Source organism: Salvelinus fontinalis, unplaced genomic scaffold, assembly GCF_029448725.1.
Source record: "Salvelinus fontinalis isolate EN_2023a unplaced genomic scaffold, ASM2944872v1 scaffold_0011, whole genome shotgun sequence".
In the NCBI taxonomy this organism is placed as follows: domain Eukaryota; kingdom Metazoa; phylum Chordata; class Actinopteri; order Salmoniformes; family Salmonidae; genus Salvelinus; species Salvelinus fontinalis.
The window spans coordinates 860255-932343 of NW_026600220.1; the positions used below are offsets into that span (position 1 = coordinate 860255).

General features: G+C 38.9%; 1 protein-coding gene across 1 annotated transcript; it reads left to right on the top strand.

Moving 5' to 3' along the window:
- Positions 1 to 5025: 5025 nt before the first annotated feature.
- LOC129842091 (interferon-induced very large GTPase 1-like) lies at positions 5026 to 43275 on the top strand. The gene is made up of 3 exons (XM_055910484.1): positions 5026 to 5135; positions 6344 to 6613; positions 38460 to 43275. The coding sequence occupies exons 1-3, from the start codon at positions 5084 to 5086 to the stop codon at positions 43118 to 43120; spliced, it is 4983 nt and encodes a 1660-aa protein (XP_055766459.1). The 5' UTR covers positions 5026 to 5083; the 3' UTR covers positions 43121 to 43275.
- Positions 43276 to 72089: the final 28814 nt, after the last annotated feature.

The window sequence follows — 72089 nt, forward strand, 5'->3', positions numbered from 1 at the left end:
TGTATGGAGCAGTTATGTAAGATCCCTCCTAACGTGTTCTCCAATCTCATAAAACATTTTAGAATAAGGGTAAGTGCCACAGAGGTGGCAACACAGGTTAAAAAGTGGTGTGGCAAAATGTATTTTCTGGGGCCTAGAGTTTTTCCTGATATCATGACCTGGTCAGGTAAAACTCTGGGTCCTATTCGTAAGCTATGACTAGATATATTCTCTTTTCATCTGTGCTATGATTATAGGGCTGGGGTTTTTCTTGTCGGGTCAGGTGAATTTTAAACACCCCCCTAAGGTGCATCAAACCCTTTCAAACTACCACAAACTTGTTATTATTCATTCTGAATCTGATATCAAAATAGTCATAGACAACAACTTCAATGGAAACATCCTCTGTAGTTTAGTAAACTATTATAGCATGGCTGAGCGTTATGCAAAGAATGGTTGCAATGTCTTTAAATAATACAGTATACTGAACAAAAATATAAATCCAACATGCAACAATGTCAATGATTTTGCTCAGTTACAATTCGTTTAAGGAAACCAGTCAAAATAAATATATTCATTGGGCCCTAGTCTATGGATTTCACATGACTGGGCAGGGGGCGCAGCCTGGGCTGGGAGGGCATATATCCACCCACTTGGGAGCCAGGCCACCCAATGGGGATCCATGCCCAGCCAATCAGATTTAGTTTTTCCCCACAAAGGGCTTCATTACAGACAGAAACACTCCAGGCTGTCCAGGAGGCTGGTCTCAGACGATTCCGCAGATGTGGAGGTCCCGGGCTGGCGTGGTTACACATGGTCTGTGGTTGTGAGGCCGGTTGGACGTACTGACAAATTCTGTGGTATTGTGGTATTGTGTTGTGTGACAAAACTTCACATTTTAGAGAGGTCTTTTATTGTCCCCAGCACAAGGTTCACCTGTGTAAAGGTGCTGTCTAATCAGCTTCTTGATATGCCACACCTGTCAGGTGGATGGATTACCTTGGCAAAGAAGAATTGTCACTAACAGGGATGTAAACAAATGTGTGCACAAAATTTGAGCGAAATAAGCTTTTTGTGCATATGGAACATTTCTGTGATCATTTCATCTCATGAACATGGGACCAGCACTTTACATGTTGAATTTATATTTTTGTTCAGTAATAATTTCACTCTATACACACACACAATGTTAAGCAGTGGAATTTGAAAAATAAAAGACGGGCAGTTTTCAATGTAGAAAAGTATTACAATTTTATGTCATAAACCAATTTTTTGTTAATCTGATTAGCGCTCATCTGCAATTATTCATTCTGTAATCTTTATGTAAGACAGGGTACATTTAACACTATATGCAGTAGACAGTAACAAGGCAGGGTTACATTTAACACTATACACAGTAGACTTTGTAACAAAGCAGGGTTACATTTAACACTATAAACAGTAGACTTTGTAACAACGCAGGGTTACATTTTACACTAAACACAGTAGACTTTGTAACAATGCAGGGTTACATTTAACACTATACACAGTATACTTTGTAACGAGGATGTTTTATGTGTCCTCGTCTCCATCTGGCCCACCAGAGGTTGGTTCCTTGCTGCTCACTGTAGTGACTGATTGCCTGATGACTGCCGTTTTACTGGCTCCTAACTATTTAGTGTGTTTTTTCGCATTGTTTGTAAATTATTTTGTACATAATGTTGCTGCTACCGTCTCTTATAACCGGAAAGAGCTTCTGGATATCAGAACAGCGATTACTCACCTTGAACTAGAGAAAGTTTTTTCTTTAACGAATCCGACGCGAATGATACAATATACTGCTTCTCTGAGACCAGGCCCAAATCCACGTCATTCGCGTGAGGAAAAGACGGCAATACAGGGGGCGGTGATCGGGGTGCCTTGTGAGAATTCGTCGGCAAGTGGGTAACCCACCTTTACCATCCGTTATATTGGCCAACGTGCAATCCCTGGAAAATAAAGTGGATGATCTCCGCTCAAGACTATCCTACCAACGGGATATTAAAAACTGTAATATCTTGTGTTTCATCGAGTCATGGCTGGACGACGACACGGATATACAGTAAGACGAGGGGGGGTGGTGTATGTCTATTTGTCAATAACAACTGGTGCGCGATGTCTAATATTAAAGAGGTCTTGAGGTATTGCTCGCTTGAGGTAGAATACCTCAGCTTCAAACAAAAACAAAACGAAACAAAACAATTTCTCCTGGTACATTTATCTCCATCTACTGTACTTATCAAAAGGTGCAGTTATATGATTGACTGTAGACCGTACTATCAACCAAGAGAGTTTTAATTTATATTTGATATTTTATATTATTTTATACCACCACAAACCGATGCTGGCACTAAGACCGCATTCAACGAGCTGTATAAAGCCATGAGCAAACAAGAAAATGCTCATCCAGAAGCGGTGCTCCTTGTGGCCGGAGACTTTAATGCAGGCAAACTTAAATCTGTTTTACCTCATTTCTACCGGCACGCCACATGTACAACCAGAGGGAAAAAAACTCTAGACCACCTTTACTCCACACACAAAGCTGTCCCTCACCCTCCATTTGGCAAATCTGACCATAATTATATCCTCCTGATTCCTGCTTACAAGCAAAAACTAAAGCAGGAAGTACCAGTGACTCGCTCAATACGGAAGTGGTCAAACGACGTGGATGCTACGCTACAGGACTGTTTTGGTATCATGTTCCGGGATTCATCCAATGGCATTGAGGAGTATACCACCTCAGTCACCAGCTTCATCAATAAGTGCATCGACGACCTCGTCCCCACAGGTACCGTACGTACATATCCCAACCAGAAGCCATGGATTACAAGCAACATCTGGGCTAAAGGTTAGAGCTGCCGCTTTCAAGGAGCGGGAGACTAATCCGGATGCTTATAAGAAATCCCCCTATGCCCTCAGACAAACCATCAAACAAGCAAAGCATCAATACAGGTCTAAGATTGAATCCTACTACACCGACTCTGATGCTCGTCGGATGTGGCAGGGCTTGCAAACTATTACAGACTACAAAGAGAAAACCAACCTCGAGCTGCCCAGTGACACGAGCCTACCAGATAAGCTAAATGCCTTTTATGCTCGCTTCGAGGCAAGCCACACTGATGCATGCATGAGAGCACCAGCTGTTCCGGACGACTGTGTGATCACGCTCTCCGTAGCAATAGAGCAAAAGATTCTTCAAAAAATTTGAGATTCTTCAAATAGTCACCCTTTGCCTTGATGACAGCTGTGCACACTCTTGGCATTCTCTCAACCAGCTTCACCTGGAATGCTTTTCCAACAGTCTTGAATGAGTTCCCACATATGCTGAGCACTTGTTGGCTACTTTTCCCTCACTTTGCAGTCCGACTCATCCCAAAACATCTCAATTTGGTTGAGGTCGGGGGATTGTGGAGGCCAGGTCATCTGATGCAGCACTCCATCACTCTCCTTCTTGGTAAAATAGCCCTTACACAGCCTGGAGATGTGTTGGGTCATTGTCCTGTTGAAAAACAAATGATAGTCAAACTAAGTCCAAACCAGATGGGATGGCGTATCGCTGCAGAATGCTGTGGTAGCCATAATGGTTAAGTGTTCCTTGAATTCTAAATAAATCACGGACAGTGTCACCAGCAAAGCACCCCCAGACCATAACACCTCCTTCTCCATGGTTTACGATAGGAAATACACATGCGGAGATCATCAAACGTTCACCCACACCGTTTCTAACAAAGAAATTGCGGTTGCAACCAAAAATCTACAATTTGGACTCCAGACCAAAGGACAAATTATCCACCGGTCTAATGTCTATTGTTCGTGTCTCTTGGCCCAAGCAAGTCTCTTCTTATTATTGGTGTCCTTTAGTAGAGGTTTCTTTGCAGCAATTCAACCAAGGCCTGATTCACACAGTCTCCTCTGAAAGGTTGATGTTGAGATGTGTCTGTTACTTGAACTCTGTGAAGCAGTTATTTAGGCTGCAATTTATGAGGCTGGTAATTCTAATGAACTTTTCCTCTGCAGCAAAGGCAACTCTGGGTCTTCCATTCCTGTGGCGGTCCAATGGAACTGAGAGCCAGTTCCATTGTAGCACTTGATGGTTTTTGCAACTGCGCTTTCAAAGTTTTTGACATTTTCTGGATTGACTGACCTTCATGTCTTAAAGTAATGATGGAGTGTCGTTTCTCTTTGCTTATTTGAACTGTTCTTGACCTACTATGGACTTGGTCTTTTACCAAGTAGGGCTGTCTTCTGTATACCCCCCCCCCTCCCCATCCTGCCACAACACATCTGATTGGCTCAAACATATTAAGGAAAGAAATTCCACAAATTAACTTTTAAGAAGGCACACCTGTTAATTGAAATGCATTCCAGGTGACTACCTCATTAAGATGATTGAAAGAATTCCAAGAGTGTGAAAAGCTGTCATCAAGTCAAAGGGTGGCTATTTGAAGAATCTCAAATATAAATATATTTGGATTTGTTTAACACTTTTTTGGTTACTACATGATTCCAAATATGTTGTTTCACATTTCTGATGTCTTCACTATTATTACACAATGTCGAAAATAGTAAAAATTAAGAAAAACGCTTGAATGAGTAGGTTTTCTAAAACTTTTGACCGGTAGTGTCTGTTTCTATTAATATTAGTACAAAATAATTTCCCATTTCGTTTGCATACAATAAAGCTTAATATTTGTATTTTTAATGTATCCTTTTTATGCACATTTTTATCAAGGGTGCCAATACTTTTGGACCTGACTGTATATATTTTTGGGGGCAGAAACAATTTAGCAGCGGAATTGCCGAATAAATATATTTTGATACATTACAAATCCAACTTATGTTGTGTGATTTCTGTTTTTAGCAAATTTATATTTCTTCCCATATCTAAAGGCATTACAACACAGACTTTAAAAAAACTTTTAATTACTATTATTTAACTTTTCCTCATGTAGAATATTTCTAGAGTTAAACAGTAGCACTAACAATAACGTATTTCCCCTTAGTACTGCCTACTCCAGAACAGTTGACTGTTGACTGGGTAAGCACCACATCAAATGTTCTTAGCTGGAGCCAGCCACCAGGATTTATGCTGGAAAATGGAAAGCAAAGTCAACTGGCGTCAACAACCTTCACCACAAGTAAGGAATTACCCTACTTAAGTATTAGCTCTGGTGTCCAACTGACTAGTTATTTAAATTACTCTAATGTAAATTAACTAATCATATTTGGATGTGTCAGAATGGGATGTAAAGGTACACTATCTTCTCTGATGAGAAATATATGAAGTTCAATTCCCCAGTTTTCACAATGCAGTTTGGTGCTGAAATTAATTATTAAAAAAAAATAATTATAATAATATCTTTGTTCATGGTTTCTTCCACTCCTGTGAGTCATTATGTCAAGGACTTGGTGTGCCTCTGCTTGCTTTAACCCAATGAGTCCCAACGTCACACCTGCAAGATTTAGTACTTTTAAACCCTTTTAACCATTGTGAACAGACTTCTGGGTTGTACCATTGGATTTGTCTATTTCTTCTGCATCCGTTGGTATCAACCAGTGTTTGTGAGACAAGGGTGGATCACGAAGGATCCTGGGGCTGGGTCTTTTTTCAGAAACGTCTGTTGAGTCCGAATGGTTTGAGCTTCAAACTATGAACACTATCTATGAAAAGCTGAGACTCTCAAGAACACTCACAAGGAACATGTTTTGCTCTATGATGCTCACAAGCTAAACAAGAGTTGTTAGAAGGTGAGGAGGTCTTCATAGAAGATCATATGAAATCCCAGTACATAGTGTCTATAATACTGTAATAAGCTCACATAGTTGCTGTCACAAACTCCAAATTCCACACAGTTGTCACTGAAGAATTGGATATTCCTTTCCCATTGAGCAAACACTTTCTGTACTAACAGCATGAATATAAATCAATTCATTTCAGGATCTTTTGCTACCGCAGCCCACATTTTTTCTATTGACATTTGTCAACAACACTCAAGGATGCAACGGTTTATGTCGTTTTTTTGTGTTCTACTTGTAGCCCTGGTTGTCCTGAAAAGAAAATGGTTAAACACTTCATTTTGAGGCTAAATATAAGGGCTGGACATGCAAACAAGTGAAAGTCAATTAAATGAAAAGCCATATTTTGCTGGGTTCTCTGGACTGATAGCGTTACGTTTATCCAAAGTACAGTGTTAAACATTTGTTATTGTGGAGAGTATTTATAATTACAGCATTGTTTTTTAGTTTTTTATTGTCATGGTGGCAACAATTGAGCAGTGGCATAGTGAAGTTGCTAAATGAATATAGTCGAAACCCTTCATTTATTATTGAATGTATTTTCCCTTAGTACTTCCTGCTCCAGACCAGCTGACTGTTGACTCAGTGGACACCACATCAGCTGCTGTTAGCTGGAGCCAGCCACCAGGATTGGACCAAACCCAACATCATTACCAGATCTCCTACCAGTGTCCAGGGACAGAACCACACATCACTACCACGTCTTCACACAGCATCACTCTCTCTGACCTGCAAGGTGGTACTCAGTACTCTGTCACTGTCTGCACTGTGCTGGAAAATGGAAAGCAAAGTGAACTGGTGTCAACAACCCTCACCACAAGTAAGGGATTACATTACTTAAGTATTATATCTGGTGTCAAAGTTTGTTTAAACCTTAACTAGTTATCAAAAGTACTCTATAAACAAATCATAGTAGATGTGTCAGTATGGGATGTAAAGGTACAGTATCTTCCCTGATGAGAAATATATGATGGTAAATTCTCCAGTTCCCACAATGCAGTTTGGTGCTGAAATGAATAAAAAAATAATATATAATAATATCTGAGTTCATTGTTTCTTCCACTCCTGTGAGTAATTATGTCAAGGACTTGGTGTGCCTTTGCTTGCTTTATCCCAATGAGTCCCAACGTCACACCTTCCAGATTTTGTACTTTTAAACCCTTTTAACTATTTTGTACAGACTTCTTGGTTGTACCATTGGATTTGTCTATTTCTTCTGAATCCGTTGGAATCAACCAGTGTTTGTGAGACAAGGATGGATCACGAAGGATCCTGGGGCCGGGTCTTTTTTCAGAAACATCTGTTGAGTCCGAATGGTTTGAGCTACAATGTCACGACTTCCACCGAAGTTGTTCCCTCTCCTTGTTCGGTGTTCGGCGGTCGACGTCACCGGCTTTCTAGCCGCCACCGATCCATGTTTCATTTTTCCTTTTGTTTTGTCTGTTTACACACCTGGTTCCCATCTCTTAATTATGTTCCTTATTTAACCCTCTGGTTTCCCTTTCTGTTTTGTGCAAGATTGTCTTTCGTGTATTCCGGTGTGTTGTATTTTGAGTCATGTTTTGTCATTGTTTGGAACGGGATTTTGTTACGTTTTGGATTGAGTAAATCAGTGATTGTTACTCTTACCTGTGTCCTGCGCCTGACTCCTTCGCTATCTTTTAGATAGACTCTGACATACAAAAAGTGAAAAGCTGAGATTCTCAAGAACACTCACAAGGAACATGTTTTTCTCTATGACGCTCACAAGACAAACAAGAGTTGTTAGAAGGTCTTGAGGTCTTCATAGAAGATCATAGGAAATCCCAGTACATAGTGTCTATAATACTGTAATAAGCTCACATAGTTGCTGTCACAAAATCCAAATTCCACACAGTTGTCACTGAAGAATTGGATATTAATTTCCCATTGAGCAAACACTTTCTGTACTAACAGCATAAATATAAATCAATTCATTTCAGGATCTTTTGCTACCGCAGCCCACATTTTTTCTATTGACATGTGTCAACAACACTCATGGATGCAATGGTTTATGTTGTTTTTTTGTGTTCTACTTGTAGCCCTGGTTGTCCTGAAAAGAAAATGGTTAAACACTTCATTTCGAGGCTAAATATAAGGGCTAGACATCAAACAAATGAAAGTCAATTAAATGAAAAGCCACATTTTCCTGGGTTCTCTGGACTGATAGTGTTACGTTTATCCAAAGTACAGTGTTAAACACTTGTTATTGTGGAGAGTATTTATAATTACAGCATTGTTTTTTTGACCTTGATGGCAACAATTGAGCAGTGGCATAGTGAAGTTGCTAAATACATATAGTGGAAACCCTTCATTCATTAATTCATGTATTTTCCCTTAGAACTTCCTGCTCCAGACCAGCTGACTGTTGACTCAGTGGACACCACATCAGCTGCTGTTAGCTGGAACCAGCCACCAGGATTGGAACAAACCCCACATCATTACCAGATCTCCTACCAGTGTCCAGGGACAGAACCACACATCACTACCACGTCTTCACACAGCATCATTCTCTCTGACCTGCAATGTGGCACTCAGTATTTTGTCACTCTCTGCACTGTGCTGGAAAATGGAAAGCAAAGTCAACTGGCGTCAACAACCCTCACCAAAAGTAAGGAATAACCTACTTAAGTATTATCTCTGGTGTCAAAGTTTATTAAACCTTAACTAGTTTTCAAAATTACCCTATAAACTATATATAGTGAATGACTCATTATGGGATGTAAAGGTACAGTATCTTCCCTGATGAGAAATATATGATGGTAAATTCTCTAGTTCCCACAATGCAGTTTGGTGCTGAAATGAATAAAAATAAAAAATAAAAATATCTTCTTATGGCTGAGATCCCGTTAACGGGATCGAAATGACAACAGCCAGTGAAAGTGCAGGGCGCCAAATTCAAAACAACAGAAATCTCATAATTAAAATTCCTCAGACAGACAAGTATTTTACCCCATTTTAAAGATAAACTTGTTGTTAATTCCACCACAGTGTCCGATTTCAAATAGACTTTACAACGAAAGCACACCAAACGATTATGTTAGGTCTGCACCTAGTCACAGAAAAACCCAGCCATTTTTCCAGCCAAAGAGAGGAGTCACAAAAAGCAGAAATAGAGATAAAATGAATCACTAACCTTTGATGATCTTCATCAGATGACACTCGTAGGACTTCATGTTACCCTCTTATGGCTGCAAGGCAAAGTGTTGAGTAGCCAGTGAAATCGTGCCCATTTCAAACGGCCTCCTACTCAAATCTTGCTTGTCCAGTATGAATATTATTATTCTTTTTGGATAGAAAACACTTTCTAGTTTCTAAAACAGTTGGAATTATTTCTCTGAGTGAAACACAAGTCCTTCTGCAGCACTTTTCCTGACCAGGAAGTGAAATGTCAGAAATCTATGCTCTTTTCAATCTGATGCCTATACATGGTCTTAACACCTACGAGTCTGCTGACAGTCTATACGCCTTCCTATTGGTGTAAAGAGGATGTCAGAGAAGAATTTTTTTTGCTCCTCTTGGTCTGTGGTGGAAAAAAAACTATTTCTTTGACCTGAGCGCCAACTTCTGGTATTCTGAAGGAAGTGGGATGGACTTCTGTTTTGCCTTCCTAACGAACGGCTAACGTCTCCCGCTCGAATTTTTTTGGATATATGTGACCATATCATCGTAATGTATGTTTTTTCAATATAGTTTAATCAGATTATTGAAACTTTATTCGGGAGTTTTGCCGTGTTCCGTCGTATGACTGTGTTTACGTTGGGCCACGGCTACTGGAAATGGTAAATTAACAGGGATATTTCTCATTCTGAAACGAAACAACGACTCATCTGGACAGAGGACGCCTGTTTCAACATTCTGATGAAAGATCAGCCAAAGTAAGACTCATTTTATGATGTTATTTCATATATCTGTCGTGCATGTGAACGGGTCGTGGGCGCCCAAATGTGTCTCTCTATTGTGGCTACGCTAATATAGCGATACATTTTGTTTTCGCTGTAAAACATTTAATAAATCGGAAATATTGTTTGGAATCACAAGTTGCCTATCTTTCAATTGCTGCAAACTATATATTTTTCGGAAATGTTTTATGATGAGTAATAAGCTATTTGACGTTGGTGTCTGTTGGTGTCTGTAAATATTATGGCTGCTTTCGATGCACTTTCTGATTTGTAGCTGAAATGTAAAATATGATTTATACCTGAAATATGCACATTTTTCGAAAAAAAATATGCTATACAATAAATATGTTATCAGACTGTCATCTGATGAATTTGTTTCTTGGTTAGTGGCTATTTATATCTTTATTTGGTCGAATTTGTGATAGCACCTGATGGAGTAAGAAACTGATGCAGTTAGAAAAGTGGTGTCATTTGCTAACGTGGTTAGCTAATAGATTTACATATTTTGTCTTCCCTGTAAAACATTTTAAAAATCGGACATGTTGGTTTGATTCACAAGAAGTTTATCTTTCATCTGGTGTCTTGGACTTGTTAATGTGTGAAAGTTAAATATTTTTAAAAACTAGCTTTTGAATGTCGCGCCCTGCACTTTGAGCTGGATGTTGTCATAGTGTGGGCGGTGTCGGGCTTGCAGCCCAAACAGGTTAAACAATACATGTATGTTTTGTTCGATAAAGTTCATATTTATATCCCAAAATCTTAGTTTACGCGTTACGTTCAGTAATGTTTTGCATCCAAAACATCCAGTGATTTTGCAGAGAGCCACATCAATTTACAGAAATACTCATAATAAACATTGATAAAAGATACAAGTATTACACATGAAACTTTAGATAAACTTCTCGTTAATGCAACCGCTGTGTCAGATTTCATAAAAACTTTACGGAAAAAGCACACCATGCTATAATCTGAGTACAGCTCTCAGAGCCCAAATAAGCCATACAGATATCCGCCATGTTTTGAAGTCAACATAAGTAAGAAATAGCATTATAAATATTCACTTACCTTTGATGATCTTCATCAGAATGCACTCCCAGGAATCCCAGTTCCACAATAAATGTTTTTTTTGTTCGATATAGTCCATCATTTATGTCCAAATACCTCCTTTTTGTTTGCCCGTTCAGTCCAGTAATCCAAATTCATGACACGCAGTTCAGACGAAAAGTCAAACAATTCCATTACAGTTCGTAGAAACATATCAAACGATGTATAGAATCAATCTTTAGGATGTTTTTAACATAAACCTTCAATAACCTTTCAACCGGAGAATTCCTTTGTCTTCAGAAATGCAATGGAAAGCAGGTCGCTCTCACGTGAGAGCGTGTGACTAGCTCATGCCAGGCCCCTGACTCAAAGAACTCTCCTTCCCTCATCCTTCTCAGTAGAAGCATCAAACAAGGTTCTAAAGACTGTTGACATCTAGTGGAAGCATTAGGAAGTGCAATATGACCAATATCCCACTGTATATTGGACAGGCAAACCTACAAACCTCAGATTTCCCACTTCCTGGTTGGATTTCTTCTTAGGTTTTGCCTGCCATATGAGTTCTGTTATACTCACAGACATCATTCAAACAGTTTTAGAAACTTCAGAGTGTTTTCTATCCAGATCTACTAATAATAAGCATATCTTAGCCTCTGGGCCTGAGTAGCAGGCAGTTTACTCTGGGCACCTTTTCATCCAAGCTACTCAATAATGCCACCCAGCCATAAGAAGATATCTGAGTTCATTGTTTCTTCCACTCCTGTGAGTAAGTATGTCAAGGTCTTGGTGTGCCTCTGCTTGCTTTAACCCAATGAGTCCCAACGTCACACCTGCCAGATTTAGTACTTTTAACCATTTTAACTATTATGTACAGACTTCTTGGTTGAACCATTGGATTTGTCTATTTCTTCTGCGTCCGTTGGTATCAACCAGTGTTTGTGAGACAAGGGTGGATCACGAAGGATCCTGGGGCCGGGTCTTTTTTCAGAAACGTCTGTTGAGTACGAATGGTTTGAGCTACAAACTATGAAACGCTATCTATGAAAAGCTGAGACTCTCAAGAACACTCACAAGGAACATGTTTTGCTCTATGACGCTCACAAGCTAAACAAGAGTTGTTAGAAGGTGAGGAGGCCTTCATAGAAGATCCTAGGAAAGACCAGTACATAGTGTCTATAATACTGTAATAAGCTCACATAGTTGCTGTCACAAACTCCAAGTTCCACACATTTGTCACTGAATAATTGGATATTCATTTCCCATTGAGCAAACACTTTCTGTACTAACAGCATGAATATAAATCAATTCATTTCAGGATCTTTTGCTACCACAGCCCACATTTTTTCTATTGACATTTGTCAACAACACTCATGGATGCAACGGTTTATGTCGTTTTTTTGTGTTCTACTTGTAGCCCTGGTTGTCCTGAAAAGAAAATGGTTAAACACTTCATTTCGAGGCTAAATATAATGGCTGGACATGCAAACAAGTGAAAGTCAATTAAATGAAAAGCCACATTTTCCTGGGTTCTCTGGACTGATAGCGTTACGTTTATGCAAAGTACAGTGTAAAACATTTGTTATTGTGGAGAGTATTTATAATTACAGCATTGTTTATATTTTATATTTATTGCCATGGTGGCAAACATTTTACAGTGGCATAGTGAAGTTGCTAAATGCATATAGTGGAAACCCTTCATTTATTAATTAATGTATTTTCCCTTAGTGCTTCCTGCTCCAGACCAGCTGACTGTTGTCTCAGTGGACACCACATCAGCTGCTGTTAGCTGGAACCAGCCACAAGGATTGGACCAAACCCAACATCATTACCAGATCTCCTACCACTGTCCAGGGACAGAACCACACATCACTACCACGTCTTCACACAGCATCATTCTCTCTGACCTGCAAGGTGGCGCTCAGTATTTTGTCACTCTCTGCACTGTGCTGGATAATATAAAGCAAAGTCAACTGGCGTCAACAACCCTCACCAAAAGTAAGGAATAACCTACTTAAGTATTATCTCTGGTGTCAAAGTTTATCAAAATGACCCTATAAACTAATTATAGTGAATGTGCCAGTATGGGAGGTAAAGGTACACTATCTTCCCTGATGAGAAATATATGATGGTAAATTCTCTAGTTCCCACAATGCAGTTTGGTGCTGAAATGAATAAAAAAATAAAAAAATAATATCTTCTTATGGCTGAGATCCCGTTAACGGGATCGAAATGACAACAGCCAGTGAAAGTGCAGGGTGCCAAATTCAAAACAACAGAAATCTCATAATTAATATTCCTCACAAATACAAGTATTTTACCCCATTTTAAAGATAAACTTGTTGTTAATCCCACCACAGTGTCCGATTTCAAAAATACTCTACGACGAAAGCACACCAAACGTTTATGTTAGGTCTGCACCTAGTCACAGGAAAACCCAGCCATTTTTCCAGCCAAAGAGAGGAGTCACAAAAAGCAGAAATAGAGATAAAATCAATCACTAACCTTTGATGATCTTCATCAGATGACACTCGTAGGACTTCATGTTACACAATACATGTATGTTTTGTTCGATAAAGTTCATATTTATATCCCAAAATCTTAGTGTACATTGGCGCGTTACGTTCAGTAATGTTTTGCCTCCAAAACATCCAGTGATTTTGCAGAGAGCCACATCAATTTACAGAATTTCTCATAACAAACATTGATAAAAGATACAAGTGTTACACATGGAACTTTAGATAAACTTCTCGTTAATGCAACCGCTGTGTGTCACGCCCTGACCATAGTTTGCTTTATATGTTCGTATGTTTTGTTTGGTCAGGGTGTGATGTGGGTGAGCATTCTATGTTGTATGTCTAGGTTGTCTGTTTCTATGCGTTTGGCCTAGTATGGTTCTCAATCAGAGGCAGGTGTCAGTCGTTGTCTCTGATTGGGAGCCAAATTTAGGTAGCCTGTTTTTCATTGTGTTTTGTGGGTGATTATTTTTCTGTTATGTGTCTGTCACCTTACAGAACTGTTTCGTTGCGTTCTCCTTCGTTATTTTGTTTAGTGTTCTCTGTTAAATAAATATCATGATGAACACTTACCACGCTGCGCTATGGTCCTAACCTCATTCCAACGATGAGCGTTACAGAATCACCCACCAACAACGGACCAAGCAGCGTGGTAAAAAGGAGGAATGGACATGGGAGGACATTCTAGACGGCAAGGGATGTTACACATGGGAGGAGATTCTGGCTGGAAGGGATGACCTTCCATGGGAACAGGTGGAGGCAGCAAAGAGAGCAGAGGCAGTAGGAGATAGGATCCGGCGGTATGAGGGAACACGGTTGGCAAGGAAACCCGAGAGGCAGCCCCAAAACATTTTTGGGGGGGGGCACACGGGGGGTGTGGCTAAGTCAGGTAGGAGACCTGAGCCAACTTCCCGTGCTTTCCGTGGAGAGAGGTGGTTCGGGCAGGCACCGTGTTATGCGGAGGAGCGCACGGTGTCTCCGGTACGTGTGCTTAGCCCGGTGCGCTACATTGCCGCTCTTCGTATTGGCCTGGGCTAGAGTGGGCATCGAGCCAGGTGCGATGAAGCCTGCTCAGCGCATCTGATCTCCAGTACGTCTCCTCGGTCCGTGTTATATGGCACCAGCCCCACGCACTGTGTCTCCCGTGGGTCTGCACAGCCCAGTGCGACCTGTGCCTGCGCCCCGCAAGTGCCGGGCTAAAATCAACATCCAGCCAGGACGGGTTGTTCAGGCACTTAGTTCGAGACCTCCAGTGTGCCTCCACGGACCGGTCTATCCTGTGCCTCGTCTAAGGACCAGGCCTCCAGTAGATCTCTCCAGCCTGGTGAGTACTGTGCCTGTTCTAAAAACCAAGTCTCCTGTGTGTCCCTCCAGTCCGGATGCTCCAGAGCCGCCAGTCTGTCCTGAGCCGCCTGAGCGTCCCATCTGTCCTGAGCCACCTGAGCGTCCCGTCTGTCCTGAGCCGCCAGAGTGTCCCGTCTGTCCTGAGCCGCCTGAGCGTCCCGTCTGTCCTGAGCTGCCTGAGCGTCCCGTCTGTCCTGAGCCGCCCGTCTGTCCTGAGCCTCCTGAGCCGCCCGTCTGTCCTGAGCCGTCTGTCAGTCAGGAGTCGCCTGAGCCACCCGTCAGTCAGGAGCCACCTGAGCCGCCCGTCAGTCAGGAGCCGCCAGAGCAGCCCGTCAGTCAGGAGCCGCCTAAGCCGCCCGTCAGTCAGGAGCCGCATGAGCCGCCCGTCAGTCAGGAGCCTCCTGAGCCGCCCGTCAGTCAGAAGCCGCCTGAGCCGCCCGTCAGTCAGGAGCCGCCTGAGCCGCCCGTCAGTCAGGAGCCGCCCTCCAGTCCAGATCTGCCAGAGCCGCCCTCCAGTCCAGATCTGCCAGAGCCGCCCTCCAGTCCGGATCTGCCAGAGCCGCCCTCCAGTCCGGATCTGCCAGAGTCTCCCTACAGTCCGGATCTGCCAGAGTCTCCCTCCAGTCCGGATCTGCCAGAGTCTCCCTCCAGTCCGGAGCTGCCCTTCAGTCCGGAACTGCCCTTCAGTCCGGAGCTGCAACTCAGTCCGGAGCTGCCACTCAGTCCGGAGCTGCCCCTCAGTCCGGAGCTACCCCCCAGTCCGGAGCTGCCCCTCAGTCCAGAGGCGCTCCTCAGTCCAGTGGGGACTGAGGAGGGTCCCCAGTCCAAGGTTTATTAGGGTCCCCAGCCCAAGGTCCGCGGGGAGGGTCGCCGCTCCAAAGACGCCACTTAAGCGGGCTAAGACTATGGTGGAGTGGGGTCCACGTCCCGCGCCAGAGCCGCCACCGCGGACAGATACCCACCCAGACCCTCCCCTATAGGTTCAGGTTTTGCGGCCGGAGTCCGCACCTTTGGGGGGGGGGGGGGGGGGGGGGCGGGTACTGTCACGCCCTGACCAAAGTTTGCTTTGTATGTTTCTATGTTTTGTTTGGTCAGGGTGTGATGTGTGTGGGCATTCTGTGTTGTATGTCTAGGTTGTCTGTTTCTATGCGTTTGGCCTAGTATGGTTCTCAATCAGAGAAAAATGTCAGTCGTTGTCTCTGATTGGGAGCCAAATTTAGGTAGCCTGTTTTCCTTTGTGTTTTGTGGGTGGTTGTATCCTGTGTCTGTGTTTTCACCATACGGGACTGTTTCGTTTTCATTTTGTATCATTCACGTTGTTATTTTTGTATTCTTTGTGTTCAGTTATTATATTGAATATGGACACTTACCACGCTGCGCATTGGTCCTCCTCTTCTTCTCGATTCAACGAACAGTGTTACACTGTGTCAGATTTCATAAAAACTTTACGGAAAAAGCACACCATGCTATAATCTGAGTACAGCGCTCAGAGCCCAAATAAGACATACAGATATCCGCCATGTTTTGGAGTCAACAGAAGTCAGAAATAGCATTATAAATATTCACTTACTTTTGATGATCTTCATCAGAATGCACTCCCAGGAATCCCAGTTCCACAATAAATGTTTGTTTTGTTCGATATAGTCCATAATTTATGTCCAAATACTTCCTTTTTGTTCGCGCGTTCAGTCCAGTAATCCAAATTCATGACGCGCAGGTCAGACGAAAAGTCAAACAAATACATTTCAGTTCGTAGAAACATATCAAACGATGTATAGAATCAATCTTTAGGATGTTTTTAACATAAATCTTCAACAATGTTTCAACCGGAGAATTCCTTTGTCTTCAGAAATGCAATGGAAAGCAGGTCGCTCTCACGTGAGAGCGTGTGACTAGCTCATGCCAGGCCCTTGACTCAAAGAACTGTCCTTCCCTCATCCTTCACAGTAGAAGCATCAAACAAGGTTCTAAAGACTGTTGACATCTAGTGGAAGCATTAGGAAGTGCAATTTGACCAATATCCCACTGTATATTGGACAGGCAAACCTACAAACCTCAGATTTCCCACTTCCTGGTTGGATTTCTTCTTAGGTTTTGCCTGCCATATGAGTTCTGTTATACTCACAGACATCATTCAAACAGTTTTAGAAACTTCAGAGTGTTTTCTATCCAGATCTACTAATAATAAGCATATCTTAGCCTCTGGGCCTGAGTAGCAGGCAGTTTACTCTGGGCACCTTTTCATCCAAGCTACTCAATAATGCCACCCAGCCATAAGAAGATATCTGAGTTCATTGTTTCTTCCACTCTTGTGAGTAAGTATGTCAAGGTCTTGGTGTGCCTCTGCTTGCTTTAACCCAATGAGTCCCAACGTCACACCTGCCAGATTTAGTACTTTTAACCATTTTAACTATTGTGTACAGACTTCTTGGTTGAACCATTGGATTTGTCTATTTCTTCTGCGTCCGTTGGTATCAACCAGTGTTTGTGAGACAAGGGTGGATCACGAAGGATCCTGGGGCTGGGTCTTTTTTCAGAAACGTCTGTTGAGTCCGAATGGTTTGAGCTTCAAACTATGAACACTATCTATGAAAAGCTGAGACTCTCAAGAACACTCACAAGGAACATGTTTTGCTCTATGACGCTCACAAGCTAAACAAGAGTTGTTAGAAGGTGAGGAGGTCTTCATAGAAGATCCTAGGAAAGACCAGTACATAGTGTCTATAATACTGTAATAAGCTCACATAGTTGCTGTCATAAACTCCAAGTTCCACACATTTGTCACTGAATAATTGGATATTCATTTCCCATTGAGCAAACACTTTCTGTACTAACAGCATAAATATAAATCAATTCATTTCAGGATCTTTTGCTACCACAGCCCACATTTTTTCTATTGACATTTGTCAACAACACTCATGGATGCAACTGTTTATGTTTTTTTTTTGTGTTCTACTTGTAGCCCTGGTTGTCCTGAAAAGAAAATGGTTAAACACTTCATTTCGAGGCTAAATATAAGGGCTGGACATGCAAACAAATGAAAGTCAATTAATGAAAAGCCACATTTTCCTGGGTTCTCTGGACTGATAGCGTTACGTTTATCCAAAGTACAGTGTAAAACATTTGTTATGTTGGAGAGTATTTATAATTACAGGATTGTTTTTTTGTCCTTGATGGCAACAATTGAGCAGTGGCATAGTGAAGTTGCTAAATGCATATAGCGAAACATTTTATTCATTAATTCATGTATTTTCCCTTAGAACTTCCTGCTCCAGACCAGCTGACTGTTGACTCAGTGGACACCACATCAGCTGCTGTTAGCTGGAACCAGCCACCAGGATTGGACCAAACCCAACATCATTACCAGATCTCCTACCACTGTCCAGGGACAAAACCACACATCACTACCGCATCTTCACCCAGCATCACTCTCTCTGACCTGCAATGTGGTACTCAGTACTCTATCACTGTCTGCACTGTGCTGGAAAATGGAAAGAAAAGTCAACTGGTGTCAACAACCCTCACCACAGGTAAGGGATTACATTACTTAAGTATTATCTCTGGTGTCAAAGTTTGTTTAAACCTTAACTAGTTATCAAAAGGACTCTAAAATGAATCATAGTAGATGTGTCAGTATGGGATGTAAAGGTACAGTATCTTCCCTGATGAGAAATATATGATGGTAAATTCTCCAGTTCCCACAATGCAGTTTGGTGCTGAAATGATTTTTATTTTAAAATATAATAATATCTGAGTTCATTGTTTCTTCCACTCCTGTGAGTAATTATGTCAAGGACTTGGTGTGCCTCTGCTTGTTTTATCCCAAAGAGTCCCAACGTCACACCTGCCAGATTTAGTACTTTAAAACCATTTTAACTATTGTGTACAGACTTCTGGGTTGTACCATTGGATTTGTCTATTTCTTCTGCGTCCGTTGGTATCAACCAGTGTTTGTGAGACAAGGGTGGATCACGAAGGATCCTGGGGCCGGGTCTTTTTTCAGAAACGTCTGGTGAGTCCGAATGGTTTGAATTACAAACTATGAAAAGCTGAGACTCTCAAGAACACTCACAAGGAACATGTTTTTCTCTATGACGCTCACAAGACAAACAAGAGTTGTTAGAAGGTCTTGGGGTCTTCATAGAAGATCATAGGAAATTCCAATATATAGTGTCTATAATACTGTAAAAAGCTCACATAGTTGCTGTCAAAAAATCTAAATTCCACACAGTTGTCAATGAAGAATTGGATATTAATTTCCCATTGAGCAAACACTTTCTGTACTAACAGCATAAATATAAATCAATTCATTTCAGGATCTTTTGCTACCACAGCCCACATTTTTTTTATTGACATTTGTCAACAACACTCAAGGATGCAACGGTTTATGTTGTTTTTCTGCGTTCTACTTGTAGCCCTGGTTGTCCTGAAAAGAAAATGGTTAAACACTTCATTTCGAGGCTAAATATAAGGGCTGGACATGCAAACAAATGAAAGTCAATTAATGAAAAGCCACATTTTCCTGGGTTCTCTGGACTGATAGCGTTACGTTTATCCAAAGTGCAGTGTTAAACACTTGTTATTGTGGAGAGTATTTATAATTACAGCATTGTTTTTTTGTCCTTGATGGCAACAATTGAGCAGTGGCATAGTGAAGTTGCTAAATGCATATAGTGAAACATTTTATTAATTAATTAATGTATTTTCCCTTAGAACTTCCTGCTCCAGACCAGCTGACTGTTGACTCAGTGGACACCAAATCAGCTGCTGTTAGCTGGAACCAGCCACCAGGATTGGAACAAACCCAACATCATTACCAGATCTCCTACCACTGTCCAGGGACAGAACCACACATCACTACCACGTCTTCACACAGCATCATTCTCTTTGACCTGCAATGTGGTACTCAGTACTCTGTCACTGTCTGCACTGTGCTGGAAAATGGAATGCAAAGTCAACTGGTGTCAACAACCCTCACCACAGGTAAGGGATTACAACACTTAAGTATTATCTCTGGTGTCAAAGTTTGTTTAAACCTTAATATCAAGAGGACTCTATAAACACTTTCTGTACTAACAGCATAAATATAAATCTATTTATTTCAGGATCTTTTGCTACCGCAGCCCACGTTTTTTCTATTGACATTTGTCAACAACACTCAAGGATGCAACGGTTTATGTCGTTTTTTTGTGTTCTACTTGTAGCCCTGGTTGTCCTGAAAAGAAAATGGTTAAACACTTCATTTTGAGGCTAAATATAAGGGCTGGACATGCAAACACATGAAAGTCAATTAAATGAAAAGCCACATTTTCCTGGGTTCTCTGGACTGATAGGGATTACATTACTTAAATATTATATATGGTGTCAAAGTTTGTTTAAACCTTAACTAGTTATCAAAAATAAATAATAATATCTTCTTATGGCTGAGATCCCGTTAACGGGATCGATATGACAACAGCCAGTGAAAGTGCAGGGCGCCAAATTCAAAACAACAGAAATCTCATAATTAAAATTCCTCACACATACAAGTATTTTACCCCATTTTAAAGATAAACTTGTTGTTAATCCCACCACAGTGTCCGATTTCAAAAAAACTTTACGACGAAAGCACACCAAACGATTATGTTTGGTCTGCACCTAGTCACAGAAAAACCCTGCCATTTTTCCAGCCAAAGAGAGGAGTAACAAAAAGCAGAAATAGAGATAAAATTAATCACTAACCTTTGATGATCTTCATCAGTGTCAGAGTCCTTGAAGGACAGTGAGTTGGAGTCAGGCGCAGAGAGCAGAGAGTTCGAATAAATATATATTTTATTCCCGGAAAAACGGTCACGCCACAAACACAAGGCGCATAAACTGACCGGCCCATACACAGGACCCAAAATATCCGGGAAAACAGAATACAAACGAACATCCACAACCTAACAGAAAAACAATCCCGCACAAACGTAGACGGGCCTAACAGGCTTAAATAGACAACATCAAGAAACACAATAAGGAACAGGTGCAACTAATAAGACCAAACAAACAGAAAAGGAAAACGGGATCTGTAAAGGCTAGTAGACCGGCAACAACGACCGCCGAGCACCGCCCGAATAGGCAGGGGAGCCACCTTCGGTGGAATTCATGACAATCAGATGACACTCATAGGACTTCATCTTACACAATACATGTATGTTTTGTTCGATAAAGTTCATATTTATATCCAAAAATCTTAGTTTACATTGGCGCGTTACGTTCAGTAATGTTTTACCTCCAAAACATCCAATGATTTTGCAGAGAGCCACATCAATTTACAGAAATACTCATAATAAACATTGGTAAAGATACAAGTGTTATACGTGGAACTTTAGATAAACTTCTCCTTAATGCAACCGCTTTGTCAGATTTCATAAAAACCTTACGAAAAAAGCACACCATGCTATAATCTGAGTACAGCGCTCAGAGCCCAAATAAGCCATACAGATATCCGCCATGTTTTGGAGTCAACAGAAGTCAGAAATAGCATTATAAATATTCACTTACCTTTGATGATCTTCATCAGAATGCATTCCCAGGAATCCCAGTTCCACAATAAATGTTTGTTTTGTTCGATATAGTCCATAATTTATGTCCAAATACCTCCTTTTTGTTCGCACGTTCAGTCCAGTAATCCAAATTCATGACGCGCAGGTCAGACGAAAAGTCAAACAATACCATTTCAGTTCGTAGAAACATGTCAAACGATGTATAGAATCAATCTTTAGGATGTTTTTAACATAAATCTTCAACAATGTTTCAACCGGAGAATTCCTTTGTCTTCAGAAATGCAATGGAAAGCAGGTCGCTCTCACGTGAGAGCGTGTGACTAGCTCATGCCAGGCCCCTGACTCAAAGAACTCTCCTTCCCTCATCCTTCACAGTAGAAGCATCAAACAAGGTTCTAAAGACTGTTGACATCTAGTGGAAGCATTAGGAAGTGCAATTTGACCAATATCCCACTGTATATTGGACAGGCAAACCTACAAACCTCAGATTTCCCACTTCCTGGTTGGATTTCTTCTTAGGTTTTGCCTGCCATATGAGTTCTGTTATACTCACAGACATCATTCAAACAGTTTTAGAAACTTCAGAGTGTTTTCTATCCAGATCTACTAATAATAAGCATATCTTAGCCTCTGGGCCTGAGTAGCAGGCAGTTTACTCTGGGCACCTTTTCATCCAAGCTACTCAATAATGCCACCCAGCCATAAGAAGATATCTGAGTTCATTGTTTCTTCCACTCCTGTGAGTAAGTATGTCAAGGTCTTGGTGTGCCTCTGCTTGCTTTAACCCAATGAGTCCCAACGTCACAACTGCCAGATTTAGTACTTTTAACCATTTTAACTATTGTTTACAGACTTCTTGGTTGAACCATTGGATTTGTCTATTTCTTCTGTGTCCGTTGGTATCAACCAGTGTTTGTGAGACAAGGGTGGATCACGAAGGATCCTGGGGCTGGGTCTTTTTTCAGAAACGTCTGTTGAGTCCGAATGGTTTGAGCTTCAAACTATGAACACTATCTATGAAAAGCTGAGACTCTCAAGAACACTCACAAGGAACATGTTTTGCTCTATGACGCTCACAAGCTAAACAAGAGTTGTTAGAAGGTGAGGAGGTCTTCATAGAAGATCCTAGGAAAGACCAGTACATAGTGTCTATAATACTGTAATAAGCTCACATAGTTGCTGTCATAAACTCCAAGTTCCACACATTTGTCACTGAATAATTGGATATTCATTTCCCATTGAGCAAACACTTTCTGTACTAACAGCATAAATATAAATCAATTCATTTCAGGATCTTTTGCTACCACAGCCCACATTTTTTGTATTGACATTTGTCAACAACACTCATGGATGCAACTGTTTATGTTTTTTTTTTGTGTTCTACTTGTAGCCCTGGTTGTCCTGAAAAGAAAATGGTTAAACACTTCATTTCGAGGCTAAATATAAGGGCTGGACATGCAAACAAATGAAAGTCAATTAATGAAAAGCCACATTTTCCTGGGTTCTCTGGACTGATAGTGTTACGTTTATCCAAAGTACAGTGTTAAACACTTGTTATTGTGGAGAGTATTTATAATTACAGCATTGTTTTTTTGTCCTTGATGGCAACAATTGAGCAGTGGCATAGTGAAGTTGCTAAATGCATATAGCGAAACATTTTATTCATTAATTCATGTATTTTCCCTTAGAACTTCCTGCTCCAGACCAGCTGACTGTTGACTCAGTGGACACCACATCAGCTGCTGTTAGCTGGAGCCAGCCACCAGGATTGGAACAAACCCAACATCATTACCAGATCTCCTACCACTGTCCAGGGACAGAACCACACATCACTACCACGTCTTCACACAGCATCATTCTCTTTGACCTGCAATGTGGTACTCAGTACTCTGTCACTGTCTGCATTGTGCTGGAAAATGGAACGCAAAGTCAACTGGTGTCAACAACCCTCACCACAGGTAAGGGATTACAACACTTAAGTATTATCTCTGGTGTAAAAATTTGTTTAAACCTTAACTAGTTATCAAAAGGACTCTATAAATGAATCATAGTAGATGTGTCAGTATGGGATGTACAGGTACAGTATCTTCCCTGATGAGAAATATATGATGTTAAATTCTCCAGTTCCCACAATGCAGTTTGGTGCTGAAAGGATTTTTTTGTTGTTGTATAATAATATCTGAGTTCATTGTTTCTTCCACTCCTGTGAGTAATTATGTCAAGGACTTGGTGTGCCTCTGCTTGTTTTATTCCAATGAGTCCCAACGTCACACCTGCCAGATTTAGTACTTCAAAACAATTTAAACTATTGTGTACAGACTTCTGGGTTGTACCATTGGATTTGTCTATTTCTTCTGCGTCCGTTGGTATCAACCAGTGTTTGTGAGACAAGGGTGGATCACGAAGGATCCTGGGGCCGGGTCTTTTTTCAGAAACGTCTGGTGAGTCCGATTGGTTTGAATTACAAACTATGAAAAGCTGAGACTCTCAAGAACATTCACAAGGAACATGTTTTTCTCTATGACGCTCACAAGACAAACAAGAGTTGTTAGAAGGTCTTGAGGTCTTCATAGAAGATCATAGGAAATTCCAATATATAGTGTCTATAATACTGTAATAAGCTCACATAGTTGCTGTCACAAAATCTAAATTCCACACAGTTGTCAATGAAGAATTGGATATTAATTTCCCATTGAGCAAACACTTTCTGTACTAACAGCATAAATATAAATCAATTCATTTCAGGATCTTTTGCTACCACAGCCCACATTTTTTCTATTGACATTTGTCAACAACACTCATGGATGCAACTGTTTATGTTTTTTTTTTGTGTTCTACTTGTAGCCCTGGTTGTCCTGAAAAGAAAATGGTTAAACACTTCATTTCGAGGCTAAATATAAGGGCTGGACATGCAAACAAATGAAAGTCAATTAATGAAAAGCCACATTTTCCTGGGTTCTCTGGACTGATAGCGTTACGTTTATCCAAAGTACAGTGTAAAACATTTGTTATGTTGGAGAGTATTTATAATTACAGGATTGTTTTTTTGTCCTTGATGGCAACAATTGAGCAGTGGCATAGTGAAGTTGCTAAATGCATATAGCGAAACATTTTATTCATTAATTCATGTATTTTCACTTAGAACTTCCTGCTCCAGACCAGCTGACTGTTGACTCAGTGGACACCACATCAGCTGCTGTTAGCTGGAACCAGCCACCAGGATTGGACCAAACCCAACATCATTACCAGATCTCCTACCACTGTCCAGGGACAAAACCACACATCACTACCACATCTTCACCCAGCATCACTCTCTCTGACCTGCAATGTGGTACTCAGTACTCTATCACTGTCTGCACTGTGCTGGAAAATGGAAAGAAAAGTCAACTGGTGTCAACAACCCTCACCACAGGTAAGGGATTACATTACTTAAGTATTATCTCTGGTGTCAAAGTTTGTTTAAACCTTAACTAGTTATCAAAAGGACTCTAAAATGAATCATAGTAGATGTGTCAGTATGGGATGTAAAGGTACAGTATCTTCCCTGATGAGAAATATATGATGGTAAATTCTCCAGTTCCCACAATGCAGTTTGGTGCTGAAATGATTTTATTTTTAAAATATAATAATATCTGAGTTCATTGTTTCTTCCACTCCTGTGAGTAATTATGTCAAGGACTTGGTGTGCCTCTGCTTGTTTTATCCCAAAGAGTCCCAACGTCACACCTGCCAGATTTAGTACTTTAACCTGTTTGGGGTGCAAGCCCGACCTCGGACCGAAAATGACAACAGCTGCAGAGCGCGAAATTCAAAATCTATTTTTTTAAAATATTTAACTTTTACACATTAACAAGTCCAATACAGCATTTGAAAGATAAACATCTTGTCAATCCAGCCAACATGTCCGATTTTTTAAATGTTTTACAGAGAAAACACCACATATATTTATGTTAGCTCACCACCAAATACAAAAGTGGACAGACACGTATGAATTATGATTATGAAGTATGAATTATGATTGAAGTAGCATGCACAACCAACCGAAATAAACTAAAACCAACCTAAAGAGCCCAGAAAAAACGACCTCAGATGACAGTCATATAACATGTTACACAATAAATCTATGTTTTGTTCATAAAAAGTGCATATTTTAGCTATAAATCAGTTTTACATTGATGCTACCCAAAAATGCTAATACATAGCTACAGTCTGAATCCAGCCGGGAGTAGCCAGAGAAAATACATACACCAACGTCGGCTACTAATTACACCTCATAAAACATTTCAGAAAAACATATGGTGGATAACTAATGAAAGACAGATATCTTGTGAATACAGACAACATTTCCGATTTTTGAAGTGTTTTACAGCGAAAACACAATATATCGTTATATTAGCTAACATCATAAGCTAGCATAAGGCAGCATTGATTCTAGTCAAGCGCTAGCCTAGCATAGTTAGCAGCGTTAGCATTCAACAGTTCGACATATATATGAAAAAGCATCCCAAATTGGGTCTTATCTTTCTTGGTACTCCATCAGAATGTTGTAACGGGGTCCAATGTCCAGTAGAGTCTTTAGTTGGGTTCCAGAACGAAAGATTTCCCTCTTTGGTTAGCTAGCACGGTAGCATTGCTGCGCCAGAAAGCGTTTCTTCAAAAAATTCTTCCGTCGTTTCACATCTAAAGTCCAGAATAAATTGCAATAATATAATTAAAGTATATTGAAAAAACAACCTTTAGGATGATTTTGTGACATGTAGCAAATAATATCGTAGTCAGGCATCATATTCAAAGTTACCTACCTTGTTCCAGAAGCCGAGATCAAATTATCCTTCGCGCCCGGATTTTTATTTTAACTGCGCATGTCTCACAAGAAGTTCTGTTATTCAGTCCAGGGACGAGATATTCGACCCCTTTCAATTCTCACTTCCGCATTACAGTCTGACGTACACCTCTGACGTGTCCCTATTGTCCCAAGTCAAATGGCCTTTTATAGAGAAGGTCTTAAAGAGACACATCGCATTTTGGGAAACTCAATTCGGCTGGGAAAATGGCTGTAAAAATATTTCTGTTCGACTTAGAGAAACAATTCAAACCTTTTTAGAAACTACAGACTGTTATCTATCCAACAGTAGTAAATATATGCATATTGGAAAATAAAAAGTTTCTTAGGAGGCCGTTTGAAAATGTGCACACATTTTCCAGTTTTTTCAATATTCAGCGTGCAGCCAGAACAGGTTAAAACCATTTTAACTATTGTGTACAGACTTCTGGGTTGTACCATTGGATTTGTCTATTTCTTCTGCGTCCGTTGGTATCAACCAGTGTTTGTGAGACAAGAGTGGATCACGAAGGATCCTGGGGCCGGGTCTTTTTTCAAAAACGTCTGGTGAGTCCGAATGGTTTGAATTACAAACTATGAAAAGCTGAGACTCTCAAGAACACTCACAAGGAACATGTTTTTCTCTATGACGCTCACAAGACAAACAAGAGTTGTTAGAAGGTCTTGGGGTCTTCATAGAAGATCATAGGAAATTCCAATATATAGTGTCTATAATACTGTAAAAAGCTCACATAGTTGCTGTCAAAAAATCTAAATTCCACACAGTTGTCAATGAAGAATTGGATATTAATTTCCCATTGAGCAAACACTTTCTGTACTAACAGCATAAATATAAATCAATTCATTTCAGGATCTTTTGCTACCACAGCCCACATTTTTTTTATTGACATTTGTCAACAACACTCAAGGATGCAACGGTTTATGTTGTTTTTCTGTGTTCTACTTGTAGCCCTGGTTGTCCTGAAAAGAAAATGGTTAAACACTTCATTTCGAGGCTAAATATAAGGGCTGGACATGCAAACAAATGAAAGTCAATTAATGAAAAGCCACATTTTCCTGGGTTCTCTGGACTGATAGCGTTACGTTTATCCAAAGTACAGTGTTAAACACTTGTTATTGTGGAGAGTATTTATAATTACAGCATTGTTTTTTTGTCCTTGGTGGCAACAATTGAGCAGTGGCATAGTGAAGTTGCCAAATGCATATAGCGAAACATTTTATTCATTAATTCATGTATTTTCCCTTAGAACTTCCTGCTCCAGACCAGCTGACTGTTGACTCAGTGGACACCACATCAGCTGCTGTTAGCTGGAACCAGCCACCAGGATTGGAACAAACCCAACATCATTACCAGATCTCCTACCACTGTCCAGGGACAGAACCACACATCACTACCACGTCTTCACACAGCATCATTCTCTCTGACCTGCAATGTGGCACTCAGTACTCTGTCACTGTCTGCACTGTGCTGGAAAATGGAATGCAAAGTCAACTGGTGTCAACAACCCTCACCACAGGTAAGGGATTACAACACTTAAGTATTATCTCTGGTGTCAAAGTTTGTTTAAACCTTAATATCAAGAGGACTCTATAAACACTTTCTGTACTAACAGCATAAATATAAATCTATTTATTTCAGGATCTTTTGCTACCGCAGCCCACGTTTTTTCTATTGACATTTGTCAACAACACTCAAGGATGCAACGGTTTATGTTGTTTTTTTGTGTTCTACTTGTAGCCCTGGTTGTCCTGAAAAGAAAATGGTTAAACACTTCATTTTGAGGCTAAATATAAGGGCTGGACATGCAAACACATGAAAGTCAATTAAATGAAAAGCCACATTTTCCTGGGTTCTCTGGACTGATAGGGATTACATTACTTAAATATTATATATGGTGTCAAAGTTTGTTTAAACCTTAACTAGTTATCAAAAATAAATAATAATATCTTCTTATGGCTGAGATCCCGTTAACGGGATCGATATGACAACAGCCAGTGAAAGTGCAGGACGCCAAATTCAAAACAACAGAAATCTCATAATTTAAATTCCTCACACATACAAGTATTTTACCCCATTTTAAAGATAAACTTGTTGTTAATCCCACCACAGTGTCCGATTTCAAAAAGACTTTACGACGAAAGCACACCAAACGATTATGTTAGGTCTGCACCTAGTCACAGAAAAACCCAGCCATTTTTCCAGCCAAAGAGAGGAGTAACAAAAAGCAGAAATAGAGATAAAATTAATCACTAACCTTTGATGATCTTCATCAGTGTCAGAGTCCTTGAAGAACAGTGAGTTGGAGTCAGGAGCAGAGAGCAGAGGGTTCGAATAAATATATATTTTATTCCCGGAAAAACGGTCACGCCACAAACACAAGGCGCATAAACTGACCGGCCCATACACAGGACCCAAAATATCCGGGAAAACAGAATAAAAACGAACATCCACAACCTAACAGAAAACTAGTTCGATATAGTTCGATATAGTTCGATATAGTCCATAATTTATGTCCAAATACCTCCTTTTTGTTCGCGCGTTCAGTCCAGTAATCCAAATTCATGACGCGCAGGTCAGACGAAAAGTCAAACAATACCATTTCAGTTCGTAGAAACATGTCAAACGATGTATAGAATCAATCTTTAGGATGTTTTCAACATAAATCTTCAACAATGTTTCAACCGGAGAATTCCTTTGTCTTCAGAAATGCAATGCAAAGGAGGTCGCTCTCACGTGAGAGCGCATGACCAGCTCATGACAGACCCCTGACTCAAAGAACTCTCCTTCCCTCATCCTTCCTAGTAGAAGCATCAAAAAGGTTCTAAAGACTGTTGACATCTAGTGGAAGCATTAGGAAGTGCAATATGACCAATATCCCACTGTATATTGGATAGGCAAACCTACAAATGTCATATTTCCCACTTCCTGGTGGATTTTTTCTCAGGTTTTGCCTGCCATATGAGTTCTGTTATACTCACAGACATCATTCAAACAGTTTTAGAAACTTCGGAGTCTTTTCTATCCAGATCTACTAATAATAAGCATATCTTAGCCTCTGGGCCTGAGTAGCATGCAGTTTACTCTGGGCACCTTTTCATCCAAGCTACTCAATAATGCCACCCAGCCATAAGAAGATATCTGAGTTCATTGTTTCTTCCACTCCTGTGAGTAAGTATGTCAAGGTCTTGGTGTGCCTCTGCTTGCTTTAACCCAATGAGTCCCAACGTCACAACTGCCAGATTTAGTACTTTTAACCATTTTAACTATTGTGTACAGACTTCTTGGTTGAACCATTGGATTTGTCTATTTCTTCTGCGTCCGTTGGTATCAACCAGTGTTTGTGAGACAAGGGTGGATCACGAAGGATCCTGGGGCTGGGTCTTTTTTCAGAAACGTCTGTTGAGTCCGAATGGTTTGAGCTTCAAACTATGAACACTATCTATGAAAAGCTGAGATTCTCAAGAACACTCACAAGGAACATGTTTTGCTCTATGATGCTCACAAGCTAAACAAGAGTTGTTAGAAGGTGAGGAGGCCTTCATAGAAGATCATATGAAATCCCAGTACATAGTGTCTATAATACTGTAATAACCTCACATAGTTGCTGTCACAAACTCCAAGTTCCACACATTTGTCACTGAATAATTGGATATTCATTTCCCATTGAGCAAACACTTTCTGTACTAACAGCATAAATATAAATCAATTCATTTCAGGATCTTTTGCTACCACAGCCCACATTTTTTGTATTGACATTTGTCAACAACACTCAAGGATGCAACGGTTTATGTCGTTTTTTTGTGTTCTACTTGTAGCCCTGGTTGTCCTGAAAAGAAAATGGTTAAACACTTCATTTCGAGGCTAAATTTAAGGGCTGGACATGCAAACAAATGAAAGTCAATTAATGAAAAGCCACATTTTCCTGGGTTCTCTGGACTGATAGTGTTAAGTTTATCCAAAGTACAGTGTAAAACATTTGTTATTGTGGAGAGTATTTATAATTACAGCATTGTTTTTTTGTCCTTGATGGCAACAATTGAGCAGTGGCATAGTGAAGTTGCTAAATGCATATAGCGAAACCTTTTATTCATTAATTCATGTATTTTCCCTTAGAACTTCCTGCTCCAGACCAGCTGACTGTTGACTCAGTGGACACCACATCAGCTGCTGTTAGCTGGAGCCAGCCACCAGGATTGGAACAAACCCAACACCATTACCAGATCTCCTACCACTGTCCAGGGACAGAACCACACATCACTACCACGTCTTCACACAGCATCACTCTCTCTGACCTGCAATGTGGTACTCAGTACTCTATCACTGTCTGCATTGTGCTGGAAAATGGAAAGCAAACTCAACTGGTGTCAACAACCCTCACCACAGGTAAGGGATTACATTACTTAAGTATTATCTCTGGTGTCAAAGTTTGTTTAAACCTTAACTAGTTATCAAAAGGACTCTATAAATGAATCATAGTAGATGTGTCAGTATGGGATGTAAAGGTACAGTCAGTATCTTCCCTGATGAGAAATATATGATGTTAAATTCTCCAGTTCCCACAATGCAGTTTGGTGCTGAAACGATTTTTATTTTAAAATATAATAATATCTGAGTTCATTGTTTCTTCCACTCCTGTGAGTAATTATGTCAAGGACTTGGTGTGCCTCTGCTTGTTTTATCCCAATGAGTCCCAACGTCACACCTGCCAGATTTAGTACTTTAAAACCATTTTAACTATTGTGTACAGACTTCTGGGTTGTACCATTGGATTTGTCTATTTCTTCTGCGTCCGTTGGTATCAACCAGTGTTTGTGAGACAAGGGTGGATCACGAAGGATCCTGGGGCCGGGTCTTTTTTCAGAAACGTCTGGTGAGTCCGAATGGTTTGAATTACAAACTATGAAAAGCTGAGACTCTCAAGAACACTCACAAGGAACATGTTTTGCTCTATGACGCTCACAAGACAAACAAGAGTTGTTAGAAGGTCTTGAGGTCTTCATAGAAGATCATAGGAAATTCCAATATATAGTGTCTATAATACTGTAATACGCTCACATAGTTGCTGTCACAAAATCTAAATTCCACACAGTTGTCAATGAAGAATTGGATATTAATTTCCCATTGAGCAAACACTTTCTGTACTAACAGCATAAATATAAATCTATTTATTTCAGGATCTTTTGCTACCGCAGCCCACGTTTTTTCTATTGACATTTGTCAACAACACTCAAGGATGCAACGGTTTATGTTGTTTTTTTGTGTTCTACTTGTAGCCCTGGTTGTCCTGAAAAGAAAATGGTTAAACACTTAATTTTGAGGCTAAATATAAGGGCTGGACATGCAAACACATGAAAGTCAATTAAATGAAAAGCCACATTTTCCTGGGTTCTCTGGACTGATAGGGATTACATTACTTAAATATTATATATGGTGTCAAAGTTTGTTTAAACCTTAACTAGTTATCAAAAATAAATAATAATATCTTCTTATGGCTGAGATCCCGTTAACGGGATCGATATGACAACAGCCAGTGAAAGTGCAGGACGCCAAATTCAAAACAACAGAAATCTCATAATTAAAATTCCTCACACATACAAGTATTTTACCCCATTTTAAAGATAAACTTGTTGTTAATCCCACCACAGTGTCCGATTTCAAAAAGACTTTACGACGAAAGCACACCAAACGATTATGTTAGGTCTGCACCTAGTCACAGAAAAACCCTGCCATTTTTCCAGCCAAAGAGAGGAGTAACAAAAAGCAGAAATAGAGATAAAATTAATCACTAACCTTTGATGATCTTCATCAGTGTCAGAGTCCTTGAAGAACAGTGAGTTGGAGTCAGGCGCAGAGAGCAGAGGGTTCGAATAAATATATATTTTATTCCCGGAAAAACGGTCACGCCACAAACACAAGGCGCATAAACTGACCGGCCCATACACAGGACCCAAAATATCCGGGAAAGCAGAATAAAAACGAACATCCACAACCTAACAGAAAACTAGTTCGATATAGTTCGATATAGTTCGATATAGTCCATAATTTATGTCCAAATACCTCCTTTTTGTTCGCGCGTTCAGTCCAGTAATCCAAATTCATGACGCGCAGGTCAGACGAAAAGTCAAACAATACCATTTCAGTTCGTAGAAACATGTCAAACGATGTATAGAATCAATCTTTAGGATGTTTTCAACATAAATCTTCAACAATGTTTCAACCGGAGAATTCCTTTGTCTTCAGAAATGCAATGCAAAGGAGGTCGCTCTCACGTGAGAGCGCATGACCAGCTCATGCCAGACCCCTGACTCAAAGAACTCTCCTTCCCTCATCCTTCACAGTAGAAGCATCAAACAAGGTTCTAAAGACTGTTGACATCTAGTGGAAGCATTAGGAAGTGCAATATGACCAATATCCCACTGTATATTGGATAGGCAAACCTACAAACGTCATATTTCCCACTTCCTGGTTGGATTTTTTCTCAGGTTTTGCCTGCCATATGAGTTCTGTTATACTCACAGACATCATTCAAACAGTTTTAGAAACTTCAGAGTGTTTTCTATCCAGATCTACTAATAATAAGCATATCTTAGCCTCTGGGCCTGAGTAGCAGGCAGTTTACTCTGGGCACCTTTTCATCCAAGCTACTCAATAATGCCACCCAGCCATAAGAAGATATCTGAGTTCAATGTTTCTTCCACTCCTGTGAGTAATTATGTCAAGGACTTGGTGTGCCTCTGCTTGCTTTAACCCAATGAGTCCCAACGTCACACCTGCCTGATTTAGTACTTTTAAACCATTTTAATTATTGTGTACAGACTTCTGGGTTGTACCATTGGATTTGCCTATTTCTTCTGCGTCCGTTGGTATCAACCAGTGTTTGTGAGACAAGGGTGGATCACGAAGGATCCTGGGGTCGGGTCTTTTTTCAGAAACGTCTGGTGAGTCCGAATGGTTTGAATTACAAACTATGAAACGCTGAGACTCTCAAGAACACTCACAAGGAACATGTTTTGCTCTATGATGCTCACAAGCCAAACAAGAGTTCTTAGAAGGTCTTGAGGTCTTCATTGAAGATCATAGGAAATCCCAATATATAGTGTCTATAATACTGTAATAAGCTCACATAGTTGCTGTCACAAAATCCAAATTCCACACAGTTGTCACTGAAGAATTGGATATTAATTTCCCATTGAGCAAACACTTTCTGTACTAACAGCATAAATATAAATCAATTCATTTCAGGATCTTTTGCTACCGCAGCCCACATTTTTTCTATTGACATTTGTCAACAACACTCATGGATGCAACTGTTTATGTTGTTTTTTTGTGTTCTACTTGTAGCCCTGGTTGTCCTGAAAAGAAAATGGTTAAACACTTCATTTCGAGGCTAAATATAAGGGCTGGACATGCAAACAAATGAAAGTCAATTAAATGAAAAGCCACATTTTCCTGGGTTCTCTGGACTGATAGCGTTACGTTTATCCAAAGTACAGTGTTAAACACTTGTTATTGTGGAGAGTATTTATAATTACAGCATTGTTTTTTTGTCCTTGGTGGCAACAATTGAGCAGTGGCATAGTGAAGTTGCTAAATACATATAGCGAAACATTTTATTCATTAATTCATGTATTTTCCCTTAGTACTTCCTGCTCCAGACCAGCTGACTGTTGACTCAGTGGACACCACATCAGCTGCTGTTAGCTGGAACCAGCCATCAGGATTGGAACAAACCCAACATCATTACCAGATCTCCTACCACTGTCCAGGGACAGAACCACACATCACTACCACATCTTCACACAGCATCACTCTCTCTGACCTGCAATGTGGTACTCAGTACTCTATCACTGTCTGCATTGTGCTGGAAAATGGAAAGCAAACTCAACTGGTGTCAACAACCCTCACCACAGGTAAGGGATTACATTACTTAAGTATTATCTCTGGTGTCAAAGTTTGTTTAAACCTTAACTAGTTATCAAAAGGACACTATAAATGAATCATAGTAGATGTGTCAGTATGGGATGTAAAGGTACAGTCAGTATCTTCCCTGATGAGAAATATATGATGTTAAATTCTCCAGTTCACACAATGCAGTTTGATGCTGAATTTATTTTTTATTTTTTATATAATAATATCTGAGTTCATTGTTTCTTCCACTCCTGTGAGTAATTATGTCAAGGACTTGGTGTGCCTCTGCTTGTTTTATCCCAATGAGTCCCAACGTCACACCTGCCAGATTTAGTACTTTAAAACCATTTTAACTATTGTGTACAGACTTCTGGGTTGTACCATTGGATTTGTCTATTTCTTCTGCGTCCGTTGGTATCAACCCGTGTTTGTGAGACAAGGGTGGATCACGAAGGATCCTGGGGCCGGGTCTTTTTTCAGAAACGTCTGGTGAGTCCGAATGGTTTGAATTACAAACTATGAAAAGCTGAGACTCTCAAGAACACTCACAAGGAACATGTTTTTCTCTATGACGCTCACAAGACAAACAAGAGTTGTTAGAAGGTCTTGGGGTCTTCATAGAAGATCATAGGAAATTCCAATATATAGTGTCTATAATACTGTAAAAAGCTCACATAGTTGCTGTCACAAAATCTAAATTCCACACAGTTGTCAATGAAGAATTGGATATTAATTTCCCATTGAGCAAACACTTTCTGTACTGACAGCATAAATATAAATCTGTTTATATCAGGGTTTTTTGCTACCGCAGCCCACATTTTTTCTATTGACATTTGTCAACAACACTCATGGATGCAACGGTTTATGTTGTTTTTTTGTGTTCTACTTGTAGCCCTGGTTGTCCTGAAAAGAAAATGGTTAAACACTTCATTTCGAGGCTAAATATAAGGGCTGGACATGCAAACAAATGAAAGTCAATTAATGAAAAGCCACATTTTCCTGGGTTCTCTGGACTGATAGCGTTACGTTTATCCAAAGTACAGTGTTAAACACTTGTTATTGTGGAGAGTATTTATAATTACAGCATTGTTTTTTTGTCCTTGATGGCAACAATTGAGCAGTGGCATAGTGAAGTTGCTAAATGCATATAGCGAAACATTTTATTCATTAATTCATGTATTTTCCCTTAGAACTTCCTGCTCCAGACCAGCTGACTGTTGACTCAGTGGACACCACATCAGCTGCTGTTAGCTGGAACCAGCCACCAGGATTGGAACAAACCCAACATCATTACCAGATCTCCTACCACTGTCCTAGGACAGAACCACACATCACTACCACGTCTTCACACAGCATCACTCTCTCTAACCTGCAATGTGATACTCAGTACTCTGTCACTTTCTGCACTGTGCTGGAAAATGGAATGCAAAGTCAACTGGTGTCAACAACCCTCACCACAGGTAAGGGATTACAACACTTAAGTATTATCTCTGGTGTCAAAGTTTGTTTAAACCTTAACTAGTTATCAAGAGGACTCTATAAACACTTTCTGTACTAACAGCATAAATATAAATCTATTTATTTCAGGATCTTTTGCTACCGCAGCCCACATTTTTTCTATTGACATTTGTCAACAACACTCAAGGATGCAACGGTTTACGTCGTTTTTTTGTGTTCTACTTGTAGCCCTGGTTGTCCTGAAAAGAAAATGGTTAAACACTTCATTTTGAGGCTAATTATAAGGGCTGGACATGCAAACACATGAAAGTCAATTAAATGAAAAGCCACATTTTCCTGGGTTCTCTGGACTGATAGGGATTACATTACTTAAATATTATATATGGTGTCAAAGTTTGTTTAAACCTTAACTAGTTATCAAAAATAAATAATAATATCTTCTTATGGCTGAGATCCCGTTAACGGGATCGATATGACAACAGCCAGTGAAAGTGCAGGACGCCAAATTCAAAACAACAGAAATCTCATAATTAAAATTCCTCACACATACAAGTATTTTACCCCATTTTAAAGATAAACTTGTTGTTAATCCCACCACAGTGTCCGATTTCAAAAAGACTTTACGACGAAAGCACACCAAACGATTATGTCAGGTCTGCACCTAGTCACAGAAAAACCCTGCCATTTTTCCAGCCAAAGAGAGGAGTAACAAAAAGCAGAAATAGAGATAAAATTAATCACTAACCTTTGATGATCTTCATCAGTGTCAGAGTCCTTGAAGAACAGTGAGTTGGAGTCAGGCGCAGAGAGCAGAGGGTTCGAATAAATATATATTTTATTCCCGGAAAAACGGTCACGCCACAAACACAAGGCGCATAAACTGACCGGCCCATACACAGGACCCAAAATATCCGGGAAAACAGAATAAAAACGAACATCCACAACCTAACAGAAAACTAGTTCGATATAGTTCGATATAGTTCGATATAGTCCATAATTTATGTCCAAATACCTCCTTTTTGTTCGCGCGTTCAGTCCAGTAATCCAAATTCATGACGCGCAGGTCAGACGAAAAGTCAAACAATACCATTTCAGTTCGTAGAAACATGTCAAACGATGTATAGAATCAATCTTTAGGATGTTTTCAACATAAATCTTCAACAATGTTTCAACCGGAGAATTCCTTTGTCTTCAGAAATGCAATGCAAAGGAGGTCGCTCTCACGTGAGAGCGCATGACCAGCTCATGCCAGACCCCTGACTCAAAGAACTCTCCTTCCCTCATCCTTCCTAGTAGAAGCATCAAACAAGGTTCTAAAGACTGTTGACATCTAGTGGAAGCATTAGGAAGTGCAATATGACCAATATCCCACTGTATATTGGATAGGCAAACCTACAAACGTCATATTTCCCACTTCCTGGTTGGATTTTTTCTCAGGTTTTGCCTGCCATATGAGTTCTGTTATACTCACAGACATCATTCAAACAGTTTTAGAAACTTCAGAGTGTTTTCTATCCAAATCTACTAATAATAAGCATATCCTAGCCTCTGGGCCTGAGTAGCAGGCAGTTTACTCTGGGCACCTTTTCATCCAAGCTACTCAATAATGCCACCCAGCCATAAGAAGATATCTGAGTTCATTGTTTCTTCCACTCCTGTGAGTAAGTATGTCAAGGTCTTGGTGTGCCTCTGCTTGCTTTAACCCAATGAGTCCCAACGTCACACCTGCAAGATTTAGTACTTTTAAACCATTTTAATTATTGTGTACAGACTTCTGGGTTGTACCATTGGATTTGTCTATTTCTTCTGCGTCCGTTGGTATCAACCAGTGTTTGTGAGACAAGGGTGGATCACGAAGGATCCTGGGGTCGGGTCTTTTTTCAGAAACGTCTGGTGAGTCCGAATGGTTTGAATTACAAACTATGAAACGCTGAGACTCTCAAGAACACTCACAAGGAACATGTTTTGCTCTATGATGCTCACAAGCCAAACAAGAGTTTTTAGAAGGTCTTGAGGTCTTCATAGAAGATCATAGGAAATCCCAATATATAGTGTCTATAATACTGTAATAAGCTCACATAGTTGCTGTCACAAAATCCAAATTCCACACAGTTGTCACTGAAGAATTGGATATTAATTTCCCATTGAGCAAACACTTTCTGTACTAACAGCATAAATATAAATCAATTCATTTCAGGATCTTTTGCTACCGCAGCCCACATTTTTTCTATTGACATTTGTCAACAACACTCATGGATGCAACTGTTTATGTTGTTTTTTTGTGTTCTACTTGTAGCCCTGGTTGTCCTGAAAAGAAAATGGTTAAACACTTCATTTCGAGGCTAAATATAAGGGCTGGACATGCAAACAAATGAAAGTCAATTAAATGAAAAGCCATATTTTGCTGGGTTCTCTGGACTGATAGCGTTACGTTCATCCAAAGTACAGTGTAAAACATTTGTTATTGTGGAGAGTATTTATAATTACAGCATTGTTTTTTTGTCCTTGGTGGCAACAATTGAACAGTGGCATAGTGAAGTTGCTAAATGCATATAGCGAAACATTTTATTCATTAATTCATGTATTTTCCCTTAGAACTTCCTGCTCCAGACCAGCTGACTGTTGACTCAGTGGACACCACATCAGCTGCTGTTAGCTGGAACCAGCCATCAGGATTGGAACAAACCCAACATCATTACCAGATCTCCTACCACTGTCCAGGGACAGAACCACACATCACTACCACATCTTCACACAGCATCACTCTCTCTGAGCTGCAAGGTGGTACTCAGCACTCTGTCACTGTCTGCACTGTGCTGGAAAATGGAAAGCAAAGTCAACCGGTGTCAACAACCCTCACCACAGGTAAGAAAGTACCCTGCTAAAGTATTTTCTGGGCAAAAACTGGTCGAATCAACTATATTTAAACATAATTTGTCAACGTATTGTGACATGGAATCTACGTGGAAAATACATTGGATTTGAAAAAAGTAATCAACAAACTGTTGTTTTGACGGGAATGTCGGAGTGGCATAGAAAAAAATATACATTTTTGATGGTGAATTTCCTGAATCTTTTCTTTTTCCTGATCTTCCTTTCTATTTACAGGACCTTGTCTCAAGGAGCTGTTGTCAAAGACTGGACTAGAAGATCATTATGAAAACAAGCTGACGTTAAGTACTGTCCTTGAGATAAATGCTGATACTACATCAGATGAACCTCTTACCACTATGCAGTCACTTCCAAGGGCCTTCCTTAAGAAATTAATGATGGCAAATGTGAATGCTAGGAGTGTGAAATGTCTGACCACGGTTTCCCATTGTGGTGTAGACAACCTGGACACTGACACTGATAGCAGCAATGTCATTAATCCACTGGACCTGATAACGGCCCTGTTTCTGTGTTCAGATGGTTTCCTGCAGCAGGAGATGGTCCAGAAAATGTCCATGTGTCAGTTTGCTGTTCCTCTGCTGCTGCCCAACTGTGACACAAAACAAAGCACTTTGATGCTGTGGGCCTTGAGGGACATAGTGAGGAAATTTAGACCCTCTTCCCAAACAGCCACAAAGGCTTTTGTGGAGGACAGAATTGTTGTCTCTGATATTCCTATGGTGTCCTTTGTTAGGCTAGGAGAGAGCAGCTTGTCCAAGTCTCATATTTTGAACAAGTTGCTTAGTAACCCTCAACAGTACCATGACACTTTTGTTCATCATGATATGGAATGTGGAGATGTCCCTTTGCAAATCTCAAATGGACTGGTTGAAATCAGCTGGTACTTTCCCTGTGGGAACAGAAACATAGACATGTTCACTAAACCTGTGGCAGTGGCCAATCTCAGAGGAGACATCAGGTCCTTTGAAACACAGTTCTCCTTTCTGTGTCAAACATCAGCTGCAGTTTACATTTTCATTGATGATTTTGAGTCAGATCTCAAGGTTTTGGAAGGAAAAATCACAAGAACAGAGCTATTTCTGGTTGTCAACTCTCAGAATAAAACATTCAGGGTGGACACATTGAAGAAAATGATCACAAACTACAGTATCAACCCAACAAATGTGATTGTGAAGAAGAAGCAGAATGATGCAGAATTTGTCAAAACCCTGCAGTCATCTGTGGGTGACGTCATCGAAAATAGTAAAAACAGATTGACAATTGAAAACATGGTTGACGTGGCTCATCAGTTTGGGATTCTGGTTGATGAAGACAGTGATGACTGTCAGAGTGCCAGGAAGATGGCAGATGAAATCACCAGGAACATCAAAGACACAATTAAATTCAAAGACCAACAGCTACCCTTACAAGGGCAAATCTGGAAAGAGCTTTCCCAGTTGGAGAAAGAGAGATGTAGACTGAGAAAACAAGGGGATCAAGACATTGAACACTACAAGAGCTCTCTGAAGAAAAAGGAGGAAGAGCTGAGAAAGAAACAGTATACATGTGACATGTCAGATGCAATGACAAGCTTCATGTTAGGAATGTCAAGATCAGGACCTGAGCGTTCCTATTTCCTCAAATGGATGCGGATAAATCTGGACAATCTGTCACGGCAGAACCTGTCTGCTTTGCGGGACCAGTACAAAGATCTTTGCCAAAATTCTCCGGAGAAGAAAGACGACATTAAAGATTTGGATAAGCAATTATCTGACTGTTCCTTAGGCCTTGAACACTTCCTGCGTGAGTTGGGCCAGTTATATGAGTCCGCCTGCTCCCTCCCTGAAGACAGTCCTCAAAGGAAACAGATGGAGCATCTCCCTGGATTGTGTGCTCAAATGCTGTTGGATGGTTTCCCCATTGAGCTTGTGGATGGAGATGCATCAAATATCCCTCTGAAATGGATATCAGCTGTTCTGACTCAGCTTCATACTCTTGTGGACTCCAACAGCAAGATCAGGGTTGTGACAGTTTTAGGGGTCCAAAGCACTGGGAAGTCCACTCTCCTCAACACCATGTTTGGGGTCCAGTTTGCTGTCAGCAGTGGAAGATGCACCAGAGGTGCCTTCATGCTACTGATTAAAGTCAACAAAGAACTCAAGGAGGAGTTGAAATGTGACTTCATCATGATCATTGACACAGAGGGGTTGAAATCACCAGAGTTGGCTCAACTAGATCATAGCTATGAACATGACAATGAACTGGCCACACTGGTGATAGGACTCAGTGATGTCACAATTATCAACATGTCCATGGAGAACTCCACAGAGATGAAAGACATTCTGCAGATTGTTGTTCATGCTTTTATCAGGATGAAGGAAGTGGGGAAGAAGCCGATATGTCATTTTGTGCACCAGAATGTGTCAGACATGTCTGCTCATGACAATAACATGAGGGACAGAAAGAAGTTGTTGGAACAGTTGAATGAAATGACCCTGGCAGCAGCCAGAATGGAGAAGAAGGAGAATATCACCAAGTTCACTGATGTGATGAAGTATGATCCAGACACAAGCAGCTGTTACATCCCAGGACTCTGGCATGGGACTCCCCCAATGGCTCCAGTCAATGCTGGCTACAGTGAGGCTGTGTACAGCTTCAAGAAGACCTTGATGAAAGATTTCAGAAATTGCCAGAGTAATCATGACATGACACATTTCCTGAAGTGGACACAAAGTTTGTGGGAGTCTGTTAAATTTGAGAAATTCATCTTCAGTTTCAGAAACAGTTTGGTTGCAGATGCATACTCCAAATTGTGCTCTGAGTACAATAGTTGGGAATGGACCTTCCAGAAAGAGATGTATACATGGATGGTGAGTGCTGAAACTAAAATGTCCAATATTGTCATGTCAGATCAACATCCCCAGAGGTCCATAAGAGATGTGCTACAAGACTTAATGATAGAAGCATCTGAGAAGTTTTCAGAGGGAGAAAAGGAAATCCAAGACAATCTAGTGAAATACTTTGATAAGCAAGATGGCCATGTCAATCTGGTGGAAAAATACAAGGAGGACTTTGTGTCCAGTGCCAAAACACTGAGACGAGAGACAGAAAACACAGTGAGAAACAAACTGCAAGGAGCGGTTGAAATCAAAGAGGGAATGAAAGAACTGAACAACATCAAGAGTTCTCAGGCAAATACAATGGAAAAGAAGGTTCTGACTCTGCTACAGAACTGTAGAAAGAAAGAATCTGTTTTATCAGATGAGGAACTCAGTGAAGAGTTTGAAATCATGTGGAAGATAACTCTGTCTGAGATGCACTTCAGAGGACTCCCAAGAAGAGATGTGGCTCAAGATGCCTTCCTTATGTTACGTGGAAATCTATCAACAAGGGGTGGGCACATCAATAAGATGTTGGTTGGAAACAACCTGGTGGATTGTGGTAAAACAGAATTTGTTGTGGAAACTAGAGGTTTAAGGAAAATAATTGAGGGCTTTGTTAAGCACTGGGACATCAACCATTACAGGAATAAACTACAAGAGTTGTGTGATGACATCATATCACAGTGTCAGTTGTTTATAACACAGAAGGTGGAAAGCAAAACAGATTACCACAACACTTACATCAAAGAGCTGCTGAACAAGATTGATGAAACATTGCAACAACACAAGAATGTTAACGTCAGTGAGGAATGTGAGGTTTCTCTGAAGCTACACATCTGTGGCAGAGCAGCCATAGAGTTCCAGAAGATGCATGATGATTTCATTGAAGTCAATGACCCAAGGAAGTGTCTGGAACAGTCTAAGATCAAGTACCTTACTGAGTTCATAGACTTGTTTCATAACCGAGATCAGTGCCTAAAGAAAGCTGAGGAGTTCTCAAAGCTCTTACGACCAGCTGTACAGGACTATGTGACCAAAAGTATTGGTCCTGATGTTGTTGATGACATAAAAACCGGTGAAGGGTCAGAGGATTACAGCACAAGAGGGGCTTTCCAGTTTTCCATTTTGAAACAACTCCTGACAGATGGACAATATGATAAATATAAAAGGTACATAAACTATTATGAAATGTTTGTGAAGGACTGGCTGTTTGACCAGATTGTCCAACAATTGTCAACGGACTGCAGACTGAAGAAATTGGAAAATAAACATATTTCAGAGATAGTCAAGACGATCACTGACACAATCTCTAACATCAGTGAAACAACTGGCACAAAAAATGTAAATGATGTCAAGACATTCATTCAGAACATCTGCAGTGCCCTTGAAGATAAGCTGGTCCTCAAGAATGCTCTGGGGTCCATCTTGATTCTGAACACTGCAGACACAAAACAGTTTGCTGTCTACCTCACAGAGTTTGTGAAAGAAATAGAGCAGTCACTAGCAGCTACGTACGACAAGGAAGGAGACATCAAAGAGAGACTCAGATCTCTGCCATTCAAGCCTCAGGACAAGATGTTTACCAGTCTGTTTGGCTGTGGCAAACAATGTCCTTTCTGCGGTGGACCCTGTGAAGCAGGAGGTAAGGAGCATGCCCAACACTTTACATCTATTCATCGTCCACAAGGTGTCAAGGGTTGGAGGAATTTAAAGACAACGGTGTTATGGACTAACATATGTTCCTCTGATGTGATTAGTGAAAACAAATTCAGGACCTCCCTGACAGAAGGCAAATTTCACCCCTACAAGGAGTACCAGACATTTTACCCTGACTGGATCATAACTGGAGATCCCAGCATCAAGGCTTCAAACTACTGGAAGTACGTGATGGCCACTTTCAATGAGACAATTGCTAAAGACACACATGCACTCCCTGCTGATATCCCAGAGGACTGGAATGCATTAACAAGTGATGACGCATTGAAGAGCTTGAAAGAGGCTTTCAACGTGAAATAAAGTGGGGTTCTACTGTGTATAATGACTCTTGTTGACCAACATGTTAACATATAATTGAACATTCAAAGGCTTGACAACCAGAAATAACTCTCATGAAGTGGATATATCACAGAATCAAAATATAAGGAGCCAGTCGCCCATACAAGATATTTTGAAATAATGTGCAGATCTGGAAATACATAACTGGATCACGGAAAGTCATATATTTGCAAATACATTCATAAACAATATGACCTCTTAGCAATTTACAGGTCTGTGTTTTCATCCTAATGTAAGTTTTATTGTGAAAAAATGCATTTCTTGTTTCATATAGAGATATTACACATTCATTATACTTTCAATCATTTGCTTAATCAAAAATGATTACTAAGTAGATTTAAAACATGTTTTATTAGGCCACACCTTAATAGTGATATGTTCAATGATGTGGCTGATTTTAAAGCTGAACTCAGCAAAAAAAGAAACGTCCTCTCACTGTCAACTGCCTTCATTTTTAGCAAACTTAACATGTGTAAATATTTGTATGAACATAACAAGATTCAACAACTGAGACATAAATTGAACAAGTTCCACAGACATGTGACTAACAGAAATTGAATAATGTGTCCTTGAACAAAGGGGGGGTCAAAATCAAAAGTAACAGTCAGTATGTGGTGTGGCCACCAGCTGCATTAAGTACTGCAGTGCATCTCCTCCTCATGGACTGCACCAGATTTTCCAGTTGTTGCTGTGAGATCTTACCCCACTCTTCCACCAAGGCACCTGCAAGTTCCCGGACATTTCTGGGGGGAATGGCCCTAGCCCTCACCCTCCGATCCAACAGGTCCCAGATGTGCTCAATGGGACTAAGATCCGGCCTTTTCGCTGGCCATGGCAGAACACTGACAATCATGTCTTACAGGAAATCACGCACAGAACGGCAGTATGGCTGGTAGCATTGTCATGCTGGATGGTCATGTCAGGATGAGCCTGCAGGAAGGGTACCACATGAGGGAGGAGGATGTCTACCCTGTAATGCACAGCATTGAGATGACAACAAGCTCAGTCCGATGATGCTGTGACCCACCGCCCCAGACCATGACGGACCCTCCACCTCCAAATCGATCCTGCTCCAGAGTACAGGCCTCGGTGTAACGCTCATTCCTTCGACGATAAACGCAAATCCGACCATCACCCCTGGTGAGACAAAACCGCGACTCATCAGTGAAGAGCACTTTTTGCCAGTCCTGTCTGGTCCAGCGACGGTGGGTTTGTGCTCGTAGGCGACGTTGTTGCCGGTGATGTCTGGTGAGGACCTGCCTTACAACAGGCCAACAAGCCCTCAGTCCAGCCTCTCTCAGCCTATTGCGGACAGTCTGAGCACTGATGGAGGGATTGTGCGTTCCTGGTGTAACTCGGGCAGTTGTTGTTGCCATTCTGTACCTGTCCCGCAGGTGTGATTTTCGGATGTACCGATCCTGTGCAGGTGTTGTTACATGTGGTCTGCCACTGCGAGAATGATCAGCTGTCCGTCCTGTCTCCCTGTAGCGCTGTCTTAGGCGTCTCACAGTACGGACATTGCAATTTATTGCCCTGGCCACATCTGCAGTCCTCATGCCTCCTTGCAGCATGCCTAAGGCACGTTCACGTAGATGAGCAGGGACCCTGGGCATTTTTCTTTTGGTGTTTTTCAGAGTCAGTAGAAAGGCCTCTTTAGTGTCCTAAGTTTTCATAACTGTGACCATAATTGCCTACCGTCTGTAAGCTGTTAGTTATTTGGATTTTTACGAATTATCTTTGAAGGACAGGGTACTGAAAATGGGACGTTTCTTTTTTTGCTGAGTTTATTTCCCAATGTTCAAAGCCTGGATGATGATTTTCTTCTGGTTGATGATGATTTTCTTCTTGTTGATGATGATGATGAATTTTTTGTTGTTGATGATGATGATGATTAATTTCTTGTTGATGTTGATAATTGCATTTGTTTTGTTGATAATGATTTTATTTTGGCTGTTGATGATGATGATGATTAAATGTTTCTAGTTAATGACCACAAATACGGTGATTCTGATAATAATGTGAGTTTGAACTCTGTAGAGCTGGAAGGAATGACTTTCAGTTGGACAAAGTTAATATTGTTTATTATTATTATCACTTACATATTATGTTTTTTCTGCAGTGAACACATCGTTTAAAGGCATATTGTGAGAATGCAAATTATGAATAAAAATAATTTAATTAATAAAACATTGTTTGGCTTCATGAGAAATACGGTACATCAATAAAAACATGTACACTGATTGTTAACTTGGAATCTGTTCTGTACCATTTTAATCAGCTAGAGACAAATAAAGGCACACAAAGTGTCTCAAAGTAAAGTGCTGATCTAGGATCAGGTCCTCCCTGTCCATGTAGTCTTATTCAATGTGATCTAAAAGGCTAAACGGATCCTAAGTTAGCACTCTTGCTCTGAATACTATTGATGTTTTGTGTTCTATTGATGCGTTCAGCCCCTGGTAATAGAAAAATACCAAAATTAACCACCAGATGGGGGTGTTGCTATGTCATCTGTGGAAATGTAAATGACCAATTGTTTCAAAATCCCTTCTCTCCCTGTCTCCTCCCCTGAATCTGCACTGATTGGCAGATCAGTGAAGGAGAGGACTGATTTTCAGATGACTGGGAAAGAGCCAAAGTGTATAATGTGTTGTGTGTTGAATAAAATAAGTAGTCCTTGGTTCTATAGTTTTGAAGACCAACATTTGAACCAACATATATTTTCAATTGTTCTAATCCAATATACACCCAATATATTTATCCAGTATATTCTATATATTATATGCATGCACTGTGGGAATCAGTAGAATGTATATACTGTGTTGGGATCCTCACTCCTGTTCAGAAGTCAGAAACCACACTTAAAAGTGCCGCAGACAAGCTGACAGAGAGATTCCTCTAGCTGCTCATTGTGGACTAGTGAATACACTGACCAAAACATTCTGAAACCTGAGTTGTTGACCAGATCTAACCATGTAGTTTTAAGTACCATTTCAACACTGTTAGTACCATGTTAGCTGTCTGTTAAACGTCATGTCTATGCCATATTTGGCTAAGTGGTTTTCACCTGTCAACTCTATAATTATAATTAATTAATTATATTATTAGTTGTATTAATTATTATTATCGGTTATAGTGATGGCCGAGGAACCTTCCCATGTCGACCAATCAAATGTATGGGGGATTTTGGGCCCACCAATCGTGTGTGAGTTGGCAACATAAAAGACATGCAGTTCTTGACATTTTCAAGGTGTTTGTTAAAGTGCAACCCTTTTGACCATGGTGTATTAATTTAATATTGGACCTGGAGAACCTGTCATAGATTCCTTGAGTCGTCTCATCACTCCTCTATATATCTGAATTCAATATTTAATCTTCAGTTTAAATCTGGGATTTGAACAACAACCAAACGGGTCCTGTACTACTTGTTTACAAGTGTAATTCTCTTTAACTTCTTATGGCTGGGGGCAGTATTGAGTAGCTTGGATGAATAAGGTGCCCAAAGTAAACTGCCTGCTACTCAGTCCCAGTTGCTAATATGTGTATATTTGGATAGAAAACACTCTGAAGTTTCTAAAACTGTTTGAATGATGTCTGTGAGTATAACAGAACTCATATGGCAGGCAAAAACCTGAGAAAAAATCCAACCAGGAAGTGGGAAATCTGAGGTTGGTCGTTTTTCAACTCATTCCCTATTGAAGATACAGTGGGATATTGGTCATGTTGCACTTCCTAATGTCACCAGTCTTTAGAAACTTGTTTGAGGCTTCTATTGTAAAGGAGGGGCTCATAAGGGCTCTTTGAGTCAGTGGTCTGGCAGATTGCCACAAGCTCGTGACGCTCGTTCACGTGAGAGGTAGCTCGCGTTCCATTGCTTTTCTACAGACAAAGGAATTCTCCGGTTGGAACATTATTGAAGATTTATGTTAAAAACATCCTAAAGATTGATTCTATCCATCGTTTGACATGTTTCTACAGACTGTAACGTAACTTTTTGACATTTCATCTGTTCCTAGTGAACGCGCTTCGTGACTTTGGATTTGTTTACAAAACGTGCTAACAAAAGTAGCTATTTGGACATAAATGATGGACATTATCGAACAAAACAAACATTTATTGTGGAACTGGGATTTCTGGGAGTGCATTCTGATGAAGATCATCAAAGGTAAGTGAATAATTATAATGTTATTTCTGACTCCTGTTGACTGCACAATATGGCAGATGTCTTTTTTGGCTTGTTTGGTCTCTGAGCGCCGTACTCAGATTATTGCATGGTTTGCTTTTTCCGTAAAGCTTTTTTGAAATCTGACACAGAGATTGCATTAAGGAGAACATTCATTATGAGAATTTCTGTAAATTGATGTGGCTCTCTGCAAAATCACCGGATGTTTTTGGAACTACTGAACATTACGCGCCAATGTATACTGAGATTTTTGGATATAAATATGACCTTTACTGAACAAAACATACATGTATTGTGTAACATGAAGTCCAATGAGTTTCATCTGATGAAGATCATCAAAGGTTAGTGATTAATTCTATCGCTATTTTTGAGATTCCTCTCTTTGGCTGGAAAAATGGCTGTGTTTTTCTGTGACTTGGCTCTGACCTAACATAATTGTTTGTGGTGCTTTCGCCGTAAAGCCTTTTTGAAACCGGACACTGTGGTGGGATTAACAAGAAGTGTATCTTTAAAATGGTGTGAAATACGTTTATGTTTGAGGAATTTTAATTATGGGATTTCTGTTGTTTTGAATTTGGCGCCCTGCACTTTCACTGGCTGTTGTCATATCGATCCCGTTAGCGGGATCTCAGCACTAAGAAGTTGTAATAATCACAACTAGTCATCACACCAGTAGTGGTGTGTGGGTAAAATCACTGGTTAAGCCATATTACCACCTATGCTGTGATATATCCAAATCAAATCAAAGTTTATTTCTCACAAGTGCCGAATACAACAGGTGTAGACCTTACAGTGAAATGCTTACTTACAGGCTCTAACCAACAGTGCAAAAAATGTATTAGGTGAACAATAGGTAGGTAAAGAAATAAAAACAACAGTAAAAAGACAGTGAAAAATAACAGTAGGCTATATACAGTAGGGAGGCTATAACAGTAGCGAGGCTACATACAGGCACTGGTTAGTCGGGCTGACTGAGGTAGTATGTACATGTAGATATGGTTAAAGTGACTATGCATATATGATGAACAGAGAGTAGCATTAGCGTAAAAGAGGGGTTGGCGGGTGGTGGGTGTGGGACACAATGCAGATAGCCCGGTTAGTCAATGTGCGGGGGCACTGGTTGGCTTGGCCAATTGCGTTGTTTGCTCTATAACCTGTTAGTTTTATATGTCTTGACACCGTGATATATAGGCCTAAGACCGAGACAATAAGAAGACACAACTAAACCTTTATTTCGTCACAAACCCGGAGAGCAACCTCTGTCCGTTGATCACACATAACTAATTTCAACGCCATCATTGTTCTCCAGGTTTTCTGACATCTACACTACTATAACAGGTCAGTTATCTGGTGATAGTATAGTGTTCTGACATCTACACTACTATAACAGGTCAGTTATCTGGTGATAGTGTTCTGACATCTACACTACTATAACAGGTCAGTTATCTGGTGATAGTATAGTGTTCTGTCATCTACACTAATATAACAGGTCAGTTATCTGGTCATAGTATAGTGTTCTGACATCTACACTACTATAACAGGTCAGTTATCTGGTCATAGTATAGTGGTCTGACATCTACACTACTATAACAGGTCAGTTATCTGGTGATAGTATAGTGTTCTGACATCTACACTACTATAACAGGTCAGTTATCTGGTGATAGTATAATGTTCTGACATCTACACTACTATAACAGGTCAGTTATCTGGTGATAGTATAGTGGTCTGACATCTACACTACTATAACATGTCAGTTATCTGGTGATAGTATAGTGTTCTGACATCTACACTACTATAACATGTCAGTTATCTGGTGATAGTATCGTGTTCTGACATCTACACTACTATAACAGGTCAGTTATCTGGTGGTAGTATAGTGTTCTGACATCTACACTACTATAACAGGTCAGTTATCTGGTGATAGTATAGTGTTTTGACATCTACACTACTATAACATGTCAGTTATCTGGTGATAGTGTTCTGACATCTACACTACTATAACAGGTCAGTTATCTGGTGATAGTATAGTGTTCTGTCATCTACACTAATATAACAGGTCAGTTATCTGGTCATAGTATAGTGTTCTGACATCTACACTACTATAACAGGTCAGTTATCTGGTCATAGTATAGTGGTCTGACATCTACACTACTATAACAGGTCAGTTATCTGGTGATAGTATAGTGTTCTGACATCTACACTACTATAACAGGTCAGTTATCTGGTGATAGTATAATGTTCTGACATCTACACTACTATAACAGGTCAGTTATCTGGTGATAGTATAGTGGTCTGACATCTACACTACTATAACATGTCAGTTATCTGGTGATAGTATAGTGTTCTGACATCTACACTACTATAACATGTCAGTTATCTGGTGATAGTATCGTGTTCTGACATCTACACTACTATAACAGGTCAGTTATCTGGTGATAGTATAGTGTTCTGATATCTACACTACTATAACAGGTCAGTTATCTGGTGATAGTATAGTGTTCTGACATCTACACTACTATAACAGGTCAGTTATCTGGTGATAGTATAGTGTTCTGACATCTACACTACTATAACAGGTCAGTTATCTAGTGACAGTATAGTGTTCTGACATCTACACTACTATAACAGGTCAGTTATCTGGTGATAGTATAGTGTTCTGACATCTACACTACTATAGTAGGTCAGTTATCTGGTGATAGTATAGTGTTCTGACATCTACACTACTATAACAGGTCAGTTATGTTGAAAGTATATTGTTGTGACATCTACACTACTATAACAGGTCAGTTATCTGGTGATAGTATAGTGTTCTGACATCTACACTACTATAACAGGTCAGTTATCTGGTGATAGTATAGTGTTCTGACATCTACACTACTATAACAGGTCAGTTATCTGGTGATAGTATAGTGTTCTGACAACTACACTACTATAATAGGTCAGTTATCTGGTGATAGTATAGTGTTCTGACATCTACACTACTATAACAGGTCAGTTATCTAGTGATAGTATAGTGTTCTGACATCTACACTACTATAACAGGTCAGTTATCTGGTGATAGTATAGTGTTCTGACATCTACACTACTATAACAGGTTAGTTATGTTGAAAGTATATTGTTGTGACATCTACACTACTATAACAGGTCAGTTATCTGGTGATAGTATAGTGTTCTGACATCTACACTACTATAACAAGTCAGTTAGCTGGTGATAGTATAGTTTTGACATCTACACTACTATAACATGTCAGTTATCTGGTGATAGTATAGTGTTCTGACATCTACACTACTATAACATGCCAGTTATCTGGTGATAGTATAGTTCTGACATCTACACTACTATAACAGGTCAGTTATCTGGTGGTAGTATAGTGTTCTGACATCTACACTACTATAACAGGTCAGTTATCTGGTGATAGTATAGTGTTTTGACATCTACACTACTATAACATGTCAGTTATCTGGTGATAGTATAGTGCTGACATCTACACTACTATAACATGTCAGTTATCTGGTGATAGTGTTCTGACATCTACACTACTATAACAGGTCAGTTATCTGGTGATAGTTTAGTGCTCTGTCATCTACACTACTATAACATGTCAGTTATCTGGTCATAGTATAGTGTTCTGACATCTACACTACTATAACAGGTCAGTTATCTGGTGATAGTATAGTGTTCTGTCATCTACACTACTATAACATGTCAGTTATCTGGTCATAGTATAGTGTTCTGACATCTACACTACTATAACAGGTCAGTTATCTGGTGATAGTATAGTGTTCCGACATCTACACTACTATAACAGGTCAGTTATCTGGTGATAGTATAGTGTTCTGTCATCTACACTACTATAACATGTCAGTTATCTGGTCATAGTATAGTGTTCTGACATCTACACTACTATAACAGGTCAGTTAACTGGTGATAGTATAGTGATCCGACATCTACACTACTATAACATGTCAGTTATCTGGTGATAGTATAGTGTTCTGACATCTACACTACTATAACAGGTCAGTTAGCTGGTGGTAGTATAGTGTTCTAACATCTACACTACTATAACAAGTCAGTTAGCTGGTGATAGTATAGTTTTGACATCTACACTACTATAACATGTCAGTTATCTGGTGATAGTATAGTGTTCTGACATCTACACTACTATAACATGCCAGTTATCTGGTGATAGTATAGTTCTGACATCTACACTACTATAACAGGTCAGTTATCTGGTGGTAGTATAGTGTTCTGACATCTACACTACTATAACAGGTCAGTTATCTGGTGATAGTATAGTGTTTTGACATCTACACTACTATAACATGTCAGTTATCTGGTGATAGTATAGTGCTGACATCTACACTACTATAACATGTCAGTTATCTGGTGATAGTGTTCTGACATCTACACTACTATAACAGGTCAGTTATCTGGTGATAGTTTAGTGCTCTGTCATCTACACTACTATAACATGTCAGTTATCTGGTCATAGTATAGTGTTCTGACATCTACACTACTATAACAGGTCAGTTATCTGGTGATAGTATAGTGTTCTGTCATCTACACTACTATAACATGTCAGTTATCTGGTCATAGTATAGTGTTCTGACATCTACACTACTATAACAGGTCAGTTATCTGGTGATAGTATAGTGTTCCGACATCTACACTACTATAACAGGTCAGTTATCTGGTGATAGTTTAGTGTTCTGACATCTACACTACTATAACAGGTCAGTTATCTGGTGATAGTATAGTGTTCTGTCATCTACACTACTATAACATGTCAGTTATCTGGTCATAGTACAGTGTTCTGACATCTACACTACTATAACAGGTCAGTTAACTGGTGATAGTATAGTGATCCGACATCTACACTACTATAACATGTCAGTTATCTGGTGATAGTATAGTGTTCTGACATCTACACTACTATAACAGGTCAGTTATCTGGTGATAGTATAGTGTTCGGACATCTACTCTACTATAACAGGTCAGTTAGCTGGTGGTAGTATAGTGTTCTAACATCTACACTACTATAACAAGTCAGTTAGCTGGTGATAGTATAGTTTTGACATCTACACTACTATAACATATCAGTTATCTGGTGATAGTATAGTGTTCTGACATCTACACTACTATAATATGCCAGTTATCTGGTGATAGTATAGTTCTGACATCTACACTACTATAACAGGTCAGTTATCTGGTGGTAGTATAGTGTTCTGACATCTACACTACTATAACAGGTCAGTTATCTGGTGATAGTATAGTGTTTTGACATCTACACTACTATAACATGTCAGTTATCTGTTGATAGTATAGTGCTGACATCTACACTACTATAACATGTCAGTTATCTGGTGATAGTGTTCTGACATCTACACTACTATAACAGGTCAGTTATCTGGTGATAGTTTAGTGTTCTGTCATCTACACTACTATAACATGTCAGTTATCTGGTCATAGTATAGTGTTCTGACATCTACACTACTATAACAGGTCAGTTATCTGGTGATAGTATAGTGTTCCGACATCTACACTACTATAACATGTCAGTTATCTGGTGATAGTATAGTGTTCTGACATCTACACTACTATAACAGGTCAGTTATCTGGTGATAGTATAGTGCTGACATCTACACTACTATAACAGGTCAGTTATCTGGTGATAGTATAGTGTTCTGACATCTACACTACTATAACAGGTCAGTTATCTGGTGATAGTATAGTGTTCTGACATCTACACTACTATAACAGGTCAGTTATCTTGTGATAGTATAGTGTTGTGACATCTACACTACTATAACAGGTCAGTTATCTGGTGATAGTATAGTGTTCTGACATCTACACTACTATAACAGGTCAGTTATCTGGTGATAGTATAGTGCTGTAAACTACACTACTATAACAGGTCAGTTATCTGGTGATAGTATAGTGCTGTAAACTACACTACTATAACAGGTCAGTTATCTGGTGATAGTATAGTGTTCTGACATCTACACTACTATAACAGGTCAGTTATCTGGTGATAGTATAGTGTTCTGACATCTACACTACTATAACAGGTCAGTTATCTGGTGATAGTATAGTGTTCTGACATCTACACTACTATAACAGGTCAGTTATCTGGTGATAGTGTTCTGACATCTACACTACTATAACAGGTCATTTATCTGGTGATAGTTTAGTGTTCTGTCATCTACACTACTATAACATGTCAGTTATCTGGTCATAGTATAGTGTTCTGACATCTACACTACTATAACAGGTCAGTTATCTGGTGATAGTATAGTGTTCCGACATCTACACTACTATAACATGTCAGTTATCTGGTGATAGTATAGTGTTCTGACATCTACACTACTATAACAGGTCAGTTATCTGGTGATAGTATAGTGCTGACATCTACACTACTATAACAGGTCAGTTATCTGGTGATAGTATAGTGTTCTGACATCTACACTACTATAACAGGTCAGTTATCTGGTGATAGTATAGTGTTCTGACATCTACACTACTATAACAGGTCAGTTATCTTGTGATAGTATAGTGTTGTGACATCTACACTACTATAACAGGTCAGTTATCTGGTGATAGTATAGTGTTCTGACATCTACACTACTATAACAGGTCAGTTATCTGGTGATAGTATAGTGCTGTAAACTACACTACTATAACAGGTCAGTTATCTGGTGATAGTATAGTGCTGTAAACTACACTACTATAACAGGTCAGTTATCTGGTGATAGTATAGTGTTCTGACATCTACACTACTATAACAGGTCAGTTATCTGGTGATAGTATAGTGTTCTGACATCTACACTACTATAACAGGTCAGTTATATGGTGATAGTACAGTGTTCTGACATCTACACTACTATAACAGGTCAGTTATCTGGTGATAGTATAGTGTTCTGACATCTACACTACTATAACAGGTCAGTTATCTGGTGATAGTATAGTTCTGACATCTACACTACTATAACATATCAGATATCTGGTGATAGTATAGTGTTGTGACATCTACACTACTATAACAGGTCAGTTGTCTGGTGATAGTATAGTTCTGACATCTACACTACTATAACAGGTCAGTTATCTGGTGATAGTATAGTGCTGACATCTACACTACTATAACAGTTCAGTTATCTGGTGATAGTATAGTGTTCTAACATCTACACTACTATAACAGGTCAGTTATCTGGTGATAGTATAGTGTTCTGACATCTACACTACTATAACAGGTCAGTTATCTGGTGATAGTATAGTGTTCTGACATCTACACTACTATAACAGGTCAGTTATCTGGTGATAGCATAGTGTTCTGACATCTACACTACTATAACAGGTCAGTTATCTGGTGATAGTATAGTTCTGACATCTACACTACTATAACATGTCAGTTATCTGGTCATAGTACAGTGTTCTGACATCTACACTACTATAACAGGTCAGTTAACTGGTGATAGTATAGTGATCCGACATCTACACTACTATAACATGTCAGTTATCTGGTGATAGTATAGTGTTCTGACATCTACACTACTATAACAGGTCAGTTATCTGGTGATAGTATAGTGTTCGGACATCTACTCTACTATAACAGGTCAGTTAGCTGGTGGTAGTATAGTGTTCTAACATCTACACTACTATAACAAGTCAGTTAGCTGGTGATAGTATAGTTTTGACATCTACACTACTATAACATATCAGTTATCTGGTGATAGTATAGTGTTCTGACATCTACACTACTATAATATGCCAGTTATCTGGTGATAGTATAGTTCTGACATCTACACTACTATAACAGGTCAGTTATCTGGTGGTAGTATAGTGTTCTGACATCTACACTACTATAACAGGTCAGTTATCTGGTGATAGTATAGTGTTTTGACATCTACACTACTATAACATGTCAGTTATCTGGTGATAGTATAGTGCTGACATCTACACTACTATAACATGTCAGTTATCTGGTGATAGTGTTCTGACATCTACACTACTATAACAGGTCAGTTATCTGGTGATAGTTTAGTGTTCTGTCATCTACACTACTATAACATGTCAGTTATCTGGTCATAGTATAGTGTTCTGACATCTACACTACTATAACAGGTCAGTTATCTGGTGATAGTATAGTGTTCCGACATCTACACTACTATAACATGTCAGTTATCTGGTGATAGTATAGTGTTCTGACATCTACACTACTATAACAGGTCAGTTATCTGGTGATAGTATAGTGCTGACATCTACACTACTATAACAGGTCAGTTATCTGGTGATAGTATAGTGTTCTGACATCTACACTACTATAACAGGTCAGTTATCTGGTGATAGTATAGTGTTCTGACATCTACACTACTATAACAGGTCAGTTATCTTGTGATAGTATAGTGTTGTGACATCTACACTACTATAACAGGTCAGTTATCTGGTGATAGTATAGTGTTCTGACATCTACACTACTATAACAGGTCAGTTATCTGGTGATAGTATAGTGCTGTAAACTACACTACTATAACAGGTCAGTTATCTGGTGATAGTATAGTGCTGTAAACTACACTACTATAACAGGTCAGTTATCTGGTGATAGTATAGTGTTCTGACATCTACACTACTATAACAGGTCAGTTATCTGGTGATAGTTTAGTGTTCTGACATCTACACTACTATAACAGGTCAGTTATCTGGTGATAGTATAGTGTTCTGTCATCTACACTACTATAACATGTCAGTTATCTGGTCATAGTACAGTGTTCTGACATCTACACTACTATAACAGGTCAGTTAACTGGTGATAGTATAGTGATCCGACATCTACACTACTATAACATGTCAGTTATCTGGTGATAGTATAGTGTTCTGACATCTACACTACTATAACAGGTCAGTTATCTGGTGATAGTATAGTGTTCGGACATCTACTCTACTATAACAGGTCAGTTAGCTGGTGGTAGTATAGTGTTCTAACATCTACACTACTATAACAAGTCAGTTAGCTGGTGATAGTATAGTTTTGACATCTACACTACTATAACATATCAGTTATCTGGTGATAGTATAGTGTTCTGACATCTACACTACTATAATATGCCAGTTATCTGGTGATAGTATAGTTCTGACATCTACACTACTATAACAGGTCAGTTATCTGGTGGTAGTATAGTGTTCTGACATCTACACTACTATAACAGGTCAGTTATCTGGTGATAGTATAGTGTTTTGACATCTACACTACTATAACATGTCAGTTATCTGTTGATAGTATAGTGCTGACATCTACACTACTATAACATGTCAGTTATCTGGTGATAGTGTTCTGACATCTACACTACTATAACAGGTCAGTTATCTGGTGATAGTTTAGTGTTCTGTCATCTACACTACTATAACATGTCAGTTATCTGGTCATAGTATAGTGTTCTGACATCTACACTACTATAACAGGTCAGTTATCTGGTGATAGTATAGTGTTCCGACATCTACACTACTATAACATGTCAGTTATCTGGTGATAGTATAGTGTTCTGACATCTACACTACTATAACAGGTCAGTTATCTGGTGATAGTATAGTGCTGACATCTACACTACTATAACAGGTCAGTTATCTGGTGATAGTATAGTGTTCTGACATCTACACTACTATAACAGGTCAGTTATCTGGTGATAGTATAGTGTTCTGACATCTACACTACTATAACAGGTCAGTTATCTTGTGATAGTATAGTGTTGTGACATCTACACTACTATAACAGGTCAGTTATCTGGTGATAGTATAGTGTTCTGACATCTACACTACTATAACAGGTCAGTTATCTGGTGATAGTATAGTGCTGTAAACTACACTACTATAACAGGTCAGTTATCTGGTGATAGTATAGTGCTGTAAACTACACTACTATAACAGGTCAGTTATCTGGTGATAGTATAGTGTTCTGACATCTACACTACTATAACAGGTCAGTTATCTGGTGATAGTATAGTGTTCTGACATCTACACTACTATAACAGGTCAGTTATCTGGTGATAGTATAGTGTTCTGACATCTACACTACTATAACAGGTCAGTTATCTGGTGATAGTGTTCTGACATCTACACTACTATAACAGGTCATTTATCTGGTGATAGTTTAGTGTTCTGTCATCTACACTACTATAACATGTCAGTTATCTGGTCATAGTATAGTGTTCTGACATCTACACTACTATAACAGGTCAGTTATCTGGTGATAGTATAGTGTTCCGACATCTACACTACTATAACATGTCAGTTATCTGGTGATAGTATAGTGTTCTGACATCTACACTACTATAACAGGTCAGTTATCTGGTGATAGTATAGTGCTGACATCTACACTACTATAACAGGTCAGTTATCTGGTGATAGTATAGTGTTCTGACATCTACACTACTATAACAGGTCAGTTATCTGGTGATAGTATAGTGATCTGACATCTACACTACTATAACAGGTCAGTTATCTTGTGATAGTATAGTGTTGTGACATCTACACTACTATAACAGGTCAGTTATCTGGTGATAGTATAGTGTTCTGACATCTACACTACTATAACAGGTCAGTTATCTGGTGATAGTATAGTGCTGTAAACTACACTACTATAACAGGTCAGTTATCTGGTGATAGTATAGTGCTGTAAACTACACTACTATAACAGGTCAGTTATCTGGTGATAGTATAGTGTTCTGACATCTACACTACTATAACAGGTCAGTTATCTGGTGATAGTATAGTGTTCTGACATCTACACTACTATAACAGGTCAGTTATCTGGTGATAGTATAGTGTTCTGACATCTACACTACTATAACAGGTCAGTTATCTGGTGATAGTATAGTTCTGACATCTACACTACTATAACATATCAGATATCTGGTGATAGTATAGTGTTGTGACATCTACACTACTATAACAGGTCAGTTGTCTGGTGATAGTATAGTTCTGACATCTACACTACTATAACAGGTCAGTTATCTGGTGATAGTATAGTGCTGACATCTACACTACTATAACAGTTCAGTTATCTGGTGATAGTATAGTGTTCTAACATCTACACTACTATAACAGGTCAGTTATCTGGTGATAGTATAGTGTTCTGACATCTACACTACTATAACAGGTCAGTTATCTGGTGATAGTATAGTGTTCTGACATCTACACTACTATAACAGGTCAGTTATCTGGTGATAGTATAGTGTTCTGACATCTACACCACTATAACAGGTCAGTTATCTGGTGATAGTATAGTTCTGACATCTACACTACTATAACATGTCAGTTATCTGGTCATAGTACAGTGTTCTGACATCTACACTACTATAACAGGTCAGTTAACTGGTGATAGTATAGTGATCCGACATCTACACTACTATAACATGTCAGTTATCTGGTGATAGTATAGTGTTCTGACATCTACACTACTATAACAGGTCAGTTATCTGGTGATAGTATAGTGTTCGGACATCTACTCTACTATAACAGGTCAGTTAGCTGGTGGTAGTATAGTGTTCTAACATCTACACTACTATAACAAGTCAGTTAGCTGGTGATAGTATAGTTTTGACATCTACACTACTATAACATATCAGTTATCTGGTGATAGTATAGTGTTCTGACATCTACACTACTATAATATGCCAGTTATCTGGTGATAGTATAGTTCTGACATCTACACTACTATAACAGGTCAGTTATCTGGTGGTAGTATAGTGTTCTGACATCTACACTACTATAACAGGTCAGTTATCTGGTGATAGTATAGTGTTTTGACATCTACACTACTATAACATGTCAGTTATCTGGTGATAGTATAGTGCTGACATCTACACTACTATAACATGTCAGTTATCTGGTGATAGTGTTCTGACATCTACACTACTATAACAGGTCAGTTATCTGGTGATAGTTTAGTGTTCTGTCATCTACACTACTATAACATGTCAGTTATCTGGTCATAGTATAGTGTTCTGACATCTACACTACTATAACAGGTCAGTTATCTGGTGATAGTATAGTGTTCCGAAATCTACACTACTATAACATGTCAGTTATCTGGTGATAGTATAGTGTTCTGACATCTACACTACTATAACAGGTCAGTTATCTGGTGATAGTATAGTGCTGACATCTACACTACTATAACAGGTCAGTTATCTGGTGATAGTATAGTGTTCTGACATCTACACTACTATAACAGGTCAGTTATCTGGTGATAGTATAGTGTTCTGACATCTACACTACTATAACAGGTCAGTTATCTTGTGATAGTATAGTGTTGTGACATCTACACTACTATAACAGGTCAGTTATCTGGTGATAGTATAGTGTTCTGACATCTACACTACTATAACAGGTCAGTTATCTGGTGATAGTATAGTGCTGTAAACTACACTACTATAACAGGTCAGTTATCTGGTGATAGTATAGTGCTGTAAACTACACTACTATAACAGGTCAGTTATCTGGTGATAGTATAGTGTTCTGACATCTACACTACTATAACAGGTCAGTTATCTGGTGATAGTATAGTGTTCTGACATCTACACTACTATAACAGGTCAGTTATCTGGTGATAGTATAGTGTTCTGACATCTACACTACTATAACAGGTCAGTTATCTGGTGATAGTGTTCTGACATCTACACTACTATAACAGGTCAGTTATCTGGTGATAGTTTAGTGTTCTGTCATCTACACTACTATAACATGTCAGTTATCTGGTCATAGTATAGTGTTCTGACATCTACACTACTATAACAGGTCAGTTATCTGGTGATGGTATAGTGTTCCGACATCTACACTACTATAACATGTCAGTTATCTGGTGATAGTATAGTGTTCTGACATCTACACTACTATAACAGGTCAGTTATCTGGTGATAGTATAGTGCTGACATCTACACTACTATAACAGGTCAGTTATCTGGTGATAGTATAGTGTTCTGACATCTACACTACTATAACAGGTCAGTTATCTGGTGATAGTATAGTGTTCTGACATCTACACTACTATAACAGGTCAGTTATCTTGTGATAGTATAGTGTTGTGACATCTACACTACTATAACAGGTCAGTTATCTGGTGATAGTATAGTGTTCTGACATCTACACTACTATAACAGGTCAGTTATCTGGTGATAGTATAGTGCTGTAAACTACACTACTATAACAGGTCAGTTATCTGGTGATAGTATAGTGCTGTAAACTACACTACTATAACAGGTCAGTTATCTGGTGATAGTATAGTGTTCTGACATCTACACTACTATAACAGGTCAGTTATCTGGTGATAGTATAGTGTTCTGACATCTACACTACTATAACAGGTCAGTTATCTGGTGATAGTATAGTGTTCTGACATCTACACTACTATAACAGGTCAGTTATCTGGTGATAGTATAGTTCTGACATCTACACTACTATAACATATCAGATATCTGGTGATAGTATAGTGTTGTGACATCTACACTACTATAACAGGTCAGTTGTCTGGTGATAGTATAGTTCTGACATCTACACTACTATAACAGGTCAGTTATCTGGTGATAGTATAGTGCTGACATCTACACTACTATAACAGTTCAGTTATCTGGTGATAGTATAGTGTTCTAACATCTACACTACTATAACAGGTCAGTTATCTGGTGATAGTATAGTGTTCTGACATCTACACTACTATAACAGGTCAGTTATCTGGTGATAGTATAGTGTTCTGACATCTACACTACTATAACAGTTCAGTTATCTGGTGATAGTATAGTGTTCTGACATCTACACTACTATAACAGTTCAGTTATCTGGTGATAGTATAGTGTTCTGACATCTACACTACTATAACAGTTCAGTTATCTGGTGATAGTATAGTGTTCTGACATCTACACTACCATAACAGGTCAGTTATCTGGTAATAGTATAGTGTTCTGACATCTACACTACTATAACAGGTCAGTTATCTGGTGATAGTATAGTGTTCTGACATCTACACTACTATAACATGTCAGTATCTAGTGATAGTATAGTGTTCTGACATCTACACTACTATAACAGGTCAGTTATCTGGTGATAGTATAGTTCTGACATCTACAATACTATAACAGGTCAGTTATCTGGTGAGAGTATAGTGCTGTAAACTACACTACTATAACAGGTCAGTTATCTGGTGATAGTATAGTGTTCTGTCATCTACACTACTATAACAGGTCAGTTATCTGGTGATAGTATAGTGTTCTGACATCTACACTACTGTAATAGGTCAGTTATCTGGTGATAGTATAGTGCTGTAAACTACACTACTATAACAGGTCAGTTATCTGGTGATAGTATAGTTCTGACATCTACACTTCTATAACAGGTCAGTTATCTGGTGATAGTATAGTGTTCTGACATCTACACTACTATAACAGTTCAGTTATCTGGTGATAGTATAGGGTTCTGACATCTACACTACTATAACATGTCAGTTATCTGGTGATAGTGTTCTAACATCTATACTACTATAACATGTCAGTTATCTGGTGATAGTATAGTGTTCTGACATCTACACTACTATAACAGGTCAGTTATCTGGTGATTGAATAGTGTTCTGACATCTACACTACTATAACAGGTCAGTTATCTGGTGATAGTATAGTGTTATGACATCTACACTACTATAACAGGTCAGTTATCTGGTGATAGTGTTCTGACATCTACACTACTATAACAGGTCAGTTATCTGGTGATAGTATAGTGTTCAGACATCTACACTACTATAACAGTTCAGTTATCTGGTGATAGTATAGTGTTCTGACATCTACACTACTATAACAGTTCAGTTATCTGGTGATAGTATAGTGTTCTGACATCTACACTACTATAACAGGTCAGTTATCTGGTAATAGTATAGTGTTCTGACATCTACACTACTATAACAGGTCAGTTATCTGGTGATAGTATAGTGTTCTGACATCTACACTACTATAACATGTCAGTATCTAGTGATAGTATAGTGTTCTGACATCTACACTACTATAACAGGTCAGTTATCTGGTGATAGTATAGTTCTGACATCTACACTACTATAACAGGTCAGTTATCTGGTGATAGTATAGTGTTCAGACATCTACACTACTATAACAGGTCAGTTATCTGGTGATAGTATAGTGTTCTGTCATCTACACTACTATAACAGGTCAGTTATCTGGTGATAGTATAGTGTTCTGACATCTACACTACTATAACAGGTCAGTTATCTGGTGATAGTATAGTGCTGTAAACTACACTACTATAACAGGTCAGTTATCTGGTGATAGTATAGTTCTGACATCTACACTTCTATAACAGGTCAGTTATCTGTTGATAGTATAGTGTTCTGACATCTACACTACTATAACAGTTCAGTTATCTGGTGATAGTATAGTGTTCTGACATCTACACTACTATAACATGTCAGTTATCTGGTGATAGTGTTCTAACATCTATACTACTATAACATGTCAGTTATCTGGTGATAGTATAGTGTTCTGACATCTACACTACTATAACAGGTCAGTTATCTGGTGATTGTATAGTGTTCTGACATCTACACTACTATAACAGGTCAGTTATCTGGTGATAGTATAGTGTTATGACATCTACACTACTATAACAGGTCAGTTATCTGGTGATAGTGTTCTGACATCTACACTACTATAACAGGTCAGTTATCTGGTGATAGTGTTCTGACATCTACACTACTATAACAGGTCAGTTATCTGGTGATAGTATAGTGTTCAGACATCTACACTACTATAACAGGTAAGTTTTCTGGTGATAGTATAGTGTTCTGACATCTACACTACTATAACATGTCAGTTATCTGGTGATAGTATAGTGTTCTGACATCTACACTACTATAACAGGTCAGTTATCTGGTGATAGTATAGTGTTCTGATATCTACACTACTATAACAGGTCAGTTATCTGGTGATAGTATAGTGTTCTGACATCTACACTACTATAACAGGTCAGTTATCTGGTGATAGTATAGTGTTCTGACATCTACACTACTATAACTGTTCAGTTATCTAGTGATAGTATAGTGTTCTGACATCTACACTACTATAACAGGTCAGTTATCTGGTGATAGTATAGTGTTCTGACATCTACACTACTATAATAGGGCAGTTATCTGGTGATAGTATAGTGTTCTGACATCTACACTACTATAACAGGTCAGTTATCTAGTGATAGTATATTGTTCTGACATCTACACTACTATAACAGGTCAGTTATCTGGTGATAGTATAGTGTTCTGACATCTACACTACTATAACAGGTCAGTTATGTTGAAAGTATATTGTTGTGACATCTACACTACTATAACAGGTCAGTTATCTGGTGATAGTATAGTGTTCTGACATCTACACTACTATAACAGGTCAGTTATCTGGTGATAGTATAGTGCTGTAAACTACACTACTATAACAGGTCAGTTATCTGGTGATAGTATAGTTCTGACATCTACACTTCTATAACAGGTCAGTTATCTCTTGATAGTATAGTGTTCTGACATCTACACTACTATAACAGTTCAGTTATCTTGTGATAGTATAGTGTTCTGACATCTACACTACTATAACATGTCAGTTATCTGGTGATAGTGTTCTAACATCTATACTACTATAACATGTCAGTTATCTGGTGATAGTATAGTGTTCTGACATCTACACTACTATAACAGGTCAGTTATCTGGTGATTGTATAGTGTTCTGACATCTACACTACTATAACAGGTCAGTTATCTGGTGATAGTATAGTGTTATGACATCTACACTACTATAACAGGTCAGTTATCTGGTGATAGTGTTCTGACATCTACACTACTATAACAGGTCAGTTATCTGGTGATAGTGTTCTGACATCTACACTACTATAACAGGTCAGTTATCTGGTGATAGTATAGTGTTCTGACATCTACACTACTATAACAGGTCAGTTATCTGGTGATAGTATAGTGTTCTGATATCTACACTACTATAACAGGTCAGTTATCTGGTGATAGTATAGTGTTCTGACATCTACACTACTATAACAGGTCAGTTATCTGGTGATAGTATAGTGTTCTGACATCTACACTACTATAACTGTTCAGTTATCTAGTGATAGTATAGTGTTCTGACATCTACACTACTATAACAGGTCAGTTATCTGGTGATGTATAGTGTTCTGACATCTACACTACTATAACAGGTCAGTTATCTGGTGATAGTATAGTGTTCTGACATCTACACTACTATAACAGGTCAGTTATGTTGAAAGTATATTGTTGTGACATCTACACTACTATAACAGGTCAGTTATCTGGTGATAGTATAGTGTTCTGACATCTACACTACTATAACAGGTCAGTTATCTGGTGATGTATAGTGTTCTGACATCTACACTACTATAATAGGTCAGTTATCTGGTGATAGTATAGTGTTCTGACACCTACACCACTATAACAGGTCAGTTATCTGGTGATAGTATAGTGTTTTGACATCTACACTACTATAACAGGTCAGTTATCTGGTGATAGTATAGTGTTCTGACATCTACACTACTATAACATGCCAGTTATCTGGTGATAGTATAGTTCTGACATCTACACTACTATAACAGGTCAGTTATCTGGTGGTAGTATAGTGTTCTGACCTCTACACTACTATAACAGGTCAGTTATCTGGTGATAGTATAGTGTTTTGACATCTACACTACTATAACATGTCAGTTATCTGGTGATAGTATAGTGCTGACATCTACACTACAACAGGTCAGTTATCTGGTGATAGTGTTCTGACATCTACACTACTATAACAGGTCAGTTATGTTGAAAGTATATTGTTGTGACATCTACACTACTATAACAGGTCAGTTATCTGGTGATAGTATAGTGTTTTGACATCTACACTACTATAACAGGTCAGTTATCTGGTGATAGTATAGTGTTCTGACATCTACACTACTATAATAGGTCAGTTATCTGGTGATAGTATAGTGTTCTGACACCTACACCACTATAACAGGTCAGTTATCTGGTGATAGTATAGTGTTTTGACATCTACACTACTATAACAGGTCAGTTATCTGGTGATAGTATAGTGTTCTGACATCTACACTACTATAACATGCCAGTTATCTGGTGATAGTATAGTTCTGACATCTACACTACTATAACAGGTCAGTTATCTGGTGGTAGTATAGTGTTCTGACCTCTACACTACTATAACAGGTCAGTTATCTGGTGATAGTATAGTGTTTTGACATCTACACTACTATAACATGTCAGTTATCTGGTGATAGTATAGTGCTGACATCTACACTACTATAACAGGTCAGTTATCTGGTGATAGTGTTCTGACATCTACACTACTATAACAGGTCAGTTATCTGGTGATAGTTTAGTGTTCTGTCATCTACACTACTATAACATGTCAGTTATCTGGTCATAGTATAGTGTTCTGACATCTACACTACTATAACAGGTCAGTTATCTGGTGATAGTATAGTGTTCCGACATCTACACTACTATAACATGTCAGTTATCTGGTGATAGTATAGTGTTCTGACATCTACACTACTATAACAGGTCAGTTATCTGGTGATAGTATAGTGCTGACATCTACACTACTATAACAGGTCAGTTATCTGGTGATAGTATAGTGTTCTGACATCTACACTACTATAACATGTCAGTATCTAGTGATAGTATAGTGTTCTGACATCTACACTACTATAACAGGTCAGTTATCTGGTGATAGTATAGTGTTCTGACATCTACACTACTATAACATGTCAGTTATCTGGTGATAGTGTTCTGACATCTACACTACTATAACAGGTCAGTTATCTGGTGATAGTATAGTGTTCTGTCATCTACACTAATATAACAGGTCAGTTATCTGGTCATAGTATAGTGTTCTGACATCTACACTACTATAACAGGTCAGTTATCTGGTCATAGTATAGTGTTCTGACATCTACACTACTATAACAGGTCAGTTATCTGGTGATAGTATAGTGTTCTGACATCTACACTACTATACCAGGTCAGTTATCTGGTGATATTATAGTGTTGTGACATCTACACTACTATAACAGGTCAGTTATCTGGTGATAGTATAGTGTTCTGACATCTACACTACTATAACAGGTCAGTTATCTGGTGATAGTATAGTGTTCTGACATCTACACTACTATAACAGGTCAGTTATGTTGAAAGTATATTGTTTATGACATCTACACTACTATAACAGGTCAGTTATCTGGTGATAGTATAGTGTTCTTACATCTACACTACTATAACAGGTCAGTTATCTGGTGATAGTATAGTGTTCTGACATCTACACTATTATAACAGGTCAGTTATGTTGAAAGTATATTGTTGTGACATCTACACTACTATAACAGGTCAGTTATCTGGTGATAGTATAGTGTTCTGACATCTACACTATTATAACAGGTCAGTTATCTGGTGATAGTATAGTTCTGACATCTACACTACTATAACAGGTCAGTTATCTGGTGATAGTATAGTGTCCTGTAATCTGCACCACTATAACAGTTCAGTTATCTGGTGATAGTATAGTGTTCTGACATCTACACCACTATAACATGTCAGTTATCTGGTGATAGTATAGTGTTTTGACATCTACACTACTATAACAGGTCAGTTATCTGGTGATAGTATAGTGTTCTGACATCTACACTACTATAACATGCCAGTTATCTGGTGATAGTATAGTTCTGACATCTACACTACTATAACAGGTCAGTTATCTGGTGGTAGTATAGTGTTCTGACCTCTACACTCCTATAACAGGTCAGTTATCTGGTGATAGTATAGTGTTTTGACATCTACACTACCATAACATGTCAGTTATCTGGTGATAGTATAGTGCTGACATCTACACTACTATAACAGGTCAGTTATCTGGTGATAGTTTAGTGTTCTGTCATATACACTACTATAACATGTCAGTTATCTGGTGATAGTATAGTGCTGACATCTACACTACTATAACAGGTCAGTTATCTGGTGATAGTATAGTGTTGTGACATCTACACTACTATAACATGTCAGTATCTAGTGATAGTATAGTGTTCTGACATCTAGACTACTATAACAGGTCAGTTATCTGGTGATAGTATAGTGTTCTGACATCTACACTAGTATAACATGTCAGTATCTAGTGATAGTATAGTGTTCGGACATCTACACTACTATAACAGGTCAGTTATCTGGTGATAGTATAGTGTTCTGACATCTACACTACTATAACATGTCAGTTATCTGGTGATAGTGTTCTGACATCTACACTACTATAACAGGTCAGTTATCTGGTGATAGTATAGTGTTCTGTCATCTACACTAATATAACAGGTCAGTTATCTGGTCATAGTATAGTGTTCTGACATCTACACTACTATAACAGGTCAGTTATCTGGTCATAGTATAGTGTTCTGACATCTACACTACTATAACAGGTCAGTTATCTGGTGATATTATAGTGTTGTGACATCTACACTACTATAACAGGTCAGTTATCTGGTGATAGTATAGTGTTCTGACATCTACACTACTATAACAGGTCAGTTATCTGGTGATAGTATAGTGTTCTGACATCTACACTACTATAACAGGTCAGTTATGTTGAAAGTATATTGTTTATGACATCTACACTACTATAACAGGTCAGTTATCTGGTGATAGTATAGTGTTCTGACATTTACACTACTATAACAGGTCAGTTATCTGGTGATAGTATAGTGTTCTGACATCTACACTATTATAACAGGTCAGTTATGTTGAAAGTATATTGTTGTGACATCTACACTACTATAACAGGTCAGTTATCTGGTGATAGTATAGTGTTCTGACATCTACACCACTATAACAGGTCAGTTATCTGGTGATAGTATAGTGTTTTGACATCTACACTACTATAACAGGTCAGTTATCTGGTGATAGTATAGTGTTCTGACATCTACACTACTATAACATGCCAGTTATCTGGTGATAGTATAGTTCTGACATCTACACTACTATAACAGGTCAGTTATCTGGTGGTAGTATAGTGTTCTGACCTCTACACTACTATAACAGGTCAGTTATCTGGTGATAGTATAGTGTTTTGACATCTACACTACTATAACATGTCAGTTATCTGGTGATAGTATAGTGCTGACATCTACACTACTATAACAGGTCAGTTATCTGGTGATAGTGTTCTGACATCTACACTACTATAACAGGTCAGTTATGTTGAAAGTATATTGTTGTGACATCTACACTACTATAACAGGTCAGTTATCTGGTGATAGTATAGTGTTCTGACATCTACACTACTATAACAGGTCAGTTATCTGGTGATAGTATAGTGTTCTGACATCTACACTACTATAATAGGTCAGTTATCTGGTGATAGTATAGTGTTCTGACACCTACACCACTATAACAGGTCAGTTATCTGGTGATAGTATAGTGTTTTGACATCTACACTACTATAACAGGTCAGTTATCTGGTGATAGTATAGTGTTCTGACATCTACACTACTATAACATGCCAGTTATCTGGTGATAGTATAGTTCTGACATCTACACTACTATAACAGGTCAGTTATCTGGTGGTAGTATAGTGTTCTGACCTCTACACTACTATAACAGGTCAGTTATCTGGTGATAGTATAGTGTTTTGACATCTACACTACTATAACATGTCAGTTATCTGGTGATAGTATAGTGCTGACATCTACACTACTATAACAGGTCAGTTATCTGGTGATAGTGTTCTGACATCTACACTACTATAACAGGTCAGTTATCTGGTGATAGTTTAGTGTTCTGTCATCTACACTACTATAACATGTCAGTTATCTGGTCATAGTATAGTGTTCTGACATCTACACTACTATAACAGGTCAGTTATCTGGTGATAGTATAGTGTTCCGACATCTACACTACTATAACATGTCAGTTATCTGGTGATAGTATAGTGTTCTGACATCTACACTACTATAACAGGTCAGTTATCTGGTGATAGTATAGTGCTGACATCTACACTACTATAACAGGTCAGTTATCTGGTGATAGTATAGTGTTCTGACATCTACACTACTATAACATGTCAGTATCTAGTGATAGTATAGTGTTCTGACATCTACACTACTATAACAGGTCAGTTATCTGGTGATAGTATAGTGTTCTGACATCTACACTACTATAACATGTCAGTTATCTGGTGATAGTGTTCTGACATCTACACTACTATAACAGGTCAGTTATCTGGTGATAGTATAGTGTTCTGTCATCTACACTAATATAACAGGTCAGTTATCTGGTCATAGTATAGTGTTCTGACATCTACACTACTATAACAGGTCAGTTATCTGGTGATAGTATAGTGTTCTGACATCTACACTACTATACCAGGTCAGTTATCTGGTGATATTATAGTGTTGTGACATCTACACTACTATAACAGGTCAGTTATCTGGTGATAGTATAGTGTTCTGACATCTACACTACTATAACAGGTCAGTTATCTGGTGATAGTATAGTGTTCTGACATCTACACTACTATAACAGGTCAGTTATGTTGAAAGTATATTGTTTATGACATCTACACTACTATAACAGGTCAGTTATCTGGTGATAGTATAGTGTTCTGACATCTACACTACTATAACAGGTCAGTTATCTGGTGATAGTATAGTGTTCTGACATCTACACTATTATAACAGGTCAGTTATGTTGAAAGTATATTGTTGTGACATCTACACTACTATAACAGGTCAGTTATCTGGTGATAGTATAGTGTTCTGACATCTACACTATTATAACAGGTCAGTTATCTGGTGATAGTATAGTTCTGACATCTACACTACTATAACAGGTCAGTTATCTGGTGATAGTATAGTGTCCTGTAATCTGCACCACTATAACAGTTCAGTTATCTGGTGATAGTATAGTGTTCTGACATCTACACCACTATAACAGGTCAGTTATCTGGTGATAGTATAGTGTTCTGTCATATACACTAGTATAACATGTCAGTATCTAGTGATAGTATAGTGTTCGGACATCTACACTACTATAACAGGTCAGTTATCTGGTGATAGTATAGTGTTCTGACATCTACACTACTATAACATGTCAGTTATCTGGTGATAGTGTTCTGACATCTACACTACTATAACAGGTCAGTTATCTGGTGATAGTATAGTGTTCTGACATCTACACTAATATAACAGGTCAGTTATCTGGTCATAGTATAGTGTTCTGACATCTACACTACTATAACAGGTCAGTTATCTGGTCATAGTATAGTGTTCTGACATCTACACTACTATAACAGGTCAGTTATCTGGTGATATTATAGTGTTGTGACATCTACACTACTATAACAGGTCAGTTATCTGGTGATAGTATAGTGTTCTGACATCTACACTACTATAACAGGTCAGTTATCTGGTGATAGTATAGTGTTCTGACATCTACACTACTATAACAGGTCAGTTATGTTGAAAGTATATTGTTTATGACATCTACACTACTATAACAGGTCAGTTATCTGGTGATAGTATAGTGTTCTGACATCTACACTACTGTAACAGGTCAGTTATCTGGTGATAGTATAGTGTTCTGACATCTACACTATTATAACAGGTCAGTTATGTTGAAAGTATATTGTTGTGACATCTACACTACTATAACAGGTCAGTTATCTGGTGATAGTATAGTGTTCTGACATCTACACCACTATAACAGGTCAGTTATCTGGTGATAGTATAGTGTTTTGACATCTACACTACTATAACAGGTCAGTTATCTGGTGATAGTATAGTGTTCTGACATCTACACTACTATAACATGCCAGTTATCTGGTGATAGTATAGTTCTGACATCTACACTACTATAACAGGTCAGTTATCTGGTGGTAGTATAGTGTTCTGACCTCTACACTACTATAACAGGTCAGTTATCTGGTGATAGTATAGTGTTTTGACATCTACACTACTATAACATGTCAGTTATCTGGTGATAGTATAGTGCTGACATCTACACTACTATAACAGGTCAGTTATCTGGTGATAGTTTAGTGTTCTGTCATATACACTACTATAACATATCAGTTATCTGGTCATAGTATAGTGTTCTGACATCTACACTACTATAACAGGTCAGTTATCTGGTGATAGTATAGTGTTCCGACATCTACACTACTATAACATGTCAGTTATCTGGTGATAGTATAGTGTTCTGACATCTACACTACTATAACAGGTCAGTTATCTGGTGATAGTATAGTGCTGACATCTACACTACTATAACAGGTCAGTTATCTGGTGATAGTATAGTGTTCTGACATCTACACTACAATAACAGGTAAGTTATCTGGTGATAGTATAGTGTTCTGACATCTACACTACTATAACAGGTCAGTAATCTTGTGATAGTATAGTGTTGTGACATCTACACTACTATAACATGTCAGTATCTAGTGATAGTATAGTGTTCTGACATCTAGACTACTATAACAGGTCAGTTATCTGGTGATAGTATAGTGTTCTGACATCTACACTACTATAACATGTCAGTATCTAGTGATAGTATAGTGTTCTGACATCTACACTACTATAACAGGTCAGTTATCTGGTGATAGTATAGTGTTCTGACATCTACACTACTATAACATGTCAGTTATCTGGTGATAGTGTTCTGA

What these genes read in the sequence shown, in the direction of transcription:
- LOC129842091 (XM_055910484.1), top strand. Translation starts at nt 5,084, where the DNA reads ATGCTGGAAAATGGAAAGCAAAGTCAACTGGCGTCAACAACCTTCACC. An exon ending in GTCAACAACCTTCACCACAA is followed by an intron (nt 5,136 to 6,343) that starts GTAAGGAATTAC and finishes ATTTTCCCTTAG; the next exon opens with TACTTCCTGCTCCAGACCAG. An exon ending in GTCAACAACCCTCACCACAA is followed by an intron (nt 6,614 to 38,459) that starts GTAAGGGATTAC and finishes TTCTATTTACAG; the next exon opens with GACCTTGTCTCAAGGAGCTG.